Raw genomic sequence first — 72,089 nt, 5'->3', positions numbered from 1 at the left:
CCAATACAACGAGAGTGTGTATGGAGGAAATGGATGCTCCCCCTAGCACAAACCAGTCAAGGTTTGTCACCAACAAATTTGCCTCTGGAGAACAGCGCTTGGGAGAAAAAATATTTTTAGAAACGGTAACAACAGATCTATGGGTCATGACGTGGGGCCCAAGGAGGCTAGTGAGAGTTATAGAGGGAGGTTTTTGGTGAATGGTATGAATAAAGAGAAACACATGGATCTTTTCTAGGGTATTCTGGTAGTAGATAGACCGACAATACTCCTAGGGGCGGAGATAGATCACAAAATAAAAGAAAAGGAAAAGCATTTCTTTGAACTCGGCCTAATAGGGAGATTCAAGGATTTTTGGCCAAGCTTGTGTGATCTTCACAAATGGATTACAACTTTCTAGAAACCCATTCTTGAGGGAGATGTCCTAATTTTTCCAGGGGCACGAGGCCATTTTGTGATTATTTTTTATTATGAATTAGATCGGAAGAAGGTCCTCTGTGACTATCAATGGAGTTGGGAGGATAGATTTTTATTACTACTGAAACAGTGGTACTTGACATTCAATCCTACCACGGAATCCTTGGACAAAGTCCCAATGTGGGTAAGACTTTTGTATCTTCCTTTGCAATTATGGTTTGAATCTTGTTTTCAAGCTATTGGAAATTCATTGGGCACATTCTTTGTTGTTGACGAGGGTTCCTTGTAGATGCAAGACACAACATTTTTTTATATCTTGGTAGAAATAGATATAAAAAAGGGTTTTTTGGCTAAGTTAGCTTTGAGGTATGGAGTAGGAAATTGACTACAATCAGTGGATTATAAGGGCATTCCCTTTTGATGTCATCATTTTTTTCAAATGGGGCACATAGCTATCAGTTGTGGACAAAAGAAATCAAAACAGCAGGGTTCATGGTGGAAACATGTATCTGATTCCCATTACGTGGTGGAAAACAACAATCAAAATGATCTCCCACAAGAACCTATGGAGATTGGGAGATAGCCATATCTTCGTGTGTTAACACTTCTTCCATTTCGAAAGATTTTTCAAGTACTTTGGCTAACGCCAGTGTTGATGCTGGTTCCAAAATCGACACAACAGAACAAGTTAGTAATCAAGGAATGAGAACAAAACATAGCTCAGAGATAGTTTGTGAAGATGGAAGTAGGGAGGAGGTGAAGCAAGACTGTGCAAGAAGCCCATAGCTTTGGCCAGCTCCTATTGATGGATACGAGAAAGAGCTTCAGGTAGTTAGGGACCAAGAGGAGGGAGCGATGGAGGTGAAGAAAATAAATAAATGGGCCAGGAAGGATATTCCTCTCAATATGATTCTTCGTTCCCATGATATGAATGGAGTTAAAACAACCTGCAATGGCTAACTTGTTATAGTTCGAGCCAGGCTTAAATCCTGACATTAATATATAAATAAAAAAGCAATGTTTACCGATCAAAAAAATATATTAACTAGTTATAATTTAAAATTTAATACATTTGATTTTATGAATATTGATAAAATAAAATTCAAAATCCAATACATTTGAATTTTTTTCTAAATTCAAAATCCAACACAATCAGCAATCAATATTAATTAGTACAAGATAGATATTTTTCAACTTTACATATACATATATTCTAAACTTTATAATAATTTTTAAGTTACAAATATGTTTTAGAGAGCTATATAATTTACTTTATCTATAATAATCTAATTTCTTTTTCAACAAATCCACATAAATATAAATAAAAAAGAAGCATAAAAAAATATTTTAATACTCACAAAATCTATATAAATTAATATTTTATAACAAAATTACTTTTTGTGTGTTGGTTACTATTAAAAAGAATCTCCCCAATTTTATTAATTTTCAATCTAAGCGGGGAAGTTGGACTCAAGCAATTGTTTATGAGAATGCCACTATTATTGACAAAAATTTACTAAGCCTGAACATCTAATCTTTGACTGTAAGGCCCCCGAAAAAATCCTCTTAAATAGAAGGAAATCATTGTTGAACCAGAGGAGGTGAATAATTCTATGGATGGGGTTGTCATGGAAGATGTCAATGAGGCTTATCCTTTTATTGAAGGGATACTCAAGACGATGGAAACCCCCAACAAGTCCCCTCGGGGGGACCTAAAATGTTCCTCTACATAGAATGGTTCCCAGTTCAAGGTTGTAATTCCTCCGCCCTTGCCAATTTGGCTTTGGCGGGTGTGTTAGTTAGTGCAGGGGCTCAAGGATCCCTCAAGGAGGGGAATATTCTCTCCTCGTATACCCCTCCCACATGCTCCTGTAATGGTGGCAAAATGATGAGTGATGGATCAAGAGGAAAATTACCCTTTCCCTCAAAGAGAGATGAGATTTTCACTATTGAATATCCTTCAAGCACTTTTCACCATTACATTAGGAATATAAGGAATGAGATAATTCACTAGATTCAATCTCTACAAAAAGATGATAAATTCAATTCTGAATGAAATGAGAATGTTAGGATGATCCCTTCTTCCTTGTTTGATTTGGAAAGGAAATTGATTAAATTATGTAGTGCAAAAGTGACAAAGAATTGATTATAACTTGAGATCGAAATATGGGATGAAGTTGTGCACCTGGATCTGGCAGTAAAATGTTGAGACGAAATCACCCTACAAATTTGACAAAAAGTTGTCCGAACCATGGAGGGAATTTACATGATCCTCTGAAAAATCCGCGAAACGAAAAGGGTTTTTTCGCCTCTGAAAATGAAGCCCGAATCTGAAAGTACAGTTGCGCACCTACAACCTACAAACAGAAAAGAGAGGAAAAGGGGTTGGGATTGGGGGTTTATCTTTAGGTTAAACCCCAGTTTTGGAATTAACCAAGTAATGAAAGAAAGTACTTGCAAGTAGATGTAAATGAAAGACTGAATTGTAAGTCACCTCAAGGGAGGTTGTAGTAGAAATGTTGATAGAAATGCTTGTATGGAATTGTATGTTGGAATCAATCTCCTCTTCAATCGTTGGATCCTTGACTTGAATGCAGAACCTAGCCTTGAAGGGAGACTTGATAATGCTCAATGCTGGAAAAGAATGATTGAATGCTTTTGAATGCTTGATCACTTGTGAATTTCCCACTCATCCAACTTATTCCACCTCAACCTACTTATGAAAATGAGAGGACGAATTCCCCTTAAATACATGTTTGGAGGATTTTAATTTTGTCATAGGCCGACATCGGGGAGGTTTCCCACCCGAGGCACAACCCACAAGGCATGCTCTAGGAAGGGTCCTGCCCTAAAATAGGGCAGGGATGGTGGTGCCACGCCCCTGTCCTACCCCTTTCTCCAGGACAGAATGTGGTCGGGTAATAAAGAGGCCAAGGAAGAAGCTGTTTTCACAAGCCGAGCACTCTCCAGTCTCTGATCAGGCTAGAGGATTCGAGTTTGCATGCGTGAGGACCCTAATGCAGTCATAAATTGCTAGGGTCTCAATTTAATGACACTAAATTTATCCCCCACTTTAGCGGGAGTATAAGCGTATGCCAATGTTGTCGATAAAGTACAAGGAAACAAGATTGACATACTTTTACCACATCAAGGAGGTAACATGCACCAAGCCCCCAGTGGACTTAGGATCTTACAACTTTGATTGACAAAGTAAAAGGGAAGATCGAGAAGGGGAGAACCATGACTGCAAGTAGCAAAGTTCCCTTCACTACGAGTCATGAAAGAAAGGATATAAAAGAATACAAAACAAAACAAAGTTCACTAAGTAATTCTAAGTATTGTAAGAAGGAAAGTACGAGCAGAGTGTATGCCCCCACATTAAAGCGATCACACGGGCCTTATCGAGAGCAATGGCTTTAAGGTAGGATACACCTAAGAGAGGGAGAAGAGAGGGAGCAGGTTATCGCAAGGATTTATCCCCCAATCGAGGTATAAACCCAAGGATAATGAACACAAAACATGAGGTAGTGTCACTTTCCTTGGGATCAGTATGTTGTATATCATGTATGTATATGCATATAATAATGTTCATTCCCCAAAGAAGAACACTACCTTAGAAGAAAAGGAAGAGAGGATAAATTTTGAGTCAACATGAAAGAGACCAAAAAAATATCTCAATGCTTTTCATCGTCCCCAAGTAGACATTAAGGTAACAATAGAAGGATAGTGATACACATAGAAGAATGGTCACAAAATAGAAAAAAAGAGGGAGAAAGATCTACAGTGCTAATATTGCTAATCTAGCACAACATTCGCCTCTCGATCTTGTTGATCACTAATTCGAGAAGGCAAGCAACACGCTAGAGGAGCAATATCGAGCACAACAGATGGAGCTATCACAAGATCCAAACAAGGACTATGCTCATGTTGTAAGTCACTTTGTTTGATTCTAGGAGGTAGGATTACGGTTTGTGAAAACTCATCCGATAAATATTTGTCCATGTAAACATACTCATACTCACTATCAGAAGCATTAGGAGTTGTATTACCATTATGAATAACATTTTCACCCATTTCTTCATCAAAGTTTAAAGAAAGAGGAGTAAGAACATGAATAGGAGTAAAACCATCACATGTTTTATGCAACTTATGATTTGGAGATATTGGTTGAACATCTTTCGTAGGAGAAAAGGGAATCATGTCAATTGTTGGAGTCTGAGGAGACTGAGTATTTTGAGGGATAACTTCACAGGCTCAAACATGGCGTCTTCGTCGGTGTTCTCTTGCACAATGCTTTCGTCAAGTCTTAGTGGAAGGCTGAGAAGAAGGAGGAACACTTGAAAAAGTAGAAACATTTCTCTCCTTGATAATTGAAGGTTTGGGTTGAGGTATTTTTGGTTGAACAATAGGAGAAACATGCCTCTTCTCTCGATAAGAGGAAGGAGTTGGAACTGCGCCATAGAAAGGAGGAATATCAGGTGTAGGGAGGAGACCAAGTCCAGCATGAGGAGGAGGTATAGGTCTAACCTTAGGAGGAGTATTGTGTTTCTCCTTAAGAGAAGTTAAAGTCACATCCATAGGATTAGGTGGACAATTTTCCTTAGGAGGGAGATTAGTTCTATCTCAGAGAGGAAGAAGCTCATCTTGAAGAATAATAGGAATATCAAGTGTTGGAGATCTAGGTTGAATTAAGCATAATACCATATCATTCTTCAATTTTTTATAAGACTGAAAAAGACCATCGCTCCTTGATGGAAGAGATTGAAATTGTTTAGGCCAAAAGAGATCAATAGGAACACCGAAGCTTCTTTCAGATGGGCAAAATAAGCTATGATTCACGATTATGATTTCTCAATTGTGAGGAAGTTTAGGACACCTGTGGATTAGAGAAGCAATAGCCTTCATGGAATATATCCAACGATAGCCCAACTTCACACGGAATTGCTCAGAAGAAGGTATGAAAACAAAGTGAACATCCATGGATTTAGCATGAACCTGAACAAGAAGAGTGATAGAACCAATGGTAGGACAAGAGAAGCCATCAAATAAATTCACAACTACATTAGAAGCATCATATAGTGGTTCATTCAATCGTAAAGTGAATAGATACTCTTCAGTTATGACATTAACCATGCAAGAGGGATCAATCAAGGCACCATAGCAAGGGATATCCTTAACCTTTGCAGCTATGTATAAAGGGCCATCGGGTGCTCTAATGGTCTCACTAGGGTCAAATGTAATACAATGATCCTTAGATGTATCTTGTGTTTCTACCATATTAACCAAGTTTGGATCCATAGAGGTGAATTCTTCAAAATTGAGAGAATTAGGCACAATCTCAATAACATTAGAGGTATGAGATGGCAAGGGATCAGTGAAAATATTAAGATTTTGATTATGAGGAGCAACTGATTGATTCCCTTTATCATTCATACCTACCACAGATATAGTATTATTATCAAGCAAGTCTTGAACCTTATTTTTCAATGCAAAATATTTCTCAGTATCATGACCAGGTTGACGATGAAATTGGCAAAAGGAATTGTTATCAAAATAAGGAGATGCAAGTTTGGAAGGATCAATTTGTTTTATAGGAGGAAGTTTGATAACATTTCTATGCAACAATTGAGACATAATACTATGCAAAGATTCATTCAAAGGAGTAAATTGTCTTTCTCTTTGGAAAAAATTAGAAATAGAAGGCACTCCTATTGTAGCATTCACATTGTTGTTGTCGATTGGATCATTGAACTTGATGAAGCTTTTTATTGGTTTGAGCTTCGCAAATTGTTTTTGAACACTCTCCCCCTTATCACTCGGAGCCATAGGAGTAGATTGCTCCATTTGACTCACAACCAGTTGATAATTGTGGAGTGTTGCACACAACTACGGAAAGGAAGTAAACTTAAACAAAAGAATCTTTTCCCTAATATCTTTTTGTAAATTAGAAATAAAAAATCTTCGAATATCATTATCAAGCATATGAAAAGAAATTTGAGCATACAAATTCTTATATATACCAATGAAATCAGTCACTTTTTCTTTAACACCTTGTTTACAATGCATTAAATCAGTCAAAGTGATTTTAGGACCAATGTTGTTTTGAAATTGTTGGATGAAATCATTTGCCAATTGTTGAAAGGAAGTGATAGAATAAGAAGGCAGAGAGAAATACCATTGTAAGGCCTTATCTCTTAGTGTTCTTGTAAAGAATTTTACAAGCAATCTTTGATCATAAGCAAAATCGGTACACAAGGTTTGAAATGTTTTGACATGCGTAAGAGGATCACCTTTTCTATTATAGAGTTCCAATTGAGGGATCTCCACATGTTTAGGTGGCACGGCTTTAACAATATCAAGAGAAAGAGGGCTCACAACATCAAAGGTGGGCACACTAAACTTGGATTGACTCATGGAAGCAATTTGTTGTTGTAATGAAGACATAGTTTGGGCAAGATTGTTGATTGTCATTTCGGTAGAAGAATTGATATTAGACATAGGTGATTGAGAAGGTGGTGTGATGTTGTGGAAAGAAGCCATGGACTGAGAATAAGGTGGTGGGACATTATGATAAGTAGGCATTGGTGATGATTGGGTAGGAAAAGGGACACCTAAAGGAGGAATAAAGTTGTTGAAGGAATTTCCCCCTTGTGTCACACTGATTGGTTGAGGAATAGTAGGAATACTCATGGAAGGCATGGGTAACGATGGAGGATTAAATAAAGAAGAGGGATTGCCCCCATGACCTATGGTTGTAGGAATGACATTTTGAGTTGAAGTAACCATGATGTTAGATGTGAAAGTAGGAATATTAGTCAAAGGAATAGGGGAATTGACTTGTGTTGAAGGTTGTGAGTAACACAGGGTTTCGACAAAACTCTTGATAAGCATGACATTAAAATCAACAATATGTGCAATGCCACTCAATATATCAATTCCATTCTTATCACTTTGAATCATGCGCTTAAGACCTTCTATTAATGGAAGAGATTCACTAAGAGGGTATTCTTGGGACATCCATTGTTGAAAATTATCAAATTGATTGTCCAATGTAGAAAGTTGATCTAAAGAAACCCTAGTTAAAGCTTCTTCTTCATCATGAGATCCATCAATAGGCACATGATTAGGATGGGAAGAATTAGCATGATCCTCATTAAAGAAGTCACCCAAATTAGGCTCCATCTCCTCGGTAATCAAACCTTGGGATGCCTTAATTCTAATGCTTCATCTAACGAGGATAGGATAGGTAGGACTAATAGTGGTAAAACTCATACACTAGAGGAAAAATTTGAATTTTCAATTGTATAACAAAGCTTATAAAATTGAGTAATGAAAAATACGAGAAAATAATGATTACATAATTTGAACTTTGTTGGGGGAAAAGGATGACAAAATTTCCAAAAAGGAAAGGAAATTGGAAATTTTAAAATTAGGGCCAAGGGAATACCACTTAATTTTAAAATTAGAATTTTTAAAATCAGGGCAGACAATAACTAACCTCTTAATTTTAAAAAAGTTCTTGAAAGTTGAAATGTTCAAATTTAAAGGTATTTCCGATTCTAGAGGGTTCAAAAATTGATAAAATCAGCCAATCTTCCGGAATTAGGCTATTAAATACAGTCATAACAGTCTCCCAAAATTTTGGGAAAAAAGTCTAGGACCGTGGCGGGAATGCACATGGTCCAACCAACTTTTGTCAAAATTTTTAGGGATGGATATTACGATGATTTTACACATAACCCTACAAAATTGGCAAATTTACGATCTCTAGATTGGCGAAATGAAGGCACAAAGGTGAAAATAGGACCTTATTAGGGTTTTGAAGAAAAAGAGGAATTGAATTGCAATTTTGAAAAGGGTCAAACCTAATGGATAGGGACGCCTTGGAAAATATTTATAAATCTGAATGTAACCGAAATTGATTTGAAATTCATACAAAATACAATTAATTTTAAAAATTAGGGTTTGATGACCTAACCACTTAATTTTGAATTTTGAATTTTGAATTTTGGGAAAAGGGGGGGAAATTGAAATTTTCAATTGTAGGATTAAAGACAAATCTGAGAACAATCAAAAATCTGAAAATTAAATTGAAATCCAAATTTTGCACAAGTTCAAGATGATTTATGAAAATTGGGGTTTTAACAAGTAACCTCTTAATTTTGTAAATTTTAATTGCAAATTGAACAAGACGATGAGGAAATTGAATTTGACAATCAAAACAATTTTTCAGATCTAAGATAACCACAAGCAAATTTTACAAATCAAAAGTTCAATGTTAAAATGAAAAACTAAGGCTTTGAATGATCTACCCACTAAGTTTGCAGAAAGTTGAAACTTGTAAATGAAAAAAATGCAATGTTGTTCAAAGGAAATCATGCAAGATGTTGGGTTCACCAAAATGTAAAGGTGGGAAAATGATGAGTGATGGATCAAGAGGAAAATTACCCTTTCCCTCAAAGAGAGATGAGAGTTTCACTATTGATTATCCTTCAAGCACTTTTCACCATTAAATTAGGAAGATAAGGGATGAGATAATTCACTAGATTCAATCTCTACACAAAGATGATAGATTAAATTATGAATGAATTGAGAATGTTAGGATGATCCCTTCTTCCTTATTTGATTTGGAAAGGAAATTGATTAAATTATGTAGTGCAAAAGTGACAAAGAATTAATTATAACTTGAGATCAAAATATGAGATGAAGTTGTGCACCTGGATCTGGCAGTAAAATGTCGAGATGAAGCCGCCCTGCATAATTGACAAAAATTTGTCTGGACCGTGGCAGGAATGTACACGGTCCTTCAAAAAATCCACGACACGAAAAGGGTTTTTCTGCCTCTAAAAATGAAGCCCAAATTCGAAAGTATAGATGTGCACCTACAACCTACACATAGAAAAAACAGAAAAAGGGGTTGGGATTGAGGGTTTACCTTTAGGCCAAACCCCAGTTTTGAAATTAACCAAGTAATGAAAGAAAGTACTTGCAAGTAGATGTAAATGAAAGACTGAATTGTAAGTCACCTCAACTGAGGTTTTAGTGGCAATGTTGATAGAAATGTTTGTATGGAATTGTATGTTGGAATCAATCTCCTCTTCAATGGTTGGATCCTTGACTTGAATGCAACACCATGCCTTGAAGGGAGACTTGAGAATGCTCAATCCTGGAAAAGAATGCTTGAATGCTTTTGAATGCTTGATCGCTTGTGAATTTCGCACTCATCCAACTTATTCCACCTCAACCTACTTATGCAAATGAGAGGACAAATGCCCCTTAAATACATGTTTGGTGGATTTGAATTTCGTCACGGGCCAACATCGAGGAGGTTTCCCACCCAAGGCACAACCCACAAGGCATGTTCTAGGGAAGGGTCCTACCCTAAAATAGGGCAGGAACAAAGGTGCCATGCCCCTATCCTGGGAGGACACGGGCTCCACGCCCCTGTCCAAGGGGGGACAGTGGTGCCACGCCCCTGTCCTACCCCTTTCTCTAGGCCAGAATGTGGTCGAGGTGATGCAGAGGCCAAGCAAGATGTTCTTTTCACAAGCCAAGCACTCTTCAATCTCCGATCAGGCTAGAGGATTCAAGTTCACATGCGTGAGGACCCTAATGTAGTCGTAAACTATTAGGGTCACAATTTTATGACACTACAGCTCCATTATTGCCAATGCGCCAGTGACTCCAAGAACATGTAAGTCAAGTACAAACGTGGCCTCTGTTGCCCCCATGTTGTTTCTCCTCCCCCTTCAAATGTGGTGTGAACCTTCTCCTCTCTCAATGCATCCTTTAGTGGTGGTGCTTAGGTGAGTGATGATGGGTGGGTGACCCAAAAAAGGAAGACGAGGGACAAGAAGATCTATGTTGAACCAAAAGTCAAGTTGGGTCGTCATCACAAAGAATGTCTAAACATAACAAAGTGGTAAGGGAGATTTCCAATGGTAGATAGAAGACCAAAGATTCTTCAACCAAAAATAAAAAATAAAATTCCTCTCATGGAATATGTAGGGCTTAAATAGCTCCCAAAAATTGTTGGTCCTTAGGGATTGCATTCGTGAAAGGTGGATTGATATCTTGCTCCTCCAAGAAGTTAAGATGATAGATAGCTATTTTAGTAACATTGTTGGGAATATTTGGCCTTGTTTTGTTAGTAGCAATCAAGAAGGAAGACTGAGAGGGGGGAATGAATCAGTCTTCACCATATCACAACAAATTAAATTCCAAAATATAAACTGATAAACTGCAATAATAGATAGATAAACAAATTAACAGAGCAACACATAACACCAAGATTTTGATGTGGAAAACCCAATTAAGGGAAAAACCATGGTCGGAACATAACCACAGTAAGATAATAATTTGCAGTAGTATGTGAAAATATTACAATGGGGAATGCACATGCATTCACGCACACTACCTAGAGCTCACCGCTCAAAAGATATATCCCTGGAAGGCTACAACCCTCAAGGAAGTCTCACTGACTTACAATATGATTCAAACTACAATCTGGAAGGAATGAACTACAATGATAGCATCTACAAATGCTTGATGATAGTTATGGTTAAGCATAGTTGTCTACTTTGCAACACCAAACACACCTCAACACTTTGCTGAATGATATATCCTTGTTCGCACATTTACCTCTCTCTAACAATGCAGACACAATACTGACACCTAAATTACATAAGTATATCACCTGTATATATAAATCATCAACCTTGATAACAAGGTCGACTAAACCCTCAACTAATAATTACAAAAATTATATTACACGATATAAAGATCGACCACCAAACCAATATTATAATTTACATTATATAGCATGGACCTAATTCAAATTGCCAATTGATTACATCCACCGGAAATCTTGCCAAGATCAACTACAACACACGACACCACCAAAAATACTACATAACATGCAAATCATCATCAGTTCATAGAAATCACCAAAAAACTTGCACAACGATCAATGCAAATTGCCAAAATAAATAGGACACGACTAGGAAACACCAGCAAGCATATAGAATCATCCGGAAGAGTTGCACCAATACCTCTTTTCAAATCTTCATCGGTCAACGTCTCAAAGCTCAAGAACACAACCAATCAGCAATTGCCACGAGGAAATATAACTTGTGGAGAACCAAATCACGAACCATCTGAAAGGAAGATACATAAGATCATCCCAAACAATAATCCAAAATCTCAACACAAGATCTGATCACACCGAAATATGCCAGAGGAAATACCAGATTCTGCAAAACAGTGATCAGCACAACCAAACTACAAAACCAGACCAGAAACTATTCCCAAACTCACTTGAATAAGTTGATATCTGTATGTCGAAAATGTTGTGTCAACCTGTAGGAGGAGAAAACAATTCAAACACACACATGAAACATTGCATTAGAGGTTAGAAATCCAAACAAAGCAAGTTAAATGAATCTAAACTCTTTAAAATCGTTCCATGGTCCTCTATCTCCAAGGATCTTCAAGATTCAAGGTGGCTCTCAGCTTGGAAGAGCACTTGATTCTTTAAGATGACAACCTAAAGAACGAGATTTATGATTCTAAGATCTAAGTGGAATGCAACCAAGATCCTAGTGATGAACTAGATATGAAACTAGATGATGATATGATGCAAGATATTGATATGAAGCTTAAACTAGTATGAAAATGATACTAAGATGAAGCTAACATGATATGAGATTAACATGATATATCTAAGATTATAATGCTATCAAAATGATCTAACATGCTATTCTATCAAAGAGAGATAATATGCTTAATGTTATGAGACTATAAGTTTGATGCACAAGGACTTGATTTTTTTTTAAGAAGAAATGGGCTCTATTTATAGGGAAAATAGGGAAATGGATAGTCAAGATTGGATAATCTTATCAAGGGCCAGGATTAAAAGTTAATCAATCCATGTTCACAATTCTCACCAATGAAATGGTTGCAATTGTCAACATAATATTGCTTGAGAGGAGATGTAAGAAGCATTAAATACTTGAGAAGACCTCATGGTTGCCTTAGGAGGTAAGGGTTAAGGTTAGGGTTATCCATTGGACAAAGCTTTTACCCAAGGGGTAAACTCTTGTGCAAAGGTTAAAGGGATAACCATGGTCAAAGCAATGAATGCTTGATGAGACCTCTGGGTTAGATGAGGGTTGAGTTAGGCAAAAAGTCTCTAACCATGCCACTAAGGGTTAGTTAATCATTAATGGTTTGAAAACTTTGGGGACAAATTTGTAAGAGTCCTTCCAGATTTGAAGGAACTCAACAAGTTAGCTTGTTGAATACATAAAGGTTTTATTGCTTTTGGAAGACTTTCCTCCAAATTTGAGAAGTGACATCCTCAAATTTAGGGAAAATGATTGATTGAAGGGTTTAGGCTAATTGATTAGGAATAGATGGGTTATAGAAGAATTTAGAAAGGGGGTTAGGAGGCAAGTGGGAGATGTTGGATTTTGCAAGTGGGTGGAGAAAATAGAATTTAATTAAAATAAAATTATTTTATTTCAATTGTGGTTGCAACTTGCATTTGTAGGATTTTGCAAGTGGGGGGATTTAATTAAATGTAAATTTAATTAAATGGGCTACAAGGGGGATTTAATTAAATGGCTTAGATAGAAGAAGGGTATATTAATTAAATTTTAATTTAATTAATAGGTGATTAGAAGAATAGGGATATTAATTAAATCTTAGTTTAATTAATTGGAAGAATTAAGAATAATTAAATGAATGAAATTCACTTAATTCATTGTGCAACCAAATCCAACAATTTCCCCAATAATCCAACACGTTCATCTATTCTTATTAGTAATGTGAATGGTGCCTCGGGGGATGTGGTTACCATGTGGAGCCCTTTGAAACTGGAGAACACTTTTATTTCTTCTTCAGCTAGTTTTTTGACAGTGAATTTCACTCTCCAATCTAAATCTTGGAATTTGTTTAACGTTCTTGCGCCCAACACCAAGATGGGTAGTATGGTGATTTGGGATAAAATTTCCAACTTAATATATCAATTTTTGGATTCCTGTTGGATGGTGGCTAGTGATTTCAACTCTCCCCTATTTCCTTTTGAGAAATGTGGAGGCTTGACAGATTACTTAGATAGTATGGTTGACCTTGCAAGCTTTATTAGTAAGAATGGGTTGATGGATGTTGACTTGAGGGGGCAGTCGTTCACTTCGTCCAATCATAGAAAGGGGAGCCACCTTATCCAAGTTTGATTGGACAGATTTTTGGTTTCAACTAATTAGGATATTGTATTCAATGCCTCCCTTCATGCTCTCCCTCAAACGGTTTCCGACCACAACCCCATTATCTTGGAATGGTTTAATAGACTTGTCAACGATCAAATCACTTTCCGTTATGAAATCTTGTGGACAAAACATCCTAAGTTAAGAGATTGTATTAGTGAATGGTGGACTAACCCTATTCAAAGTACTCCTATGTATAGAATCTCTCATAAACTTGACCTCATAAGGAAAAATGTGAAAGGGTGGACTCGATTCAAGTTTGGTAATATTTTTGGTAAGAAAGAGATTAATGCAAGATTGGTTGTTATTCAGGAGAAAATGGCATGTGGGATTTTTCAGAATTCACCAATAGGACTGAGGAGGATTTGAGAGGAAAATGGAAGGAAAAGTTGAAATGAGAGGAAATTGTTGGAATCCAAGAACACTAAGAAGGGGGGTTAAATCAATGTTCTACCGGTAATTAAGAATTTAATTCCTTTAGATACTTTTCCAATTAACAACCGGTAAGCATATAAACAAGATATAAAGAAAAACAAATCAACCACAAAGATCAACACCATAACACCACAGATTTATACGTGGAAAACCTCAAAGAGGAAAAACCATGGTGGGATTTGTGACCCACAATATCTATCCACTGGCCAGTTGAATAAATATTACATAAGATGGGGGTCTGCACATGCAGGAAGGCACATTGTCTAGAGCGCATTGTTCATCACAAAGGAGCCTCACTGACTACAGATATAAAGTACTGAATTACAAAAAAAATTCTGAACTCTGAGTGTGCATCAGATATGTTGGATGAGTTCCAGTTTAAGCAAAGATTGTATCAGTTATCATTGTCTCCTTCCTTACCAGTAACCTTGTTCGCTTTCCAATCATTTCCATAAATAACCAAGACCGAAAACAAATCATTACATTTGTATTCTATCGTTCAAGATCTCTCTTGCATAATATCACATAACTTATCGCATCTACATCCCAAAATGACATAGCCGGATTGACTTATATACCCTTTACATACATAAACATGAATGCCTTATGTCGGCTTACAATCATATTACAAAAGATAAATATATGTCAGCCTAAACAAAAATATAAATATTAATCTCTGTGACGGTTGCCACTAAAACCTTTGTCGGATCAATCTTCTATGTCAACCTCCAAATATCGATTCCTAGTTAGCCGATTTCCCTTGCTTGTCGGTTTCCTTGAATGTCAGATGTTAAACCTTGAATGTTGGAGGATACCGGATAAGTATCCAACCCAAAATTATGTGTTTTGTCATCAATGACAACACCATAAGCCTGGATGAGTGTCAACTGCCAACAATCTCCCCCTTTGGCATTGATGGCAACACTCATGTGATAAATGGATCAATGAAGTGTTGTTCCGGTTCCTGTCCACAAACTTCCCAAAACTAATCTCAGAAAGTTGCTCCCCCTAAGCTATACATTACTTCTTATGTCCCTTAACATTTTTCACATCGAACCTCTCCCCCTTTGACAGCAATGCCAAAGTCGGGGCAAATAAATGAAAGAATCAAAATTGTGTTTACCGGATCTAGATGTACTTGAATATATCCAGGTAAGCACCTTTCAAAAATGCCAAATAAGTGTCCCAACTAGATTTTAAAGTTCCCAAAATTGATACAAACCCATTCAGAATGTAAGCGTGCAATTCTTCTTCTATTAATGTTGTCAGTGTGGGCATATTCATTTGTTCCATACATTCTCGCTTATGAAGTAACAAAGTATTAAGTCGGGGACTTACTAAGCCTCTCAAGTCTCTGGCCTGCTGGATTAACTTGTCCTTATCCTTCTCCAAGGCTGAAAATTTTTACTCTAAAAGCAAAATTTGACCATCAACAGTGTTGGTCAATGAATTGGTACCATCAAAACTGACTACATGTTGTTATATCATGTCCTTATCCTCCTTAATTTTATTGTACAAGTTTGTTGTGAGTTTTGTTGTGTTAGTGCAAGACCGGTATATACGACTACATTGGTGAAGTGCCTCATCAATCCTTGTTATTTATTTTGTCAACTTAGCTTTGTCTGATGTGATCATATTATCACAAGTGACCTTCCTAGTTGCATTGTATCTTTCCACAAACTATCAGTTTGACACTTGTTGAAGAGTTTTGTACTCTTTTGCAATGTGCTCAGTCAAACTTTTAAGCTTACCAGAGGGACTAGTTGCCTGATTAACCTCGTGTTCTAGTGAAAGTTGTTGCAAGACTGGAATGGCTTGCTCAATCACCTACTTGTCCTCAGATCCTTCCTTCATTAACTTATGAGCTGCAACAAACATTAACTCACTACTCAACTGCTATATGTTCTCTTCAAAATGCCTAAAATCTACTTGACCGGATGTGTCAAGTGCCAGCAATGAGGGACCAACAACCGGTGAGGGTGCCAGTACCCTAACTTCAATATAGTCTTGTCCTTTATGCTTCTCCTCTACCTTCTGATCCTCTTTATCATGTACCTTCTCCTTAGCACCGGTGGCTTCACCACTTGTTGCGGTTATATTTTCTACCACTACATCAATAACCGAAGGAGAATTGTCCTCAATATTATCTGCCGGTTTATTTTCCTCTATATCATGTACATTTGTGACTGCAGGAGGAATATCCTTGGTTATTTTCTTATCCAAAACTGGTGGATCTTCACCTAATATGCCTTTCCCCCTAGCATCAACTGAGATGTCTAGAATGTCAAACTTAGGAGGGACTTCCGGTGATGTAAAGAAATCTAGTTTATCAATAAAGAATTTTACCCATGCCTCATGAATCTCTTTAACTATTTCATTTATTCTACCCACCATAAGACTTGCATGCATGTGTCTACTCCGAAAAATTGTTTTATTTGCAAATTCAAGAAACTGTGCATCTCCTCTCTTGTTATTGCACCACAAACAATCAACAATTCCTGAATCTTTATGTGTTTATCTTCCTCAATGGTTGATAATCTCCTAGCATCTATTTTGTTATACAGCTCTGTCAGAATATGTTGTTCAATCTCAATTAAGGCCTTCTTATATATATCTAAGTATAACAAAAAATGCTTCCTCAATTTCCTTTTGCTCAACATCATCCATATTTTCATAGTTGTATTGTAAATTACTCAAAATTCCATCCTTAGTAATTTGTTCTACCAATTCATCTATAGATAAAGGAGGGATAACTTTAACATTTTTACCACATTCAAGAGCCATATCCAATTCAGATTTCTTCTTCTTATCAGGAGTGGGAGTTGTCTCTTTTACTGGTTTCCTCTTCTTTGTAGGCTTCCTCTCATTCAATGATTGCTTGAGTGTTGCCGGAGGGGATGAATCTGCTAGTCCAATAATTTGTTTGATCTTAGTAGACATCTTCTCAATAGCCTGTCCTACCTTATTTATCTGACCTTCCCTCTTCTTCTTACTGAATCCTATTTGCACCTCCAATTCCTTCTATTTAGTTGTCCCAAAATTCTTCTCTGACTCATTTACCAGGGAATCTATAAGCATCTTGGCATAGATATCCAATATCTCTGCATCAACTTCATAGCCCATCTCAGTTATCCATACCTTTCTAGGTTGCACTGCTTCCATTAAAGTTTCATCTTTTTGAACCATAAAGCAGATCTCAGTAGAGTACTTATCAACAATGTGCTTAGGCACTCTTTCCCTTTGTTTCATTGTCTTTTGAAAAGCCTTGAAATAACCCCATAAAATGTTGTCTTTGTCCTAACCTATTCTTCTTAAGGCATCCTTGATTTTCTTCCCTACCGGATTGTCAAAGGCCCATTGCCTTTTACCGGATCCCAGTGTCTCATTAAGAAAGAAAAGCATCAAACAAACAACAAGATTACCATACCAAAATACACCTTTCTTTTCTCTCTTAATCTTCCCTAGATTCAAAATTAACTCATCACACATCCACTAACAGAGATCATATTTCTCATTCTCCTTAACCATCTTATGTGCACAGTAGATACAAGAACTAGAGACAGAGCTCAACAGGTTGGATTGAGTTACCTTGTACCCAATGATCATACTGGAAAATTCTATGGCCTTGTCCCAGATAGTGCTTATCCTCATTGACCAATTGTCGAAAGTGGCACCGGTTACCTTATTGACTTCATTGTTCAAAATTTTCTTCTTTCTCGGTGTCTGTCTAGTTTGAGGAGAACTAGTGATTGCATAAATAGCCTCCTTAGTGATCTTGTAAGGTCGTTCTAGCCACATGAATTTGCCATGGACATGGCTCAGCACATACCAGATTTTTTCATCTTCAAACTTGGGCATCTCCAAAATACCAATGAAACCTTGATCCTTCATATTTCTGAATTAGGGTTTGATCATGCCATTCTTGTCCAATAATATTGTCATATACATGGTCTTGATATCTGATGTTCCTAGTTCCTCCAAGGTGCAGTGAATATATATGCCCTGGTATCCTCAACATAGAGTATGTCATCAGGAACACTTGAAAATGCACCTACAAAATCATCAACCTTTGCAATCTATGGATACTTCTTGAAAATTGGGCATGGACGATCCTTAATGTCAACCACAAAAGGGGTTGCCACATCTGTCAGAGCGGGAGCAGATCTAGAAGCCATTGTGATTTCAAAAGATAGCTTAAAAACTGATAAAATACCTCACAGACTTCACCAGTGAAAACCCTTGAAAATCCACTCTGAATGTACTGGAATTTGCTTGAAAATGCTCTTAATCACCTTAGGTCACCTTAAAATTGCTCTGCTTCACTCTGAGTGTTGTGATGAAAAATGAATCACCTTTTCCCTTTTAACCTATGAAACCCTAATTCCTTATTGACATAAATATATCCTGGCATATCATACCAGATCGAAGATCCATCAAATTTGTGCTGGTGAAATCTCCAAATAGACTTCTCCAATGTCTGAAACAAGCTTTCAGACCACTGTCGGGGGTAATGCAAGATTTGTCATCAATTTGCCTCCCCCTAAGGCTAATGCCTTAGTTACCGAATGAGTTTTCTATCGATGCAAGAACATTTCGCTATGTCGATTGAGTAACCGAGGTATTTGCTTCAGCCGGTTGATCCTCGGACTTTCTAATCCACTTCTTCTCATACTCTTTCCGAATTTCATCAACCTTTTGTTTTCCCTTCTCATCATTTCCTGTCAGTGGGTTCTTGCTTCTGCAAAATTTAGCAATATGTCTTATTTTGTTGCATGCATAACAAGTGAAATTGTTCTTTTGAATTGCCTTGTTGTAACCTTGATTATTTCTTGACCTACTTTGATTAGCCATATGCCCAAACTTTCCACATGCATGACATCTCACATTCATTGTACAATATGTTGTCCTATGACCATACTTTTTATAGTTTGAACACTGATCGGGAACTGAATTATTATTCTGATTTGCTCTATTTTTGCATTGACTTGCTCTATGACCAAACTTATTGAAAAAAAAGCATCTACCATTAAATTTATGTGCATTGAGTTGTCTTACCGGTGATTTCTGATTCCGGTTGTCTGGTGGATTCTCCTAATTTGCAGTACCAGAGCTTTCTCCATGCTCAAATCCAAGACCTCTATTGTCTCTAGTGTCTCTTTGATACTTCAATAATTCATCAAGATTTGTAGAACTGGCCTTAAACTTGTTTTTGTATTCATTTGCAACATCTAGATCTCCTCTTAAAATTGTTACCATTCTTTCCAACTCTTGCTCATTGTTCTATGATTGCACCAATTCACTTCTCAACACATCATTCTCATGCGCCAACCTAATGCATTCCTTCGATCTATCTTTCAAAGATATGGCAAGATTTTCTTCATTATTCTTCCGGTCTTCAATCTCCTTGGACATCCTCATGGTTAAGGCTTGCATCTCATTCTTCATGACATTATTCTCCTGACTTGGCTTCTAACATAGTTCCTTAAGAGCATTCTTTTCTTCATCATCCTGATTTTGTAAGAGTTCCTTCCTTTTAGCTTGAGCAAATGATAACCTCTCCTCCAAGGTAAGGATGAATTATTTTGTAGAATTCAACTCATCTTGCAGCTTCAAGTTCTTCAATATTTCAAAATCATAGTCTTCAAGTGCTACTTCAAGTTCTTTCTCCGAACTCATCTCCATGGATTCCGAGTACAGAAACTTCCTCAAGTTGTTAGACTTATTCTGAGACACCAAGCTCTAATACCAATTGTTGTAATCCAAGAACACTGAGGGGGGGGTGAATCAGTGTTCTACTGGTAATTAAGAATTTAACTCCTTTAGATACTTTTCCAATTAACAACTGGTAAGCATATAAACAAGATATAAAGAAGAACAAAGCAACCACAAAGATCAACACCATAACACCACATATTTATACGTGGAGAACCTCAAAGAGGAAAAACCACGGTGGGATTTGTGACCCTCAATATCTATCCACTGGCCAGTTGAATAAATATTACATAAGATGGGGGCCTGGACATGCAGGAAGGCACACTTCCTAGAGTGCACTGCTCATCACAAAGGAGCCTCATTGACTACAGATATAAAGTACTGAATTACAAAAAAAAAATTGAACTCTGTGTGTGCATCAAATATGCTAGATAAGTTCTGGTTTAAGCACATACTGTACCAGTTATCATTGTCTCCTTCCTTACCGGTATCCTTGTCTGCTTTCCAATCCTTTCCACAAATAACCAAGACTGACAACATATCATTACATTTGCATTCTGTCTATCAAGATCTCACTCGCATAATATCAAATAACCTATCGCATCTATATCCCAAAATGACCTAGCTGGACTGACTTATATACCCTTTACATACATAAACATGAATACCTTATGTCAGCTTACAATCATATTACAAAAGATAAATACATGTCGGCCTAGACAAAAATATAAACATAAATCTCTGTGACCATTGCTGCTAAAACCTTTGCCAGATCAATCTTCTATGTCGGCCTCCAAATACCAGTTCCTAGTTAGTCGGTTTGCCTTGCTTGTCGGTTTCCTTGAATGTCGGATGTTAAACCTTGAATACCGGATAAGTATCCAACCCAAAATGATGTGTGTTGTCATCAATGACAACACCATAAGCCCGAATGAGTGTCAATTGCCAACAAAAATCTACTGGAATTAAAAATCTAGAATCCAATGGTTGAGAGAGGGAGATAGGAATTCGGCCTTCTTTCATAGATCAGCAAGAAAACATAGAAGGAGGATTTTGATTCTAAGCCTTAAGGATGACTCGAGCTTAGAAATTAAGGTTGATACCCAACAAGGCATCATGGCATCGAACTACTTCTGCAACACCTTCGAAAATGATAACAGAGCTACGAATTTTATTTTGAAGGGCCAACTTCTCCATTGTCTTCCTACTGCTTTGGATGAGGCTGACAGTGTGCTTATCGTCACCCCAATCACTGATAAGGAGTTTAGGAGTGTTACTTTCTCTATGGGTGCCTACAAAGCCCCATGCCCTAATGGTTTCCCCCAGACTTTTTTCTAGGAGTTTTGGGACATTGTGAGCTTTGATGTGATCATGGCTACTAAGGACTTCTTCAAAACGAGTAAGCTACTGAAAAAACTCAATAAATCTTATATTTATCTAGTTCCAAAAATTCAAGAGCCCTTGAGGCTAACTGAATTCAGACCTATCAGTCTTTGCAATATTGTTTACAATTTTTTTCTAAAATTATACTAAATAGAATCAAGCCTTTCCTTGAGGGGTTCATCAATTGCAATAAGAAGAGATTCATTCCAAGAAGACAAATCCTTGATGTGGTGGTCACTAATCATGAAATTATCCATTCTATGGATAGGTGCCACCTGTCGGGGATGGTCCTCAAGCTTAACATTTCTAAGGCTTATGACAGAGTTAACTAGGACTTTCTTTTTAAAGTCCTAATGCAGATGGGATTTGGGAATAAGTTGATTGGTTTAATCAGGAAGTGTGTTACCATAAAGGGGAAATTTTTTATTTGGCAATTTGCAACATAGAAGGAGAAATCACCAAATCAATTTTCACTTTTTAGAGGGGATTCCTTTACATTCAAAAGAGGGGAGGAATCCACTAGATTTAGTCACAAATCAGATAAGGACTGAATACTAAGTGGATTGATTGATTATGATGTGTTTTTCCCTCTTTGTAATTTGAAATGTTGATTTAGGGTAAAGTGTTAAAATTGAAGACAAAACTAAGAAAATAATGAGCTATAAGTTGATTCGGATCTGCTCTACGAAAATGCCCCGAAAAAGCAAGGACCAAGATGTAGCAACACAGTCCTCTAACTTTTTTGCACACCAAAAAGGGTTGCCTTGTCTCTGTATCTTAAGCTTATTCTGAGAAGTACAACTGCGCACCTATTTCCTGCACACAAAAAGAAAGGGAAATAGGTTGGGAATAGGGGCTTGCCTTAGGTCAAACCCCAATTTTGGAATTAACCATGAAATTGAGATAAATGTAATTGAAATGATTGGAAGGAAAGGTTCTCCTTTTGAGGGAGATGCTGAATTATGACTGAAAATTGGATGATTATACCTCCTTGTGAAGTTTTGCTTGCCTCCACATGGAATTAGGGTATAATGAAATAGGATGTAGATCTCCACTTCAATGCTTGAATCTTGACTTTATTGTCGCTCCAAGGCTTGAAGGAAGACTGAAAATTCTTAGTTGCTCTTGAATGCTTGAATGCTTGATCTCATGTGTGTTTTCCAAATGCTTGATAGACATGTTCCATTGTTCAAATGAGAGGGGAAATCCTCTTTATATACTCGCCCGTTGAGAAAACTGATTAATTTTTCGACATGGGCCGACACAGAGAGGGAAATCCCACTCAAATTTGAAATGTTGAAATGGGTTTACAGAGGACCCAATTTAGGGAGGACCATGGCGCCATGCCCTAGTCCTAGTGAGGACCAGGTCTTGCCCTATTTTGGGTCAGGATCAAGGTTTTTGATGTTTGTGATGCACATGAGCATAATCAGGTCTTCAATCAGATCAAGGGGTGCAAATACTAAGGTGAAGACCCAAATGTGGTCAAAATTGCAAGGGGTGCAATTTTAGGATGCTACAGTTAATACTTTTAGATATGAAGTGATGGTTAATGGTATTCCCAAGGGATATTTTAGAGTTGCCAAAGGTATCCAACAAGGGGACCCATAATCTCGTTACCTATTCATCATTATGATGAAGGTTCTAGGAGGAATTTCCTAAATCTTATTAGCAATGGTAGACTCCAAGGGGTGAATCCTTCTTCTTCTCTAACGTTGGTTGTCTTGCAGTAGTTTGTTGATGATACCATAATGTTTGGGGATGCTTTTGTGATGGAGGCAAGGGAGTGGAAGAACTTTCTTAATCAATATGTGGAAGCCTCATGGTAGTACATTAACTATAATAAAAGTAATATTTATTCCTCCAACACTTTAGTAAAACTTTAGGTCAAAATTAGGGCTATTCATGGCTGCCAAAATGTTGTCCTCCTAAGGGTCTACTTAGGGTTACCCCTCACGATTAAGAAGGTTTTAAATACCTTCTGAAATACAATCCTAGAAAGAATTCAATTACTTGTTGCCTCCCTTCAAGGCATCCTAGTCTACTTCCTATCCTTGTTTAAGATTTTGGGTTCCATGGCAGAAAAACTTGAAAGGATCTAGAAAACTTTCTAATGGATGAGCTTGGAGAAAAATAAGAGAATGAGCTTGGTTTGTTGGGACAAGGTTTGTTGTCCCAAATATATGGGGCACCTGGGGATTAAGAAAATTTCTTTTCTTAACAGGGTGTTGATGGCGAAAATTGGATGGAAACTAACCCAAAGTAAAGTTGATTGATGCAAAATAATGTGTGCCAAATACTTTAATGGCTCCCTAGTGGCTCTAATATGGTTTTATAAATCTCTTTCAACTCAATGGCTCCCTAGTGGCTCTAACATTTGGAACAATGCTCTCAAATGCAGCAACATCATCCAATCACGTTTGTTATGGTTGATTTAGAAAGGGACACTATCTATTTTTGGGAGGATACTTGGTTGGGTAACAAACTCTTAGTCATACATAGTTCTCCCAGGTGTATTTGTGATAATGCTAAGGCATTTTTTGGACATCAGGTTTTGGACTATATATCCCTTGCTAATTCTTGGAGGGATATCTCACAATGTTGCCATAATCAACCCCTTTTGCTACAAAGGGCTCATGAGCTATAAATTTTTCTTAAAAACAACCCAAAATACCCCTCTTCCAAAGAGAGGATAAATTCATATGGCAACTAAACCCTGTAGTTGAGTTCATGGTTAAGTTTACTTATCTCTCTCTCCTAAAAGACAATAGCCCCCCCAGGGTATCGAAGAAAGGTCTAGAATCAACAACTAATCCCTAAGATAATTTTCTTCTGGTGGGCTACCCTTCATAACAATATCCCTACCCAAGACAACCTTTCTAAAATGGGATTACAATTTATGAATTTGTGCATCCTTTGCAAGAAGGAGGAGGAAAGCCCTTCCCCCCTTTTACTCCATTGCACCTTCACTAGAACTCTTTGGGGCTTAGTGTTGCAAAAGTTGGACTTTCCTTGGGTTATGGATTGGGATCTTCAAAAATTTATTTTGGGTTGACATGGTCCCTCTCGTAACCCTCTAATTAAACTGTTATGGAGGCTAATCCCACCCCATCTTAGCTAATCATTTGGAAAGAGAGAAATAATAGGATTTTCTATGATGTTGAAAAATCCTATTGAAGTGATTTTTAGGTCCTTCTCAAAACTCACCCTGGAAAACCTCATTGCCATCTCGTACTCTTGTCCGTCCTTCCCCCATCATTGTTTGATGATAAAATTGCTTTGTGTTGGGGCCTTCTTCCCTCCTATGCTAATTTTGGCAGTTCAAAAAGGTTGTTGAGAAGGAATACGAAACGGACTCAAGCTAAGTTGGGGTGGTGTAAGCTGAACTTCGATGGAGCTACAAGACAGTCTACAAGGGAGGTGACTACGGGGGGAGTTATAAGAATGCACATGGGGGATTTGGTGGTAGCTTATGTTGGGAATCTGAAAGGTAATACGAACAACCAAGTTGAACAGATGGTTTTACTTTGGGGACTCAAAGTTACCCTCTCAATTGGGTTGAAGACTTTAGTCATTAAAGGTGAATCCAAGCTTGTAATTGATGCAACCAAGGGGTTGTGCAAGACTAAATAGTCCATTGATGGGATAATTAGAGACATTCATGGATTTATTTTGGGGCTTGAGCACTTTGAAATTGGGCAAGTCTATAGGGAGGGTAATATGGTTGTTGATGCCTTTGCAGCACTTGGCCTCCAAGTTAAAGGATGGAGATGTTGGCAGAGAAAAGACACCCTCCCTAATAATGTTCAGATACTCCTACAAGGAGAGTTCTTGTTTGCGAAGGATAATGGGTAGATTTCATCTTTTGGGGTGCTAGCTCTTGTAGCTTCTATTATCCTGGGTTGGGGGGCTACAAATTTTAATGGGGACAGCTGGAAAATTTGAATTTTGAAAAAAGTGGGTTTTGGATGAAGTGGTGTCGACTAAGGTGGACTCCTAGATGGCAAGGGTACCATCAAACTTACCTTGGTAACTCTCATGCACTGATGTGGTTTGGGACCCACCTTTTGTGTGTCGTGTGTATTTTATGGTGCTACGATATGGTGCACTGACGTCATTGCAATGAACCATGTGGTAACTAGAGTAATGATGACAAGTTAATCCCTAGGGAAAGTCAGTCTATAGATTTCAATTCATCTATTACTTCGCAATGCATGTTGTGTTGTTGGCACACACGAGGGATTAAGGAGAGATATGGGCACATTTATGACTACGACGGCCATTTCAAAAACTACCTTCAAATTTACTACGAGAGTTTTGGAAAAACCTTCACAATTTTCTCTTGTGTTTCTCTAGTCTTTCTACAAAACTCACTTTCTACTAGCAAAATGGGAGGAGACCTTGTGCGCACAGAGCCAGATAAGTCATACGAGTTTTAAAATATTGAAATTGCATGGCACATTTTCAAGGAAGGGGGAGTTGATGGTTATCTCGAACAGATGCAAGGGTTTGATGAAGAATTGTCAATCTAGTTTTCTACATCTTGGGTGAACAAAAGGGTCACTGTGGATGGTATCTCATTCAAGGTTAGTGAGGAAGTGATCACGTAGGTGACTAGCCTCTCCATGGAAGGCAAGCAGTAGAAGAGAACGAGCCATGTTGCAAACAGTAAAAGTCTGAACAGGTTCTTTTGTGGGAAGGAAGCCCCTGAGAAGTTCCAAGGTGGTTATGCGAGAGAAGAGCTCCCCGACCATTGGAAAATAGTATGTTCAATGATAATGAAATATTTCAAGTTCTTGAAAGTCATCATAAAGTATTATTTCTACCATATGTCGCTTCTCAATCATTTTAAGAACCATAACACCATTTATTTCCCTTTCTATCTATTCTACTTCTTGGAACACTATCAAAAAAGCCCTTGATCCAAAAAAACAAGACAAAAAGTCGGTGCCCTTACATCAGGGTCTGATTTACAGCCTTTATTCGTTCCATCTTTCCCTTTGTCCACCTAGAAGCATTGTTGTTATTGGAGCCCTTTCCATGAGTGATTCTCCCTTTCTAATTGGTGCACCTAATGCCTGGACCAAACACTACATTCCCCATTTGGAGGTTGCTTTCATGGCTTCCCCTAGAACCCCTTCCACTTTTGTGGTTATAACAAAAATAGATATGCCCAAAAGGCCTCATCTAGCAAGAAGAAAGGGAAGATCTTGAGCCGCAAAAATATTACAATTGTTGATGAATTGAGCAAGGAGGAAGATGAGGAAAGGGAGAGTAGTTGAAATGAAGGCAAGCAACGATCACACAAACTTGCCTCATGTGAGTCTGGGAAGAGTAAGAGGTTAAAATTGGTGAATTATGGCTTTGAAGATGAGGAAGGGGAGAAGGTCAAAGATTATGAAGAAAAAGGGGATGGTGGTGATATTGATGATGGTGGGGAGCATCTGGATGGGAACCCTAGGAATTTGGATGGGAACCCTAAAAATTTGGACAATCTTGAGAAGTCAGTTAACAACAGTTGAGCCAAGCAAGGGAACCCGACTAAGGATGAAAAATTAGAAGAGGTGGCCATAGAAGAAGATGTTAAGATGAATGTCATGGGTGATAATTGTGGGGGATGTCAGAAGGCTAAGAAAGAGCTGAGGTATATGGGGGAGGAACTGTACACACTTAAGGACAGACTCATTGAGCTGGAATCGAAGATGGGTAGCATTTGCAAATTTGGACTTAGAGTTATGCACAGTTCAACTACTTCTATGTGTTTAATGCAGGAAAAGGTACTTGGTGATGTTGCAAGCGAAGAAGGCATTTATAGGGAATTTTTTAAGTTCCTAACTAAGGACTAGAACAACACCTTGCTACAAGTAGGCTTGGGTGTTAAAAAATCTAGTAATGCCTAGTTGTTTTGATGCAGCCATAATTGGTAAAACCCTTAAAGAGAATCAATCGGCTTATGCAGCAAGAGTAACACAACAAAAGCAATAAGAAAACATAGCAAGATTACAGAAACATATCATATTATTTCCTTATAACTTCCGGCAACCAACCGGTTATCATCATAAAATCATCATAGAACATCCGGTAGTTAACCGATTACATGCAGGCTATCAGCCAGATACAACCCAATCAGGACTCTAAGAATCAACTAGATCACTAAATGCGAATCTCAATCCTTATTCTCAATTCTATTTCCTCTACCCCTACAAATGATTACATAATACCATATTTATACCCACCGGAACATATCTGGGTCAGCCTCATAAGATTACATTTACCAATGCAGGAAAATGAAATGTGTAACTAGGTCAACCCTAAGAATGAACGAAATATTTTCAGAAAATAACAACCAAGAAGTGTGGTTCAACAGGAAGGTCGGCCACACACCAAAGAACATCGGACAAGACCCAAAATAGATCCTCACGCCAAGAATCATGTCAGTAATTAAGGAAAACCAACCGATAAGCACAAGAACTGTCCCGAAACCCAGAAACAGTCAACCGAAAGCGATAACTGACTGGAAAAGAATCCAAATGGACTAAAAATATGGAATTAAGTACATGAACTAGCCTGAAACCAAAAAATAAGATCTACAATGAAAAGCAAGCAACTACTGATACCAACGATAAGAACACAGAAAACTGCACAATGAACTAGACATGAACAAAACTGAAAGGAAATATTTTTGGTTGATGTAAGATTGCTCATCAACCGGGGATGCTCCTACATCAAACAACCCAAGTAAAAAAAGATGTTCCATGAGAGGCAACTCATGAACATCTAAAAGGATTCGGGATAAAGACCCCATGCTCATTTTTCATCCAAACATCTTCCTTATCTGTCAGCCTCTTCTCTAGCTCTTCCGGAATCTCAACTGGCTTCTCTAACCCTTGACTCTCTTTGTTTATCTTCCTTTGCTTCATATCTGAACATTGTCTCTGTTTACTATTTTCCTTCTTCTACAACTCTTATTTGCTTCTGCCACAAGACTTCATCTGGTTTGTCATTATATGCTCATTGTCATCCGGTTCTATCTGTCCATCGGACTTATTTATCAGATCCTTCTACAAACTCATGTCACCCTCCAGTATAACCTCTACAATCAGTTTCTCAGTACTGCAACTTTTCTCGAGGTTCAGATTCTTCACCTCCTTCTCTTTCTCCTTCAAAGAAGTCAATGTGAACTTCTGCCCATCTTTCTCAATAGTGATTAGGTTTCTTCTACATTCATAAATAGCTCCTCTATCAAACTGCCAAGGTCTTCCCAACAAGACATGACAAGCACTCATAGATACAACATCACACAAAACTTCATCCCTAAAAGGCCCAATATCAAAATTCACCAAACATTGTTCCTCTACTTCTATCTTTTGATCATCTTGAAACCAACTTACCTCATAAGGACAAGGATGCTCAAGCCTCTTCAATCCAAGCTTCATAACCATCTCCTCAGATACTAAATTATCAGTGCTTCCACCATCTACAATAACCTTGCAACACTTACCACCTGATTTGCACATAGTCCGGAAAAGACTCTTTCTCTTAGTAGATCCGGTATCCTTTCTTTTGAACATAAGGGATTCTCCTTGCTCCGATGCATAGTCAGATCCGATACCTTCACCTTCTGGTTGCTCATTTGCCACACAACTTCTTGCCATTTCTTGCTTACATTCATAAAATCTATGTCCGATTTCTCTACACTTGAAACATTTGCCAGGAAATTCTCTACTTGGTACTGCCAGTGCCTTTCCTTTGTGTTTTTTGTTTTGGTTCTTTATTCCACTTAGGTTTTGATTTCTCCTCAACATTCTGCTTCTCTTTACTCATCTGTCCCTTGAATTTCTCCTTCCCTCTATTCAGTTGTCTTCTTCTCATCTTCTCCTCAGCCTTCAAAGCATAGTAGTAAGCTTCCTCAACTGTGGAAATCCTCAACATACTCATCTCATCCTGAATGTTAAATGCAAGTCCATTTATGTACCTTGCCACCTTTTCTCTATCCATCTCTCTATGACCAGATCTAATCATCACCTTGTAGAATTCCTCAGTGTACTCTTTCATAGTCATGTTTCTCTGTTTCAGGTTTCACAACTTCTTGAACAACTCCAATTCATAGTCTCCCAGTATGAACTTGGCCTTCAATCTTGCAACCATCTGTCTCCATCGGGTGATCTTCATTTCACCATTCTCCACTCTGTCTTTCTGCAATTCTTTCCACCATAAGGCAGCATGCCTTTTCAAATTAGTATGTGCCAACTGGACTCTCTGCGGGTTCTTAACATCCTCAAACTTGAAGTAATCCTCCAACTCTCTGATCCAATTGATCAGATCCTCTAGGTTCAGTGTTCCTAAAAATTTGGAAACTTTAACTTTATGAATTTTACTCGTTTGTGCCAATACTCTCAGGAATCTTTCCTCTCTTTCATCTTCTAGTCCTTCAGCTTCTTCAAACTCTTCACCGACTTCTTCATATTCATCCTCAGATTCAGGGTTCCTCTGCAAACCAACCAAAGCGTTTCAGAATTTGTTCCTCACTTCATTCTTGAAGTCTTCCATCATCTACTCTACCCTTCGAGGGTTTTTCCTTCTAGACGGCATCTCCTCTTCCGCTCCGGTGAACTGCCTCAACTCGGCGATCTGACTACCGGTTTCAATTGCCTCCCCTTGGCGATCTATTGAACACACATACAACCTGTCTCCATTCGACGATCTGTCTACCCAAAGGAATACCTCAATGTTCGCAAACAACTCTTCCACCAGCCAGTTCATAACCAGCTCTGATACCACTTGATGCAGCCATAACCGGTAAAACCCTCAAAGAGAATCAATCGGCTTATGCAGCAAGAGTAACGCAACAAAAGCAACAAGAAAACATAGCAAGATTACATAAATAGATCATATTATTGCCTTAGAACTTTCAGCAACCAACCGGTTATCATCATACAATCATCATAGAACATCTTGTAGTTAACATGTTACATGCAGGCTATCAGCCAGATACAATCCAACCGGGACTCTAAGAATCAAGCGGATCACTAAATGCAAATCTCAATCCTTAATCTCAATTATGCTTCCTCTACCCCTACAAATGATTACATAATGCCATATTTATACCCACCGGAACATATCTGGGTCAGCCTCATAAGATTAAAGTTACCAATGCAAGAAAATGAAACGTGTAACTAGGTCGGCCCTAAGAATGAACGAAATATTTCCATAAAATAACAACCAAGAAGTGCGATTCAGCAGGAAGGTCGGCCACACGCCAAGAATCGCGTCGGTAATGAAGGAAAACCAACTGGTAAACACAAGAACTGTCCCGAAATTCAAAAATAGTCGATCGGAAGCGATATCTGACCGGAAAAGAATCCAAATGGACTGAAAATCTGTTTTGAGCACATGAACCAGCTTGGAAACCGAAAATAAGATCTGCCACGAAAATCAAGCAACTACTGGTACCAACTAATAAGAACACAGAAAACTGCACAATGAACTAGACAAGAACAAAACTGAAAGGAAATATTTTTGGTTGATGCAAGATTGCTCATCGACCGAGGATGCTCCTGCATCATGTTTAGGAGCATCGTTCCCCATAAGGCTATGTTGTGCACTTTAGCTGATTTGGAATTCATTTATGCATTCTCATTCCATGCTGAGTTTTATTCAGATGTTATTATTATTCACCTCTTGTGCATAATGCTTTAGGGAAAGACACGTGGAAGATGATTCTTATGAGGTGCATGGTGATAGAAGGCTATGAATTGGAGAACAGTAAACTCAAAGTAAGAGAAAGAGTTAATGACAGTGACATCATAATGCAATGAATGAATGATGTATCTGTATAATAATTTGTAATTTTTTTAAAAAAAATTAAATTTTATATTTACACAAATCAATAAGAATAAGGGAAAATGATATTTTATAATCATTTGAAATAGAAATTAGTTTTAAAAATCTTATATTGAAATTTTTTAATTCTATGCATTCTTTGGTTGAACTAATAAAAGAAAAAATTCAATGAATGTAATAGTATCCTCCCTTGATGAGAACTAAAGATCTTGCTTTTTTTTTTTGATAGATATGATTCCTAAGAAAAGACCAAACCTAGGAAGAAAAAAAATAACATCCTCATAGGTTTGGACAATGTGAAAACTTTGAAATATAATACATGAACTATGATGATATGGCTTCCTAGAACATTATTGTGGTTGAATTATAAGTTGCATAATAGAGCTAATGAAAAGGCTCTATATTTTTTTTTCAATTAATGTATGGGATATGGATGTTGCCAAATCACATTACTTACAAAATTGAATATCAATGCAGCAATCCTATGTCTAACAATATGTTAACCTATTGATGTGTAAATAATATTAGATACTATGATAATTCTTATAACGATGGGTAGTTTGAATATGCTCCTCCTTAACATATATTTTCAAATTTTAAATACTTATAGATAAAATGATTTTGCATACTTATTGTCTCATGGATGATAGTATTTTCCCAAAGTGTCCATCAGTTTTTTGTTACATTTCATGATACTAATAACAATTGCTATAGAAGCATACATATGCTATTATAATATACAATCACGTTGTTTAAGTACCTCATAGTATACATGTTTATTCAAGTAAGGCAAACTTGTCAAGTATCGTATAAATTTTGTTAAAGTATCACAATGAACTTGAACGCTCAATTTTAGTAATTGGCTTTTTACATGATGAAACATAATTCACCCACTTTTCCAAAATTCTACTTCATTGATTATGAAAGATAAAAACATTTATCTATTTCTTATTCTCATCAATTATTGCTGCTTTATTTTATACGACTATATTATAAATCCTAGCTAGTTCATGGGTTATAGCTCAACAAGTGGTATCAAAGCACAACCATTATATTTCTTAAACATAAGTTTAAGGTGAAGGAATCTCATGATAATTATCAAAAATGGTTGCTTATCATTCATTTAATTTATCTAAGTACTCCATATTTTGATAAAAATTTAAAAAACCTCTAAATTTCTTAGTATAATGCACCTACTTATAATGGGTATCTATCGCCTTAAAAAACTATATGTGGAGCAAGCTTGGAAAGGACAACCCACTCATTGCTTAATTTTTATGAGCCATTACTATATGTTTAGTAACATGACTAATTTTTAAGAAACATGTCAAATTACTCATACTTATGTTCATGAGAATATCTTACAAACTCCATGCTAATGATCATCAAATTATCTAACTGACTATATTATGGATTTATGAGGAATACAATATACTCATTTACAAATGACAAATGCATATTAAAATATTAGATTTTGTTTTACATCAAGAATTAACTCCAACTGATTGATTGTTGTGTAACTATGATGGTAATTCTATTTATGAATAATCTACATCTATTATTCTTTAATTAGATTAAATACAATAAAACTCAGAATCAATAAAACTCGAGTGTAGTTGAATACTAGCAAAAGTAGCACTTACAAAATGATAACTAGAATTAGTTTTCTCTTACCTGAAACTCTTATTCAAAGAAAAAGAAATAAGAAAGCATACTCATCACGACATCAAATGCGTTAAACCTTGATTACCACACTTATCTTATATAACACATAAAAATGACAAAATAGAAAATCTGAAACATTATAAAACATGAGATTGTGTTTTCTCATAACCATTACAACTATCGCTCCATTTTCTTCATTCATATACTAACGTGGTTCAGCTTCTCTTATTAGACACCAAGAATAAAGACATCTTGATGCATGCGTCCAACCTCTCATAACATTGCATACAGCTTGGAATAATCTAATTCAGAAATGTAACTCTAGCAGTGTTCGATTGGTGTTGAATTCTCTTATTTGACCAAGCTAGATGCTATCGTTGCTTTGAACTTCTTTGTATCACATTCATTGTAACGTGTTGTTGCCTAAGGCCCGAGCCATATAGTTTCCATGTAGGATTCAACTACTAAACCATGGTAGCATTTGACTGAAATGATCAACTCAAGTCTTCAAACTTTTCTTTGCATCTCCCTTTCAGATCGTTGATCATTTGTTCCATTTAGATTGTTTGGTTAATCTGTACATCTGCCATTCAATGCAGGTTAAATTACCTATACAATGAGGAGCCTGACAATGCATGGATTAGACTGAGTTTATGCAGATTTGGCAGACCAGTGAACTTAATATCAAAAAATACACCGAACAAAAAAAAGTTAAAAATAAGAAAGAGAACTTCATTGAAAAATAGCTTTCCTTCAATATAAATTGTCAACCATTTATATTTATAGATTTTACTTACTAATTGGTAATACACTCCAATAAGATGAAGAAGTTGCTCACTATACATTAACAGGAAGAGTAATTTGATCCTGGAAACAAAGGTATTAAATGCACAGCCCACAAAAAATCAAAAACATTGGATGTAAGTATATTGAATGGTAGAAAACAGGACCTAATGATCTCACAACTAAAAATGAAAAATCATTTATCTTTGCTAACTAGAAGATCTTGCAAACTACGTAGAGTCAACTTATGTATGCAGGCAATGCTCTAATGCGCAGTTCTAAAGAGACTTTTTTACCCAGAATGACATCGATTTCAAGCAGGTGTAGACAAAAACACAATTGTAGCTGCCTACAAAATTTGGTACAAATATAAGTAATATTCACTGAGTTCAATGCTAACAACATTCTCCAAAATTTTGAAGAACCTAAAACATTTTAAAAGGATTCTAATGAAATGCGCCTACAAATTGTTTGTGATTATTCATGCAATTGAACACAATGGAGGTTTTGGTTGATTTTGGAAAAAAAAGGCATCTCAGGGTATTAAAACCAGAAAAACAAATTAGAGTGATTTTTAGAAGTGATGCATTCAAAATAATAGCAAACATCAAAATCAAAGTCTTACGAAACAATATATATACAAACAACCTGAAAAAGAAACTTCAGTATTGAATGCCTCAAGTATCACTAAGGCATCTAACATATATTAATTAGTACACACCCTCTGATGGGAAAAATACAATAAATATAACAAGTTGCAGGCCAGGCTTCTGACCAATCAGAAAATTCCACAAAGGAGATTTAGTGTTAATTGCTCCATAAAACTTCAGAATGAGTAGATCATGTAAATCTTACGACATGAATAACACACTGAACAGGAAAAGAATTCAGTGCCAGCCACTAACAAATTCTTGAAAACTAAAAGTAACATCACCTTGCAAACTTTCGACTTTATAAGAGCAAGAACATGTTAGTGAATTCCAGAATAATTCAGCAGCAACAATCCGCAATTGAGACATGCTTCAGCAGCAGCAGTCTACAATTGAGACATGCCGTGTAAAAGACTGCTCATTATGTCATTGCACAAGCTATTTAGGCTAAATAAAACAGAGCCCAAATAAGCATTGATCCCTGATCAGCTAATTTCTAAGCAGTCACCATAATGATGAATTTGGAATGGCATGCATGAAGGCTAGGTCACATCGCTTGAGGGCAGAGTAGGATGTATCTTCTCAGATGTCTGTTATTTTTAATAAACTTGGAAGATTGAACAGCATCAGACCTTTAGTTATCCACAATCAGTCCTTCGCCTGCACATCATCTGGAGTAAGAGGAGGAAATGAAGGCACTGATTGCAGGATAAACTTCCTACCACTCTTAAGGCGTGGAGATGATATTGGTGCCCTCTTTGACATCTCTTTGTGACAATAATTATGTGGAGGAGACACCCTCTTTTGATTAGGCGAGCTTGCCTTCAAACCCCTCATGGGTGAACAATCATTTTTCAGGATGTCTGGAGTGTCATCTTCAGCAGAACCAGATACATCTTGTGAGCGCATGTCAATATCTGATCCATCTGCTAGTTTTTTCCCAACATTGCAAACTGAATTATAAAGTGTGGGTGTCACAGGGGTTGTCTGTGCACTTACAGGAGTCTGCCAGTGGATACTATCTGAGGTACAAACTGGAGATTGTGAAACTGCGTGACCAAAAACAGCGGATGAACCTCCAGGACAAGAACGTCTGCTAGCAAATGGACGACTGTTCAAACTTGAAATTTCGTTGTGCTGCCCACTAAAAGGAGAGACTTCAGTCCCATCTACATTGTTTACAGAGGCTGATGCAGGTCTCAAAGGTGGCTGAAGTGCTGGAGTGAGTGTGCAAATATCAGCAAGACCATCCCATTTAGATGAAAACTGCCCTGAGTTTTCCATCTTTCGAGTGAAGATTGGTGAAGCTAAGGTTTTTGATCCCGCCTGATGATTAAATATAGCAGTGTCATTTCCTTTTGTAGACCTTAGAATCTTTGCTGGAGACCTTGGTGGCTTTGCAGAAGACAGAGATAATGATGGAGACTCTAAATCTTCTGGAGTAAATCGCCGCTTTCCAAAAGGTTTCAATTTGTTCGTTGATCTTCCCTGACTGAACACATCAAGAAATATTTGCATGAAAATTTCTTAAAACTCATGACAAAAATAGATTAAACTAGCTTAGGGGCTACTAGATTGCAGTAAAACCAAGCTTAATCAGTTACAGTAAAAAAATTCTGAGCGTTTAAAAGAAGGTTCAAGTAGTCAAACAAAACATCCTAAAACTGCTAATACATCCATGATTTCTGAGGGCTCTCCTTTGTGTCCATTTTATCGTTTTACAGGTCAACCATTTTATCTAACTATTAAAATGTAATATCATATTATTATTGGCATTAAAGTCCAGCATTTTATAGAAGTATTTGGTTGAATACTGCATTTGCAACTCTGTTTTGGTTTGCTGAATCCTTCCTCTTTTGTCAATGTGACGGTTAATAAGTTCTATCAGGCTCCTAGATAATTTCCCTCTCAAATCCAATCCTTGTAAATTATATTTTACAAAATATTTAAACTGATTACGACAAAGATTCCTGGTTTCCTTCCTTTTTGAAAGTGGTTCAAGAATCACATTAAAAAGTCCTCTGGTGTGATCAAAATAACACCAACTCTGAATTGACAGATAATTAGCCCAATCCTGCCTACGTTTTGATCAGAGCACCAAGGTACATTCATACACTCAACATTGTGGAAGGATTATATAATCATCCATGTCAATTTTCATTGTTCTATTATTAATTTGCTTAAATCGATTAGGCAAAAAATTCTCTGACCTTTCTTCCTTCGGAGGACTCCATGTCCATCAGTGTAGAAAATAGTTATAACAAAGTTAATCTGTATACATATTTGGTTGACCACAGTAATGCTGCCTAAAACATCATCTAGAGATTGTTTTGTCAGTGTGTTTACCAATGTGTTATGAATAGCAGTCAAACATAGCATACCAACTAGCCCCCTCTACTCCTGCTGCCAAGCTTGATTTGAAATAATGACATCGGGTGGACATTTTTCATTCTTAGGCTTCGGAGAAGTAATATTGCTCTACATTTAAACCACCCAAGTGTTTTGCTTCAATATAATTTGGTTAAGGGTTATATTGCAAATAATTGGCACCAGTGGCAACCACTATACTAATTTATTTTCTAATTCGGCCTCACTCAACAACCAACTTTGGTACAGCTAACAGAAATTGGTATAGCATTCCAAATCCATCCCGTCACAGTAAATTGGAGATAATAAACAAGAAATCCCAAAAATGGAGTAATTTTTTCAAAATATTTGAAGAGCAAGTTACATTCGAAGATGCATACCCAACATATTGGAAGGATGGTGTTAGAGGCGAAAGCTCCTTCAAGTGTTGTTGCTCTGACTCCAGAATATCATTTCCATCAACCAACTCAAGCTTTTCTTCTGATGTAGCCTTCTCCCATACCTCATCCTGAGATTCTTTGTCTTCTGTGTCATCTGATCCTCCTGTAGAAGTTGCAAATGAAATTTATCGTTCATGTATAGATTGAGATAATATAATGCATTCGATATTTGAATTATCGTTCATGTATAGATTGAGATAATATAATGAATTCGATATTTGAAAAAAAATCACCAGATACCTTCTTTCTTGCCAAACGTATTTTTACAACCTTCACATCTGCAGCCATCTGAGCAGCCAACCCCTGCCTAAAACAAAAGATACGAACAGCATTTAGAATACACATAAACTACTCTCCAGCCTTTACCCTTAAATTAAGCAATTAATTGAAGATACCTACCTGATAGCATTCACAGTATTTCTTCAGACACATTGATTTCTTACAATTGCAGCCTCTTTTGTGCCTTGCCGATGCTGGAGTCTCGGTGCACTCTTTCTGCTGAAGTAAGGTAGCGAATAAGATAAGAACTCATATATAGTTGAGTTATACTGTAAAGAGAAAACATCAGAACAAAGGAAAACGTTAAGTATTGCTCACCCCATCAGTTGGTGGAGAATCAGCGCCATGAACAATTTTAGGAGCAAAAGCAAGCGGATTACGTGATTCTATCTGCTGCCGCGTGCCAACAACCATATCTGTATACTCAGGTTTGTTAAAGCACTCTTGACATGTGCAGGACTCAACACAGTATACCCCAGCTGCAAAACACTCACAATACCTGCAACAGTAGAAGTTAGAATTTCATTTAAACTTACAATATAAATCTAGCCATGCAAATACCGGAATTGAAAAGCAAAAATCCAAAAAATACACATTTAATTATTTTTTCTTATCTGCTGCATTTAAGTGGTACATAGAATGTTCTAAATTGCAATTTGCTTTTCTTAAGTGCTAACCCATAGACCTTCATACCAACGTTCAAAGTTCCAAGACAAAATGAAAAAAACATAGGAACCAAATAATAAACCCACTCTAGTGCACAAAGACTTACAATTTAAGGCATTTTGACTTTTTACAATTGCAACGTTTGCAGCCTTCTTTATCCCCAGTTGTAGCAGACTTTCTTCTGGGCATTCAAGAAAAAGTTAAAACTGAAGTAAAGAATGCAAAAGTGACTTCAAGATTATCTAGACAATAAAGCATTACAAATTAAGGCAAATCTCTGTAAAGTTGATGAAATCCTCCAATTACCTTTTCTTTTTGGGACTGCTCTGATTATACTCTTCCCCTATGGCAAATCCAGGTTGTCGAGAAATATCTTGTAGCACTGGCCTCTTCTTGTCAAGTGGACTTGGGTTTATATCTTCAGTTTTAAAAGGTTGCCTACATTGCAATGGCTTTATGCCAACTGTTAGGGATCGGAAACATGTAGTGGATTTTGTGACTCCAATCTGCGTGTTTCCAGAAGACTGCACCTCCTGTTGATCAATTCTAGTCTTTTCCACAACTGACACGAGCATTCCAGGAGACATGCTTGTATTTGTTGATAACGAAATATTTCCACCTGAGCTTACAGGAATTAGAGAACTTGCTCGACTGTCACCTGGACCCTCCTTCACTCCAGACGAAGTTAGCATTCCCTGCATGCCAGCAGCTCCCTTTGAAGTTGTTAGCAGGCCCACTCCACAATTTAATGACATTGAAGAGGCAAGGCTATTCAAATGCAGACCAATCCCAGTTGGCATACCCACTGACATAGAAGAATGCCCATTATTTCGAACAGAGCTGTCAGACTTGTCTGAGTTATGCTCAGAAGTTTTATAAGAGCAAGATGACAACTGTCCAACAGATAAAGATTTGGAATTTCTCCCATTATCTGTGCCTGCGTCTCTCTTATATACTACAAGTTGCTTGCCATCAGAAATCGCAGTTCCCTCACATGACATTGATGGTGAAGTGTTCTTTCCAGAATCATTATCTGTGGTTACCAACGCTCCTGGTTTAGGCAATAAGTTTGTTGCATTCCATGAGCCATTAGCCAAGTTTCTCCTACGAGCTTCTGATGCTTCAAAGTCTAAGCAGCGCCTACGCATGCCTCGTTGTGGTTGATTGACATTCTGTACGTGAATTAAAAAGATTAATCAGAGTTTTGAGCCTTGGAATTTTGTATGTAACATGCACAAGCATTTCATGGCTAAATAAATCCATTTAAGAAGCATCAACATTTCTTACTTGCCACTGGATACACAAGTGTAACAAGCATTTTTAAGTTGGAAGCAATCAGAACTCCACAAAGAGGAATTATTTAGAGTACCCTTCGGTTTTAGCAACAGTGCATTTGTTGATTCTTTTCAAGCAAATGCCCAGTAATCTAAGACAAAGAGCATACCTTAAAATATAACTGTCGTGGATATAAATATATTTCTAGATGTTCAGAACTGAAAATTCATGCAAGAAAATAGACCGTCAAATCTTGAAAGAAAGAAGTCTACATCTTGAACACCATTTTTTCATATAGATACATCCATACTCAAATAAATTTATACAGTACAGGTGTTTATTAAATGCCGGAGCCAGAATAGTGTTTTGAGTAAGGCCACTTTTATAAAAGGTAAGGATGCAAGTCATATACCTCACCATTATATACCTAACATTTAGGTGAGATTTACAAAAATCATGTGATCTGTAAACTAGTAAAGATATTCCTCAAATATCTCACCAACTACTGAACTCAGCTAGCATGAACAAGAAATGGAACAAATCAAGAATGAAGATGCATGTGTCCCAGAAAAACCCACTTCTGGTTAAAAATCCCACAACTCGGCACAATCTCACTTAACAGTACTTCAAAATGACAATTCAAAGAGATCTCGGCCCTTAGGTTTATCAAACACGACTAGTCTGGCTCTAAAACAACCTACATGAACTCTCAGATTAATTCCCCTGCGTTTGCTGGTATGACAGTCCTCAAACTCGAGTTCACAACAAAAACCTCCAACTATAGTGAATTTATATACCTGTTTGTTACCCAATTTGTTTCAAATTCTTTTTTGTTCTTTTTTTCTCATAACTTGTCTTTGAATAAAAAGCATTCCCATCTTGGATAAGAATTTTTTATGATATTCAAGTTTTTTTGTAGACAACATTCCTTGTAAACTATTTTTGTAACAGAAAAGTGAAAATTCACAAGAAATCAAAACATTGGCAAAACAAGATGGAAAATACAAGATGCAGTAAAGCTAAGAAACTTAAACGGCCCACTGAAATCTAGGCAAAGATAACACAATATAAGAATGCTCTCTTCAATACTAAGTAGGCTTCTCGGTGGACCGCACTCTATAAAAACTAATTAAACTCAAGCTAGCATTGCCAAACAGAGGTAGACAAATGCCATACTCCTGTTCAACCTTTCTGATATAAAACATGTTTCCTACCCTGAAGTTGACATCTTATGACCGGAGTCTACAAAAGGAGACTCATATTAGTGAGAGGTAAAATAAAAACATGGATAATTGCCCATACTTGGTGATAGCCAATGCATAATGATTCTGATAAGAGAGCAAAAGGAAATTTTAATAGACACCAAAGCAACAGATGAAAATCAAGACAATAAGATAAAGGGTAATGCAATGTTTATTTATAGCCATCAACAATATTCTCAAAATTATTAAACAAGAAGATCAGAAACTTCTACCTTGTATATACAGGATGTGTGTTCCATTGGTCGGTTTAGTTCAGTGTCGGTCTTCACATTGAGATTGCTGCCTGAGTTTACATCTTGGAAAGAGTTATGGGGAGGTTGTGGGGTACCGTCATAGTCCCCATGTCCACCAACCTGGTTAGAACAATTTGCTTGGTCCTTCAAATCCTTTTGAAACAAAACATTTGAAGGATCTGTAGATGATGCCTTCTGCCACCCTTCAATCGAGCCGTTTGATTCTTTTGATAGAAGGAATGCAAAAGCACTTGCTGTTTGGTCCACCATATTTTCATCATGGTTAACACCTTCTCCTGAATCTTCACAATCATTTGTAAACATTAGTGCATTCGAATGATTTGCATCCACATGTGACCAGACATTTGGAATTTCTCCATTGCTGTTTTGATCAATATGCTGTAGATCTCTAATATCTGACATTTTCAAACTCTGCTCCAAATTTGAAGATAAATCTTCCTCATTTCTTTGTGATACCTCAGCTTTGGGATCCCTTTGATTAGCGTCCAAAAATTCCTCAGATGATTTTGACTGTGAAATGACTTCCATCTCTTTCATCTCCTCACATCGACCTGTAATGGTATCTTCCAGCTTATCTGAACCCATGAACAAAGCTTCAACCAATCCAGGAGATTGCGGCTTTGAATAATGCTTAGACGAATCTACTGTATAGTGTCCTTCTTCTGGTGGATCAGCCAAGAACTGTTCCACAATCTTTGATGGACTACAGCCAGGAAACGTGGCCATGCTCTTGTCATCACGTTTTATTTTGTCTGACGAAACTGAATCGAGATTTGTAACCTGACGTGCAACAGGACTGAGGAAATTTGGCACATCACAATCAGACACAGGCACAGCAAAGTCTTTAACTTTCACACAAGATGTGTTAAATGTTTTGTTTTCTTCTCCTGTGTCTTTGGGGGAAGCCCTGTAGTTGAACAACAAACATAGCATAAATAACGTCTAATATGAGATTAAGGATTGAAACGTTTTTCATAGTAATATTTATAATTTTATAGATGGAATTTCAGAAATAACCTTCCTCAGAACTAACCATATTTGACCTATCATGCTTGGTAGTGCTAGCTGTAAAATTGACCTGCACACATTACCTTCTCAAGAAATTTAACTCCTTCTGGGAAGAAACGCGTGGAGAGGTGAAGACGGCTGGTGGAGGAGGGAAATGAAGTTCAGAAAATGTCTGTGCCACATGTGCTGATTTAATCGGCTTAATAGGTGAAAGGTTAGACAAGTAAGTGAAGAATGGTGAGCCCTGCAAAAGAAAAGCAAAATTATTTAATATCTCTAGCAACACTAGTGAAAAAAAAAAACCAAAAAACAATTAAACATTTAACTGCTAGACAGGAAAAATCTGTTACACACTGGTTCTCTTCAACAGCAATCATTACAAATACCAACAAACTGCCAAATAATCTTTGAAAAGAAGATTGAAAAAATTATGAAATTAAAGAAAAAAAGAGAGCTTGACAGAAACCGTGCTTCTTTAAAATTCCACAACATACCTTCCTAATGATGACATCTAATGACACCACATTCAAAAGCGCCGTGTGAAATACAAGGATTAAGGATCACTCAATTTGCATAGAGTAGAAAACCAAGGGGAAAAGGAGTCAGTAAGTTTGTTTGTCGAACAGATTATTCGTTCATTTTGCTTAAAGCCATGCCAGTTTTACTGACCCACCCCAAGAAGAAAATGTCAAATTGACATACTCTTCTTTACCATACAAAAAAACATTAATCATTATTTCAGTTTCTACAAAATTATACAGCTTTAATAATCCTGGGACTGCTAAATAATGCAGATACTTTGGATCATGACCTTTAACCAGTGAAGAAAAGCCATACTATATAACATCACTAAACCCCAAGAACTTGGATCATGACCTTTAACCAGTGAAGAAAAGCCATACTATATAACATCACTAAACCCCAAGAACATGAGCCCCATTTAATTTTTGGTCATTAATTCCATCTCTGGAGGACCAAAATAGAATATTCAATAATTCAATAATTCAATAAACTCAAATGATATTATATTGTATCCACAAAAGCTGTTGTCTCAAACACACCAAAATCACCAATTCAATCCTGAAGCAACAAGACTTCAAAGACCGGAGCCGAAGGACAGTTTTATCCCAGCAAAAAAGAGATGCAAATTACACAATGATTGCAAGATTTCAAATGTAAGGTAAATTTGTAGGCACTGCAAGTTATAGCTAGAAAAACACCTTGCAAGAATAAGAGGATGAACCATACAACACTTACGAATCCAAGCTCAAGTGGCAACAATGCACAAGGCCAAACAACAAGAACTCATTTATCCTATTCAAAAAAACCTCAACCCCACCATCTGCTTAATTGAATGCCCTCTGTGGCAATAGGGCATAGGATTAGAATACCAGATACGAGCTTCACAATCCTTAGCCTAATGTTCCCACTTAACACTCTTATATAGTACAGAACTACCCATAATCCATGCCCTCAACATATAACAACCACCCTCAGTCCAACTTCTAAAATCTAACTTACATCGAGTCCTAAGACACTATTAATGAAATAAAACCCTACATAATTAAAACTTCGCAGCCCATGATGAATATCCTTGATCATATAAGCAATCCTGATTCCAACTTCTGAAATAGAAGGAGAATGCAATTTGAAGGTAATGTATATGGAATAGTCTGTGGGAAAGAACTCCCTAAACCATGATCCATACCCTTGGTCATACAAAAAAGTCCTACGTTCAACTTCAAGGACAAAAATTATGATGTGCCATGCAGTCAAGAAGGAATGAAACATGGTAAACTACAGGTAAATGGTAAAGAACTGTCCCAACCATAATCCAAAACCTAAACCACATGACGTAGCAAAGAACCACCATAGTCATGATCCAAACACTCAATCATGTGACCTAATTAATAACCACCATGGCCACGCTCCATACATCAATCACATGATGTACTAACTACCAGGACGATGATTCATACTAGCAATCACGTATCATCCTAAAGAACCACCAGGGCCATAATCCATATTATCAGCATTGATCACATGGCAGCACAATCCATGTGATATAGTAACAAAGATCCACAACCTCGATCATGAGACCTACTATAGAATTATCAACAGCACAATCTCCTTAAGATGTGATAAACCAAAGAGGTACCCAGGTCATGATCAGCACCCTCAACGATATGGCAGTAGTGTAAAAAGTCGGATGGACCAGCGAGGGCTCAGAACGTAAGCACGCTTCAGGGCAGCCCGCCACCAAGCTATTGTCCCTCTTCGTGTTAAAGATTTGATGGAATGTGGATTTACCTTTAAACGACCCACCAAAATTCCAAACTGCTGAGGGCATATATCCTGTATTCTGAATAGCCACTCTCTGGATCTCAAAATATACATTACTTTATAGTCCCAGCATACCGGCTGCTTCATACCCCCCACACGCAGTAGGATGGACTCCAACCAAGCCGTCGGCAACACAAGACCAAACAATTCAACTCCCTGATCTCATTCAAAACCTGGCCTCCTAAACAAAAACCAAGAATGTTATCCAACCCACTCCATTAAAAGCCAAAACACAGTCCAAGAAAAAAACATGTTGCAAGGAAAAGTGCCCCGGTCAACAAACAAAGCTAAAACACAGACACACGAGCTCTGAGCAAGCGTGCGCATCAAAAGAATCTTACTTAACAGGGGTTTTTAACCATCCACGCTCTATCTTAACTACAATCTTTAAAAATGTGCAAGTCCAGAACAAGAACAGGGCCAGCTCAAGCTCCATGAGACAAAACACAATGTGGGTCCAAACTCCATGTCCAGGCATTTCCCCTCGCTATAAAGATTTGACAAGCGGGACTCTAAAGATTTGACAGAGCGGGACTCGAACTTGCAACAGTAAGCACTCGAATTACCAGAGGGAGCGTGCAGAGAAACACAAGAAACCATCATTCGTACCTGGACGGCAGAGGAGGGAGTGTTGATATTCCTATCCGGAGAATCCAAGTCCGTATTCATATTTTCCATCTAACAAAAACACGCAGATCTCTTCTTCCCTCGCATGAAAACAACCCAGCCTTATCTTGTTCATACCACTCAAAACCACAGCGTTAAAGCCGAAACCTGTCGACCAGAGATCTAAAGGATCCCCGGCATTGCCAAAACGAGAGACAAGCGGCGAGACGAAATTAAAACATAATGGTTTTTTCTTGGTGTTGTTTTGTGAGCTGTGGAAGGCGCGCAAGTGTGTACAGATAATTCAGGCGAGAGGGGCGGGAAGAAAAAGAAGCTTATATCTACGATGTCAATAACTTGTCTCTGTATTCGTATAATCTACCCATGCGTATAAAGGTATTATAACCCGTGAGAGTTTGCGTGTGGCAGCCATGATTACTCTCTTTACTTATCCACTCCCTTGTGCAAGATTAGCAGTAATTAAGTTGTGTTGAGCATTGAGCTAACGAATAACTCCCCATTGCCCACGTCGTCCTGTTGTTGTAAGGGTCAACAATAACTTTTTGGTTTATTATGGCCTCCAAAGTCAAAATGTACAAGTACACATGGGGGACTAGTTTAGTTTTTTTCATAAATATTCGCAAACCTGCTTAACCGCGCCAAAAATATTTTTGTTGGGAGAATAAGTCGATGATGTATTCGAGGTGAGAGCTCTCCTCCTTCCTTTCAAAGTTGGTCAAGAGGACATGAGGGATTCTTGTCCATCTAGGCATCTTTCCATGGAAAGAGTTAGATTTTTATGGAAAAAAATATTGGAAAAAAAAAAGTGTTTATTATAATTTAAAAGAGGGATGTTGTACTATTTTTTTACAAATGGGGTAGAAGGGAATCATGTTTAGGTATAGTGAAGTTTTAAATAGAAATAAAAAGAGATCAAATTGTTAAGAGTTGTAGAATTAGCAGGGGGCAGTGGTAATTTATGATTAGAGGATTTGTCGAGTCATCTAAGAGGTTCTAAGTAATAAGAATTTGCTTTCACTGTCATGACTTTTCCTTTTAGATTATTGATTCATTATGTGTTTATATTAGCTTAAATGATTAGCTAATATTATATGCAACGTTGGTAATTACAAATTGCAAAATGGTAAAACCATTTTAGGTTTGATTATTCAAGGTGTTTATTCATGTAATTCAGATTTTCAATTTGGTTTATAATTTTATCCTTTATGAGAGTGCTAATTTTTGGATTTGTATGTGTCATAAATGGACAAAAAAACTCCACATAAAACATTATACTTATGTGAACTCTACCACGAGATAGTTTCTAGGAAGGTAATAGTAGTTATTGTAGTTTGTTCTAGTCCTTTGAACCTATTTTGTGGTTAATTGCCTATGTCAATTTGGGACTCGTTATACTTATGTGAACTATATTACGAGATAGTTTCTAGGAAGGTAATAGCATAGTTTGTTCTAGTCCTTTGAACCTATTTTGTGATTAACTACCTATGTCGTGTTGGGACTAGCAAGAATCTAAAAGCAAATACCAAACCACAAACCATTAGCAAACAAAGCCAAATGAATGATTATGGAGCTAAGTAAAATGTATAAACTAAGATTGCATATATAGGCAAGCAAGTCGGGTAAGAATGTAGGAAACAACTACTTATTGCCCTTCCAAGAATGGAACACTTGTGAGAAAAGTGTCATATGCTCATGCAAGTGGCAAGCCAAGATGCAATAAGTGTCTCCGAAAGGGAGTACACATGTCTTAATTAGATTAAGTGAGACAAAAGACTAAAATGCCTAATTAAACTAAAGCTTATGTGTGAATAGGTTTATACTAGTAAAGGTGATATCCTAACTAGGCAAATAAAGACACTTTTTACCGTAACAATTATTAGTTTGATTTGGAATGCTTAACAATGTATGTAATATGTATATAAAGGATCGAAAGAAGCAAAGCAAAATTGTATCCTTCTTAACTTTAATGGTGTTGCAAAAAGCAATCTAGGTAATGTTGGGGCAAGCTTTATGGTAATAGACAAAATGGGAAAAAAAATTAGGTGGCTCTTTGGGTAATAAAACTAATAACTTTGTGGAATGGTCAACTCTTTCATTACAAATCCATCTAGGTATTTTTGTGTGGAAAGAATCAAGTTTCCTTTTTAGAAAATGAGTGTTTGCTATATTATAAAATAGGGATGTGTTGATTCGAATAAAGGGGTAGAAGGGAATCATGTTTAGGTAGTGAAGTTTTAAAAAGATTAGAGGATTTTTCCAATTATCCAAGAGGTCTTCAATAATAAAAATTGGATTCCACTATCATGAGCTTTCCTTTTAGACTTGATGAAGTTAAGCTATTTGATTATTTGTTTATATTAGCTTGATATGATTAGCTAACATTATGTGCAAGGTGGGTACTTGTGAATTGCAAAGTGGTTAAACCATTTTTTGGTTTTATTCTTCAAGGGTTTATTTGTGTCAATCATAATTTCAATTTGGTTTATAATTTTATCATTTATAAGGGCACTAACTCTTGGATTGATAGTTGTCATAGAAGGACAAAAAACTCCAAAAAAAAATTATACCACTTGTGAACTGGGTCACAAGATAGCTTCTAAGAAGGTTATAGTAGTGATTACAAGAAGCAAAACAAAATTGTATACTTATAAACTTTAATGGTGTTGCAAAAAGCAATCTAGGTAATGTTGGGGTAAGCTTTTCTTTTAGGTGGCTCTTTGGTTAATAAAACAAATAACTTTGTGGAGTGGTCAACTCTTTTGTTAGGGATACAAGCCTCCATAGGAGAGAGATATAAAGATGAGAATAGGAGATTCACAAATAGTTATCATTTCAATCATCAAAGGCGATAACTTAAATTGATACTGTAAGAAAAATGGATAAGGAAAGAAAAAATAACATCCTGCAAAATTTCTCATTATCATGTGGAATAAAATAGAGCAGCTAATTTTTTTGTCAATTTTGGTGCTCCTTAACTTTTTCTCTCTCTTTGAATGTAAATATGGTATGATTGGTAATCTCTTAATGATATCATAATAAACAATATTGAATAACTAGATACAATGTGTCTTATTGTGTGGAGAGTAATTGGAGGTGGTTGGTGGCAACATTATGTGTAATGTACTCTTTGAATGTTTCACAATTGTGTTTGTAGGTGTTTGTAGTGTCAAAAATTGCATACCCTTTCAATTCCACATTGCGTAGTGTCCCCTCTTTAGCATTTGAGATAAGACATTCAAATTGCAAATTGTTAGCACCGAAATCTTCTATTTTTGGCAATTTTATTATTTTTCAACTTTCATCAAATGAAAGTGCAATGCTTGGATGTTTGCGCAATTTGTTAGTGTCTTGAGCACAAAATTTTATGATGCCAATGGTCATTGGAGCATTACCTTTCTATGGATATTCCAAAATTAATGCTCTTGCATGCAATCACATTGAATAAAATCAATCCAACTTCCCATTTTAAAAAAAATGAAGTTAATTTTTTACTCTCTCATGTCTTCAACTCTATAAATTTTTATATAATCTTTCTCTTCTTGTATACATGGAGTGAATGGTGAAAATGTTGTTGATTTTAAGGTAGTGCTCGTTAACCACGGGCAAACATTAGATCTATTGCCTTCCCAACCATAGACGATAAGCTCTTATCGTCACCCCCAAGCACGCTACATAAATTTCTCACCATCAATTGATCTGCTTGTACATGAATTCGATATGCCTGATTATGATCGAACTTGTTGTCTAATCTCAATTCCATAGAGGGAAGACCACGTCCATATATATCCGTCGAAAGGAGATATCCAAGAGTCGGCTCTCATCAAGGAGGCACGACCTTCATGAAGCATCGCATGCCTTCAAATGAGGGGTGGTGGACTTTAACCAAAAGTCGGCCCCTTTGAAATAAATCTGATAAGTCAAACTCGATAATGTATGTTTAATCATTAAACCTGATAATGCATATGTGACTTAATAAAGATATTAAAGGATTAATATAAGTTGATAGATTCATCAAATGTGTAAGGCCAATAGGCCATTCACACATTTGATCTTGTTGAGTCGGCCTGTAGGATTTCTATCGATGCTATATCATCGACACTCCCTCTTAGCCAGGGAGGAATCCTTCTTAATCTCTACAAGTCACATCACCTCGTCGATGACTAACATAATGACTACACTCATGTGAATGAAAGAAGCTTATCACCTCATCGTGATAGCATATCACCTCATCGTGATGTTTGACCACAATGGCTACTCCCAAATGGTGAATACACACAAATGCTAAGTCATGGAGTCTCTCACATGACATCCACCATACCTACTTGCAGAGGGTGGAACAAGGGCTAGAACCTCAAACTTCTCTCACTGAGAAGAATGCACAACAAGGGTTGATACCTCAAACTTCTCTCACAAAGAAGAATGCATAACAAGGACTGATACCTCAAACTTCTCTCACAGAGAAGAATGCATCTCCACCATGCCTACTTGCAGAGGGTGGATCCACCAAGCCTACTTGCAGAGGGTGGAACAAGGGTTGGAACCTCAAACTTCTCTCACAGAGAAGAATGCACGACAAGGGTTGATACCTCAAACTTCTCTCACATAGAAGAATGCATAACAAGGGTTGATACCTCAAACTTCTCTCACAGAGAAGAATGCATAACAAGGGCTGAAACCTCAAACTTCTCTCACAGAGAAGAATGCATCTCCACCATGCCTACTCGAAGAGGGTGGATCCACCATGCCTACTCAAAGAGGGTGGATCCACCATACCTACTTGCAGAGGGTGGAACGAGGGCTGGAACCTCAAACTTCTCCCAAAGAAGAATGCATTAACAAGGGATTGCACCTCGAACTTCTTATAGGAAAAGAACTCATTAACAAGGGATTGCACCTCAAACTTCTCTCTCACAAAGAAGAACTCGTTAACAAGGGATTGCACCTCGAACTTTTCTCTCTCAGAGAAGAACTCATTAACAAGGGCTTTCACCTCAAATTTCTCCATCATAGAGAAAAATGCATTAACCAAATCTCCATGATGACGTGGCTCCCTCTGAAGCTGAAATGCCAGGCTCCCTCTGAAGTTGAAATGATAGGCTCCCTCTAAAGCTGAAAAACAAGCTCCCTCTGAAGCAAATATCAACCTTCTGATCTCTTCGTCCAAGGTTACTTCTGACGATATTTCAGACTCCCTCTAAATGTTGATTCTTTGTTTGCAAAGAAATGCAAGCAATCTTCCTACCTTGAATAGAGATTCGTTAGTGCCTAAACCTTGGGTAGAGGGACCACCAATGAAAAGCATAATTATTGCAGCAGTGCCAGGCACACAAGCCCCAACCAGCATCGCGGCCATGTTGAGAGCAGTGCCAGTACAACGTGCAGCTCTTGCATCCATTTGCGTCGCCCACAGATCCTTCTGCAACTCTTCTAAAACCAAATTCAAAGTGAATTCACACTAGGAAGTTGGCAACAAGAATCGGGCGATGCTCTGAGAAGAGAGGTCATCCTTGACATTGATTACATCGTCAGCTAACTTGCAGATGGCGTCAAGCATTCTATCAATATGCTGTCACAAATTAGGATTGGGAGCAATACTAGACTTACTGAGCCAATAATACCTGACCATGCAGCCCTCGTCTGGATTGGCAATCGAACTAGCCTCAAGCTCTTCCAAGGCCTTAAAAGCGCTTTGAAACTTGGGTTCCATCACCTCCACGAATTCATCCGTAAACCAGATTCGACTGACATTGATATACAATCCCATCTCCTTCTACTGATAAAGCCAATCCAAGTACCCATTCCACAAGGTTGCGGGCTCCATCTCTAGCCCTTTCTTCTTCAAAAAAATTATATCGAGCACAAAAACCTCTCCAACCACAACAACCCGAGTTCGAGTCACAAGTCAACATCTTTCAACGCTGACAATGTCGAGCTTTGAAATCTTGGACGAAATCCTGTGACTGGGCAACAAGCAACATTTTGCACAGGACAGGTTGTTGTCTACGTTCCCCCATGAAACTTCAGACGAAAAGGATTTTGGGTCATCATACTTGTTCTCGAGGCTTAGGGAGACTTGATCCCCTGATTGCCACCTGATTTGTTTAGACGCCTGACCGTCGCCACTATGAAGGGTGGAGGTCAGTGAGTGTAATCGTTGCACTATCCTCTGTAGTCGCATTTCGATCTGGAAGAGATCATAAATCTGTAATTATTTCTGATTGAATTTCCCTCGAGGGCACAGGATCTACCTTCAAGCAGTTAGGCTCTATAGAAGGAACCTAGCTTTGATACCATGTTGATTCTAAGGTAGTGCTCGTTAACCACAGGCAAACATCAGATATATTGCCTTCCCAACCATAGACGATAAGCTCTTATCATCACCCTCGAGCACGCTACATAAATTTCTCACCATCAATTGATTTGCTTGTACATGAATTCGATCTGCCTGATTATGATCGAACTTGTCGTCTAATCTCAATTCCATAGAGGGAAGACCACGTCCATATATATATCTGTCGAAAGGAGATAACCAAGAGCCGACTCTCATCAAGGAGGCATGACCTTCATGAAGCATCGCATACCTTCAAATGAGGGGTGGCAGACTTTAACCAAAAGTCAGCCCCTTTGAAACAAATTCGATAAGTCAAACTTGATAATGTATGTTTAATCATTAAACTTGATAATGCGTATGTGACTTAATAAAGATATTAAAGGTTTAATATAAGTTGATAGATTCATCAAATGTGTAAGGCCAATAGGCCATTCACACATTTGATCTTGTTGAGTTGTCCTGTAGGATTTCTATCAACGCTATATCATCGACAAATGTGAATCTAAATAAGATGAAACCAATGCAATCCAAGATCCAAAACCCACATTCACACAATCATGAAATGAAGCCTAAGATCTATGCACAAACCACAGGATAAACAATAATACTATGGCAAGGACCTTGGATTTATACATTGTTACATGATACTTGCTTTAATACTTGATGTAGATTTGATTTTTAGATTTTGAAGCATAAATTTGATATCACCGTGATAGTTGAAGGCTTGATGTTTGATAATGGATATTTGATAGATGGTTAGCTTTCTTAATTAATGCTTGATAATTGATATTTGATAATTTGACAATAGTGTAGGTGCTTAAAAGTGCTAGCTAGGGAGAAATGAATGAGTCAATGTCTTATGTATATGCCTCACATAAGACTTGATCAATTATGGGGATTCATTAGAAATATCAACGAATGAGAAAACTCAAGAGAAGGTAGGACCTATAATGCACATGGATTGATGGGGTGGAGGGATGAAGAAGGGTGTAATGCATAAAGGAAATGAATAAAATATTTATTTTATTTATTTGAGGTGTGAAATTTGCTTTATTTAATTTTGAGAGGAAAGTGTTGGCTAATTAAATAACATTTGGAAATTATTTAATTATAGAGGACCAAAAGATGAACTAATTAAATAATTAAAAATTATCTAGTTAATAATAGAAGGAAAAGGATAGGGGATGACCCCGCAATGCAATGGTAGTTTCATGCATAGCATAGTTGCTACGTCCTTGGTCGACTGTCAACGGGGGAGGAAGGAAATGAGAGATTAGTTGGATGGTGTGGATTGAATTGTGCTGCCATGCTCAATGAAACAATGAAAGATGAATATTGCACGGAGGGAGAAAGGACGAGCCCCACATGTGCAACTATTTGTAGGCAGGATTGATCAACATCACAACCACTTTCCTCGTGCAACAAAACACATTCCCACATACCATGCAATAGGAGAGGAGATCAGGAAGAAGAGTACCTTGCATGCAACATTAGAGAAATAGAGGTAACCCTCACGCACGGGATGGAGTGATAAGGAGATAAAAAAATTGTGTGGGGGATGGAGTGATGAGGAGATAGACACTTGTGCACAGAAGATGGAGAGATAAGGAGATACTTGCACATGGAAAATGAAGAGACAAGGAGATACTTGTGTGTGACAATGAAGAGATAAGGAGACACCTGCACATGGTAACAGAGAGATAAGGTGTCACTTGCATGAGGAAGATGAAGAGATAAAGAGGTGTGCAATGAAGAGATAAGGGAGTTGCCAAGCATGGACTATTAGGATGGCAGAGGAGAAATGCTATACATCTTCGAGGATGAGGTACCTCAAAAATGTGTCCTCGCTAGTTCATAGCTCTAGTCAAAAGCATTAATGGCTTTGACCCTTACCGTTAAAAAAAATAGAAGGCAAAGCATAATGAATTAATTTAATAATAAAAATTATTTAATTAATATGGACAAGTGAAAACTTGGTAACATGACAAGATGAAAATGCTTTAGTCATTTTTAGATGTCTACACACAAAAAGCTTTCTCTCACTTTGATGACATTTTCTTGAAGTGGGATTATGAAGAACAACATTTCCCTTAGAATATTTTTAAATATTCTAGGCACGACCTTATTATATATTTGTAGTGTCATCAAATTGCGACCCTAGCAATTTAAGACTGCATTAGGGTCCTCACGCATGCGAACTCGAATCCTCTAGCCTGATCGGAGACCAAAGAGTGCTCAGCTTACAAAAACAGGTTCTTCCTTGGCCTTTGCATCACCTCGACCACATTTTTTCTCGGAGAAAGGGGTGGGACAGGGGTGTGGTGCCCTTTTCCTCCCAAGATAGGGGCATGGCGCCCCTGTCCCTGCCCTATTTTAGGGCAAGACATTTCTTAGAGAATATCTTGTGGGTTGTGCCTCGGGCAGGAAACCTCCCTGATGTCGGCCCGTGATAAAATTCAAATCCACCAAACATGTATTTAAGGGGCATTCGTCCTCTCATTTGCATAAGTGGAATAAGTTGGATGAGTAGGAAATTCACAAGCAATCAAGCATTCAAAAACATTCAAGCATTCATTCTTTTCCAGCATTGAGCATTCTCAAGTCTCCATTCAAGGCTCGGTGTTGCATTCAAGTCAAGGATCCAACCATTGAAGAGGAGATTGATTTCAACATACCATTCCACACAAGCATTTCTATCAACATTGCTACTACAACTTCCCTTGAGGTAATTTACAATTCATTCTTTTATCTACTTGCAAGTACTTTCTTTCATTACTTGGCTAATTCCAAAACTGGGGTCTAACCTAAAGGCAAACCCCCAATCCCAACCCCTTTTCCTCTCTTTTTTGTGTGTAGGTTACAGGTGTGCAGTTGTACTTTCGGATTCAGGCTTCATTTGCAAAGGCGGAAAAACCCTTTTCGTTTCACGGATTTTTTGGAGGACCGTGTACATTCCTGCCACGGTCCAGACAACTTTCCGTTAAATTTGCAGGGTGACTTCGTCTTGACGTTTTACTGCCAAATCCAGGTGCACAACTTCATCCCATAATCTGATCTCAAATTATTATCAATTCTTTGTCACTTTTGCACTACATAATCTAATCAATTCCTTACCAAATCAAACAAAGGAAGAAGGGATCATCCTAACATTCTTAATTCATTCAGAATTCAATCTATCATCTTTGTGTGGAGATTGAATCTAGTGAATTATCCCTTATCTTCCTAATGTAATGGTGAAAAGTGCTTGAAGGATAATCAATAGTGAAACTCTCATCTCTCTTTGAGGCAAAGGGTTAGTTTTCCTCTTGATCTATCACTCATCATTTTCCCACCATTACATTTTGGTAAACCCGACATCTTGCATGTTTTTCTTTAAACAAAATTGCCTATTTTTCATTTACAAGTTTCAAATTTCTGCAAACTTAGTGGTTAAATCATTAAAAACCCTAGTTTTTAAAATTAAAATTGAACTTGTGATTTGTAAAAATTGCTTGTGGTTATCTTAGATCTGAAAATTGTTTTGTTTTTCAAATTCAATTTCCTCATTGTCTTGTTCAATTTGCAATTAAAATTTACAAAAATAAGAGGTTACTTGTTCAAACCCTAATTAATTGTTCAAACCCTAATTTTCATAAATCGTCTTGAACTTGTGCAAAAATTGGATTCCAATTTAATTTTCAGATTTCTGATTGTTCTTAGATTTGTCTTCAATCCTACAATTCAAAATTTTAATTTCCCCCCTTTTTCCCAAAATTCAAATTTCAAAATTAAGTGGTTAGGTCATCAAACCTTAATTTTAAAAATTAATTGGATTTTGTGTGAATTTCAAATCAATTTCATTTATATTCAGATTTCTAAACATTTTCCAAGGTGTCCCTATCCATTAGGTTTGACCATTTTCAAAATTGCAATTCAATTCCTCTTTTTTTCAAAACCCTAATAGGGTCCTATTTTCATCTTTGTGCCTTCATTTCGCCCATCTAGAGATTGTAAAATTCACCAATATTTTGGAGTTATCTTTAAAATCATCATAATATCCATCCCTAAAAAATTCGAAAAAAGTTGGTCGGACCATGTGCGTTCTCACCACGGTCCTTGACTTTTTTCCCGAAATTTTGAGAGACTGTTATGACTATATTTAATAGCCTAAATCTAAAAGATTGGTTGATTTTATCGATTTTTGATCCCTCTAAAATTGGAAATACCTTCAAAATTCAACTTGCAACTTTCAAGACAATTTTTAAAATTAAGAGGTTAATTATAGTTTGCCCTGATTTTAAAAATTCTAATTTTAAAATTAAGCGATCTTCCTTTGGTCCTGATTTTAAAATTCCAATTTCCTTTCCTTTTTGGAAATTGTGTCATCCTCTTCCCCAACAGAGTTCAAATTATGTAATCATTATTTTCTTGAATTTTGCATTACTCAACTTTGTAAGCTTTGTTTCACAATTCAAAATTCAAATTTTCCCTCTAGTGCATGAGTTTTACCACTATTAGTCCTACCTATCCCGTCCCTATTAGATGAAGCATTATAATTAAGGCTTCCCAAGGTTTAATTACCGAGGACATGGAGCCTAATTTGGGTGACTTCTTTAATGAGGATCATGTTAATTCTTCCCATCCTAATCATATGCCTATTCACCCCATTAATGAATCCCATGATGAAGAAGAAGCTTTGACTAGGGTTTCTTTAGATCAATTGTCTACATTGGATAATCAATTTGATGGCTTTCAACAATGGATGTCCAAGGAATACCCTAATAGTGAAGCTCTTCCATTAATTGAAGGTCTTAAGTGCATGCTTCAAAGTGATAAGAATGAAATTGATATATTGTGTGGCATTGCACATATTGTTGATTCTAATGTCATGCCTATCAAGAGTTGTGTTGAAACCCTAGGTTACTCACAACCTTCAACACAAGTCAATTCCTCTACTCCTTTGACTAATCCTATGACTAGTATTCCTACTTTCACATCTAACATCATGGCTACTTCAACTCAAAATGTCATCCCTACAACCATAGGTCATGAGGGTAATCCCTCTTCTTCATTTAATCCTCCATCTTTACCTATGTCTTCCATGAGTGTTCCTATTATTCCTCAACCAATCAATGTGACACAAGGGGGCAATTCCTTCAATAGCTTTAATCCTCCTTGAAGTGTCCCTTTTTCTACCCAATCATCACCCATGCCTACTTATCATAACGTCCCACCACCTTATTCTCATTCCATGCCTTCTTTCAACAAAATCACACCACCTTCTCAATCACCTATGTCTAACATGAATTCTTCTATCAAAATGACAATTAACAATCTTGCTCAAATTGTGTCTTCTTTACAACAACAAATTGCTTCTATGAGTTAATCCAAGTTTAGTGTGCCTACCTTTGATGTTGCGAGCCCACTTTCTCTTGATATTTGAGATCCCTCAATTGGAACTCTATAATGGAAAAGGTGATCCTCTTACACATATCAAAACATTTCAAACCTTGTGTATTGATTTTGCTTATGATCAATGATTGCTTGCAAAACTGTTTACAAGAACACTAAGAGATAAGGCCTTACAATGGTATTGCTCTTTGCCTTCTTATTATATCACTTCCTTTCAACAATTAGCAAATGCTTTCATCCAACAATTTCAAAACAACATTGGTCCTAAAATCAATTTGACTGATTTAATGCATTGTAAACAAGGTGTTAAAGAAAAAGTGACTGATTTCATTGGTAGATATAAGCATTTGTGTGCTCAAATTTTTTTTCATGTGCCTGATAACGTTATTCAAAGAATTTTCATTTCTAATTTACACAAAGAAATCAGGGAAAAGTTTCTTTTGTTTGAGTTTACTTCCTTTCTGCAGTTGTGCGCAACACTCCACAATTATCAATTGGATGTGAGTCAAATGGAGCAATCCACTCCTATGGCTTTGAGTGATAAGGGAGAGAGTGTTCAACAACCATTTGCGAAGTTCAAACCAACAAAAAGCTTCATCAAGTTCAATGATCCAATCAACAACAACAATGTGAATGCTACAACGAGTGTGCCTCCTATTTCTAATTTTTTTCAAAGAGAAAGACAATTTACTCCTTTAAATGAATCTTTACATACTATTATGTCTTTGTTGTTGCACATAAATGTTATCAAACTTCCTCCTATAAAACAAGTCGATCCTTCCAATCTTGCATCTCCTTATTTTGATAACAATTCCTTTTGCCAATTTCATCGTCAACTCGGTCATGATACTGAGAAATGTTTTGCATTGAAAAATAAGGTTCAAGACTTGATTGATAATAATACTATATTTGTGGCAGGTGTGAATGATAAAGGGAATAAATCAGTTGCTCCTCCTAATCAAAATCTTAATATTTTCACTGATCCCTTGTCATCTCATACCTCTAACGTTATTGAGATTGTGCCTAATTATCTCACTTTCGAAGCATTCATCTGTATGGCTCCAAATGTGGTTAATATGGTAGAAACACAAGATACGCCTAAGGATCCTTGTATTACATTTGACCCTAGTGAGACCATTAGAGCACTCGATGGCCCTTTATACATAGTTACAAAGGTTAAGGATATCCCTTGCCGTGGTGCCCTGATTGATCCCTCTTGCATGGTCAATGTCATAACTGAAGAGTGTCTTTTTACTTTGTGATTGCATAAACCCCTATATGATGCTTCTAATGTAATTGTGAAGTTATTTGATGGTTTCTCTTGTCCTACTATTGGTTCTATCACCCTTCCTGTTGAAGTTCATGCTAAATCCATGGATGTTGACTTTGTTATCATACCTTCTTCTGAGCGATTATGTGTGAAGTTGGGTTATCCTTGGCTATCTTCCATGAAGGATATTGCTTCTTTGATACACAAGTGTCTTAAATTTCCTCACAATGGAGAAATAATATCCGTCAACCATAGCTTATTTTCTCCATCTGAAAGAAGCCTTGGTGTTCCTATTGATCTCTTTGGCCTAAACATTTTCAATCTCTTCCATCAAGGAGCGATGCTCTTTTTCAATCTTATCAAAATGAAAGAATGATATGATCTTATCCTTAAGTCAACCTATATCACCAACACTTGACATTCCTATTATTCTTCAAGATGAGGTTCTTCCTCTCTCGGATAGAACTAATCTTCCTCCTAAGGAAATTTGTCCACCTACTCCTATGGATGTGACTTCACCTTCTCTTAAGGAGAACCCCAATATTCTTCCTAAGGTTAGACCTATCCCTCCTCCCCATAATGAACTTGGTCTCTTTCCTAAACCTAATATGCAAGTGGAGCAAGAACACGAATAGGAGTAAAACCATCACATGTTTTATGCAACTTATGATTTGGAGATGTTGGTTGAATATCTTTCTTAGGAGAAAAGGGAATCATATCAATTGTTGGAGTCTGAGGAGATTGAGTATTTTGAGGGATAGCTTCACGAGCTCAAACATGACGTCTTTATTGGTGTTCTCTCGCACAACAATTTCGTCGAGTCTTAGTGGAAGGTTGAGAAGGAGGAGTAATATTTGAAGAAGGAGGAATGGTCTGGGTGGTTGAATTTATGTAATGATTTATATTCTATCTATGGTCGACCTAGTTAAGGTTTTGATTATTAACACCTACCATTGATTCATGTTTTGTATGAGACCCATCAAAGTATGATTTCTATTGAGTTGTTTGTGTTGGCATTGTGTTGTCATTGATGTCAACCGATATGCAAGTAGATGTTACCGGTATGCAAGTAGGAGTATTGAAGATTGTTTCCATATTGATGTCAACCAGTAAGCAAGCAAAGAGACAAATTGAAGGACCCAAATAAGAAGATGAAAGGATGTGAAGTGTTTGCCACTTTGGCAAAATGGTTGAGGACTGTCACCGGTAAATGATGAAGGTTTTTGACAGTAGCTTACCTCGGGTATGTTTCATGGTTTGGCAAGTACAATTTGGGTTAACATGTCCTAACCGACATAATAGAAAAGTGCATGATATGAAGGTTAATTGGTTGGTGTATATTGATAGTATGTTTGGTCAGTGATCGAATTTGAATCAACACAATCAAGTGAGTTGGATGTTGACGGAGATGTCACGTGGACTCCAAGTGGTGAACATGTAGTGGTAGGTGCATAGTGCATCGGCGAGGTAGTTGCCAATTAGGTCAATATTAGATGAAGACTGCGAAAATCACGGATTGATTGCAGAGGATTGCAACTCGAACCAAATCGAAAGGAAACAACTGAATCATTTATTTTAGTCAACAAAATCAAAGTTGATGAACATGATCCAACTTGCTAAATATAGTGAACGTGTATTGAAAGGATATAAAATGGCAATGATGTTTGATTTGTTGGAGGTTGTCAATCCAAGAAATAAGATCTGATTTGATTTGATACAGATCGAGTTAGTGAAGAAAACCTTGGGCACGTAAAGTTTGAACTTTGTTTTTGGCTAGAAAGCATGTGTATAAATATGCAGATCAAAGACTTAAGCGATTTAGATGATTGATGAGAAAAGAGTGTCAGATCAGTCTGAGCGTTGATAGCAAAATATTGAAGTGATTTAGTGTTAGAAGAATAATCGACAAGAAGGGTTTAAATGGCAAGGTTTAAGGTAATCGGTAAACTATTATAGAGAATAACAATCTATCAAACCGATAGAGATTGAACCAGTAAGGTAGCATAAGAGAGTGAAGGAATGTAGAGAGAGTGTGAGAGGAGATCCGGCAAGGCAGAAGCTGAGTTGAAGAGGATTCAGATAGAGAGAACTGAGATCCGGTAGAGAAGAAGCAGGGTGACAGAAAATAGTTCAACCGAAATAGTGAATAGTTTGCAACGGTTACAAAAATCATTTTTAACAAGGTGCTTATCATTGTATTGATTTTATATCTCATTGTATTTCACTGAGTGGGTGCTCAGTGTAGGGGTTGGAGCTCCTTGAGTTGGTGCTTATAATAGATCAGGGGTTGGTGCTACTTTGGGTAGGTGCCCATAAATTGTTAGGGGTTGGTGCTCCTTTGGTTGGTACCCTAAACTTTGTAAAACTGTTATTTCATTGTGAGGCTGGATTGGAGTAGTAGATCTCCAGCAACATTTCTCATCAAGGTTTTTCCCACATTGGGTTTTCCTCATATATTCAGTGTTACGTGATGAGCTCTTGTTTGTGATTGCTTGTTAGTGTTTTCATTATTCTACCGGTTGCACACACTAGTTCAAATTGTTTACAATCATTGATTCACCCCCCTCTTAGTGACATCTTGTATTATACGGTTTGTGTGATGGATAATATTGTCATATAGAAATTTTGCAACGAGTTGGTGATCTTTTTGCAGAGGTGCATCGACAAACTGATTTCTATAACCTATCCTTTGATTACTTTTTTATCTATTTACTCAATGTCAAATTTGCTTAAGATTATCTCCCATTTGTTGTCCTTCCCATAAGAGCTAACTTTAATTACAATTATTTGAGTAGGTTTATTTTGGATTTGAATTTTATTTTATGGTTGAGCACGTATAGTATAAGTTTTTCAGCATCGAAGAGAACTACAAGACATGCTCATTCTATAGTTTTTTAATTTAACTCATAGCACACAAGAGTGTGACTAATATAATATATAAATGTCTTTTTTATGTTTATCTTGTTGTTTTTAGAGTGTCCCTAAAGTGATTGATGTTGCAAAAATGTACATAATAATTAGTTATCCTGTAATAGGTGGCATGAGCACTGGTGGTAATGTAAGGTATTATTTGAGTTGATCAAAATATTTAAATTGACATTGATTATCCCATTAAAATGTCATATTTTGCATAACAGATACGAGAAGAGTTGATATTTATTAGCTAATTGTGCAATGAATTAGTGGATAACTTGGAGTTTGCATTTTTTTGGCCTCCTTTTTAAACTCAACCAAATTTGGTCTTTTTCTAAGTTTTCCATTCCCTTTTCGTCACAATTCAAAACTTTTATATCAATTTGCACTTTTGAATAATTTCTAGACCTTTTTCAAAATTGGCCTCAATACATCCTGAACGTTTTAGCTTTCTAAATCACAATAACAATTTAAATTAGAGATATGTTAAAGCTGATGTAGAATGTTTTTTCAAGGTTGTTTATGGTTAAGCATATATCTTCATTGTTAGGGTGGTGAATTTGGTAGGTGATTTTTTTTTAGTTTTCAAGAATGAATTTGTACACTCTGAGTTTAAAACCCACATACATATTTTGGAAATATTCTTTGTCAAGATGATCATTTTGGTTGAAATTTGGTGCATACGACTCTACATACATAGAAAATCTAACTCAACTCTTCCTATTTATTAAAAGAAAATGAACTGCTTGTTGAAAGCATATTAGTGAGGAATATTGATCGAGTTCCAAGGGCATGCATATATATTTTTTAAAACCAACCTTTTTTTAATAAAAAAATAATAGACTATGGAACTATGGTTGGGGCTTTAAGAAATAATTACTAGGAATGGGCCTTTTTGGCTAAACCAAGAGTCTAAAGTAGAAATGGTATATGGGTTTCCTTTCACATCCAACTTATTCAAAATACTTCCAAAGAAACAACCTAATTCAATGATCAGGTTACAAGGTCCCTCAAGAGACTATCTTAAATAATGGGAAGTGTTATATTTTGAAATGGGTTAATGAGGATACCTTGAAACTCTAAAGGAGAAACATTAGGAGAAAGAGCTAGAGCTTCAACCAATTACTCCAAGAATTTTCCCTTGTAGTTATGAGGGTTGTGGTAAGGTATTCACTTTATATTTTAACTTGTGATCACATATGCATATTCTCTCAAAGGAGAACTATCATATTTATCCATTCAAGGAATGTGGAAAATGTTATGCACATGAGTATAAGTTGAATTTTTATGTTAGAAGAGAGCATGCAAGTAACACTTTTGAAGAAAATGGAAAAAATGAAAGAGAGTGATGATGAAATGGATCAAGAAAGTAACCAAGAGATAAATGTTAGGAATGTCAATATCATAGTAGGATCTAGCCATGGAAGCATCAGGTATTAAATCTAAAGAAGTTGAGAAATACAACTTCAGAGATCCCAAGAAAACTTGCAAGCAAAATACCTGTCACAAGAGAAAAATGGAGGCAAAAAAGCAATAATGGTTCTGAAGAAAAAAATTATCATTCAGAGAGGGAATAAAAAATGAAATACAATACAATCCTTATAAAGGGAGAATATGCAACCCTAAAGAAACCCTAAAGGAGTAAGGTGTATTTAATAAATAGAATTATTATTAAATACCTACAATGTTATTAAATGCCTAATTTTAGCTTAAGTGTAGAGGATAATAGACTAATAATTAAATAAATAATTATTAACTAATGCATGATAACTCTAACATCCCCCCTTAAGATGAACTTAGGGAGTAGCTAAAAAACTAAATGCATGAAACAAAAATGCAACTACATGATGAAGGCAAAGTTGGGTTCCAATAACAAAGCCTCATGAGGTGCCCAATCACAACCAAATCTCTATAAATCGAAGAAATAAAGAAAACCATGTGGGAAAAAACTCTACTCCAAAAAGAGATGGGAAAAGCATGCTAAAAAAAACATGAAGGAAGGAAGGCCTCAATGAGACCCCCCAAGGACAACTTCCTTCACCCCAAGCATAGAGCTCAATTGAAGGTGGTGCGAAGATGCGAAAGGTTTAGTGAAGATAACAACAACCTGCTCCTCTGTAGGAATGTACTCCAAGATGAGAAAGTCATCCTGAATCAACTGTTCGATGAAGTGCATGTGAAGCTCAATGTGTTTGGTCCTCTGGTGCTCCACTGGGTTGCGGGAAATGTGAATGGCACTCTGATTGTCACACCAAAGAATACTGGGACTATCATGAGGGAACCCAAACTCAGTCATCAATTATCGAAGCCATAAAACCTCTTGAATAGCTAACACCTCTGCTCAGTACCCAACCTTTGTAGATGATAATGCAATAGCAGACTACTTCCTGCAAGACCATGTGATAGGGCTAGAACCAAGGCAAAAAACAAAGCCAAAAGTAGACTTTCGATTGTGAGCATCACTAGCCCAATCTGAGTTAGTGAAGCCAACAATATGAGGGGATCCAGAAGTATAGAGAATACAAAAATGTGTAGTGCCCCAAATGTGTTAGACAACTCAGATAACCGGAGGACAACTGAGAGGGGGGGGGGGGGGTGATTCAATTGTCAACAAATTATAGAACTTTAAGCATTCAAATCCTTATTACCGAAACACATAAACTCAATACCAGAATGTATAAACCAAATACCAGAATAATTGATATAGCAATTAAGCATAAACATAACTCACAAAACAATTACCATCCATCTAGAACACATGACACCAAGATTTGTACGTGGAAAACCCGGTAAAGGGAAAAACCACGATGGGAAGCCTACCCATAGGTAGATAATACTTCTACAGTAAGTATGTGATTACAAAATGAGGGGCATGCACATGCAGGAAGCCCAATAGCCTAGAGCGCACTGCTCATCACAAAAGGAGCCTCACTGACTACAAAATAAATCCAGAGTACAATTCGGAAAGAAGAGTGAACTGCAAAGATAGCATCTCCTATGCCTGAGTACAGTTTCGATTAAGCTCAGTATCGAAGGTCTTAAAGCTCTCTTACCAACCCAATTTGGTCAGCTATGATTGACCAAAACTCCTGCATATGATTATAATATTATTCACACAAGTAATCACATAACCATAATCCCATGATCTACAAAGAGATCTTACATCATATTTATACCAACCCAGGACCTAAACAATTAGTTCGGCCACCTAAAAGATAATACAATGAGTTCATAACATAAACCCACAATCCAATGATCAATCAAGTTGGTCTAAGACTGAAACAACATAATCCAATCAATGAATTCATCCGATAACACATCGGGATCACCCATCAACACATTACATAAGTTGGTCCATAACCTAGCAAAACAAGATAGAATTAGGTCCGGTCCTAAATGCAACACCACCGATCAACAGGAACACGAACAAGATAACCAACAACACCCTGAAAGCCATCTAGAAGTCACGCCAACACCACTCATCACCTGCATCAAAAGATCTTCAACAAAGCTCTGTCGGTAAAACCCTTACCGATGACCAAAAGGCTTACTACAACAAATGATAGTATCTGAGTCATCAAATCCTGAACCAACTGATTGTGATACGCATCTGAATAGCATGAATGGCATATCCAAATCAATTCCATAAACCAAAGCATACCAAATCAATATCATAATCCAACCGCTCTACCATAACCAACCGGTAAACAACCAACGCAATTGGTGTTGCCATCAATGACAAAACATCAATGCAATACATAATCAATTCCTCCAAATTTCCAACAATCTCCCACAAAATGATATAGCAATGAAGTTCTGAACAAAACTCCCCTAATGAATATATCTCTCCCTTATGTTTTTCACAACAATAACTCTCCCCCTTTGACATCAATGCCAAAGATCTGACATAAATATCAAAGAAAAATCATAAATCCTCTGATTCTTACAGCTGACTACTCCCCCTGAGTAGTAGTACCACGACATCAATCAGGAATGAGTAATAGCTCTGATAATGCATACCAGACTGATGCCAATTAGCATCACTTAGGTCTCTACTGGAGGGGCAGAAACCCCCAATCTATCTCTAAAGTACTCAAATGATTCTTTAAGCAAAGGTTTAGTGAAGATGCCTGCAATCTGCTCTTTAGTGTTCACATAAATCAGTCCGACTTCATTTTCTTCAACCTTCTCCTTCAAAAAGTTATACTTGATAGTGTAGTCACATTAAATCTGTCCATTTTAATTAAATGAATATTTGCTATTTATTTGATTAAAAACCCACTAGCCACCAGTTAATTAAATTAGCATTTAATTAATTCATCTTCAAAACATTCTCCTATGCATTAAATAAATTATTCAATTTATTTTAATTAATTCATTAAACCAAAATCACAAAACAATTAAATGAATAAATCCTATTTATTCAATTTAAATTCCCCTTTCCTCTTTTAAATAAATAATTAAAAACATTTATTTAAATCATTCACCCCCCCCCCCCGCTTGCATTTTCCTACAAATGCAAGTTGCAACCACAAGTTGAAATAAATTAATTTTATTTTAATTAAAATACTATTTTCCCTCATCCACCAAATCCACTTGCACTCCTAAACCCCCTTCTAGATTCTTCTAACCCCTTCCTAATTAGCCTAATCCATCCCCTAAATATTGTCACATTCCTAAGCAACTTGGAGTCACTTCTCAAAGGCTTCAAAGTCTTTGAAAAGCATTAAATTCTTCGTGTGTTCAACAATTTAACCTCTAAAGTCTTCCAAACCACTTATGGCTCTTACATGACCATTTATGGTTAACCCCTAACTCAACCCTCATGTAACTCACGTGTCTCCTCAAGCATGCACACGAGTTTATCCATTAGATAAAAACATTATTCTTTGAATAATGAATTTATTCACTCAACCCAACATTAACCTTAACTCCCAAGTTAACCCTCAGGTCATGTCAAGCATTTAATGCTTCTTCCCTCTCCTCTCAACCCCTCTCATATTGACACTTGTCATCCTGGGATTGGGTTGAAAGTCCTCACATGGATTGAATATCATCTAATCCTGACCCTTGTTGGGATTGCTCAATCTCAACCATGCATTGCTCCATTTTTCCTATAAATAGAGCCCATTTCTTCATAATCTAGATCCTGGAAACTTGTATGCGTTTAATTTATAGTCAATTTTAGAGAGAATTTTAGCATAAAATCACTAATATATTGTCATTTTGGACTAAAACAAATCTTAGTTCATTTCATAGCATCTCATATTTAGCTTATTTTTACACTTGCATGGCATATGTTTAAAAGCATTTTCAATCTTGAATCTCCACAAGACATCCATAGTGCAAAAAGATGTTGAGAGCTACACTAATTTGGAACTTGGAGAGGAGAGGAACAAGGGAGAAGGAGCTAAGAGCATGGTAGAAGGCATTTGGAGATGCCTTGTTGTATTTGCTTCCATAGTTAAATATTTCATCACGTTTTTAGTGTCTCTTTTGGTATGCCTGCTTAGACTTATTTTTGGTTGATTAACACTAGCGTTTGTCTTTGTTTCTTGTGTTTTTGTGTGTTGTACAACCACAGGATTTCGTCTAACATTGCCCATTTTGTAGAGCATCAGACAGATATGTGCTTTGTCTTAGAATGAAATTGCAAAGTGGAAAATTGGATCCTAGTGACTCCCCACCTAGGAGAGAGAAAGGAAGCCACTAGGATGAATTTCACTTGGACAGGAACTTTATATTCAAAAGAGGGGTTGAATCCACTAGATCCAAATCCAAGGGAAACGAGGATGTGAATTCTGAGTGGATTGCAAGTGGTTTAAGTGTGATTTACCCTCTTTTGTAAATGAGAAAGTTGACTTGTTGAGTATGTGGAAAAGAGAGGAAATGAGTGAAATGAGGTGTTACCAGTTCAGGATTGCGCCGTAACTTTAAATCTGAGCTATTTAAACTGATGCGGATCTGCCCTGCAAATTTGGATAAAAGTCGTCAGGACGGTGGAAGGAATGTACATGGTCCGCCACAAAATCCGTGAAATGAAAAGGGTTCTTCCGTCTCTGCAAATGAAGCCCAAACCTACAATTACAGTTACGCACCTGCAACCTACACATAGAAAAGAGAAGAAAGGGGGGTTATGGATGGGGGTTTGCCTTAGTCAAACCCCAGTTGAGGAATCAACCTAGAAAGAAAGTAATTACAAATGATTGAGTGTAAACAATGGAGATGTATACCTTGCAGATCTGCAACTTGTTGATGAAGATTGCTTTGCTTCTTGAATGTAATCACAAATGTTGTATGAAATGGCATGTAACATGACAAAACCCTAACACACACACACACACACATGCTTGCAAATGAATGTTGGAATGTTTCTCCAATGGATGAATGAAGAAGACTTGAATGTTGAATGCTTGATAATGACCTTGAAATTTTGTATCTTCTCCTTATGCTCTCTATCTCTTATCCTATGTTATCCGTCTATGTGCTATCCATCCATCCTTGAACGAGGGTATTGAATTCCCTTTTATACATACCTCAAGGATTAACTTTCAACTGTTGAAGGCCGACAAAAAGGAATAACAAACCCCGAAGACAAGAAGTGCATAGAAGATCGAGCAACCCACACATAGGACCACCTGTAAGGTCCACCCTCAACTTGACTTGTTTTGACTAAGTTGACTTTTAATTCAGGCTTGATAGACATTATTGGGCATATGCTATTTTAGATGATTTATATGATGTTGATACTATCATTATTAATCATGTGATTTATTAGACACTATATACTTATTATGTGATTGACTATCGAAAGATTATATTGATCATGTGATTTGATGAGCATAAGTGTTGATGGATTTTACATGTGGTACTATAATCATGAATTAGACTGATCATTCACTTGATGATGTTTTATGTACTAACCATATTTAGTGATTATTTATGACGAGTTGATCTTATGGTGTGTTTGATTGTTGCATGACTGTCTTCGGGATAGAGACAATTCCACATCACTCATTGCGAGCTGGATGTGTCGTTGCGATTCTCTAACCCTTTCCTGTTATAATACATATATGCATATGTCGTATCATTGCTTTGTGGATGCAGGATTTGCAGGTACCAGACACCGACTCCACCCGGCTCCACAGGTCTGAGTGTGTCTTTAAATTCCAATGGTATGTGGTTCAGAGTTGGCATAATTTCCCCTCACATACTCTAGGTCTAGGTTGTTCACTGTGAGTCGTCAATGTCCTGGTGCAAGTCGCCATGTCAGTTAGTAAGTTGGGTTCCTTCTATGTTGTGAGTATGTTAGTATTGGCTGGTTAATCCTTTTATGTTGAGGCTGATTGGTTATTGATGCAAGATTAAATAGTTAATAATGTTTATTCTAATTATTTTGATTGATAGTGAATTGATTATTTGATTATAGTTTTCAGATATATATTTTGTGGAGAAAACTTTATATTATATGGGTGTTGGTATAGTTGTATTGGAGAAATACTTGGTCTCCTCCATGTTGTTGTTCATGACATTGAAAAGTCTGGATTCATGGCTGCTTGTAGTGAGATCCTATATCATTGTCTGGATCATGTGATTGGTGTTTTGTTTGATGTAGCTTTGGCCTTATCTATTGTTGGTAGAGTTACCTATGTATTTCAGACTTAAAAGAGGTTTTTGTGAATGAGTTCTGGGTCTCCCAGCCGAGGATGTGTTTTAGAATTCCTCTCTCTATATTTTATTAAACTTTATCCTATTTATTTCTTCTTACTTGTTGGTTATGGACAACTCTATGTATATGTTTTTCGAAGCCTTATGTTTTCAAGTTTAATTTTTAAGCTCCACCGAAAGATCTGTGGTTTTCCGTCTATTTTATGCAAAAGCGTTGATTCTACAAATGCGTTGTCCTTTATTGCACATGCGTTGTCCTTTCATTCATTTGTGTTATCCTTTTATGCATTGCATTGTCCTTTGTTGCATATGCGTTGTCCTTTCGTTCTTATGCGGTGTCCTTTGTGCAAAAGCGTTGTCCTTATCTGCACAAGCACTGATCTATTTATCACAGGCGCTAACCTGTAATGCATAAGCGCTAAACTGTCTGTGTCTTGTATTTTCTCAGTTTTGGTCACTTCTAAGGTATTTCTTCGAATTGATTTTGTACCAGAGGCTTTTCTTGAGGTCTGTTGATATTTTCCAGATCGACTTATATCAGTTTCGATGTATTTTGATGGTTTTATGTATATTTGCTCCCTTGCACCATTGTGGACATTATAGACTCTCTTTCATGTGAATAGGCCATGGATGATTGAGGTGAATATCTATGATGTTTTGGACCAGCAAGTGAGTAGGCCTTGTTGTGATGTTATCTTTTATTTGATGGCAGCATTTGATGGCTGGATATGCCTTTATTTATTGTTGGCCAAGAGGCTCATTTTGTTATATTAATGTTGTTGTAGCCTTGCATATGTTGTGAGAGTATGTGTGGAAGTTATTGGCTGGATTGAGTATTATTTTCATATATTTATGTTGGTAGAGCCTCTTGTCATGTGTTGTTGGGCCATGTTAGGAGGAGTGGGCTTCCTTGTGATGACCGGGTCACGAGAGATAGGCTTACACGAGGTTCCTTGTAAGGATGCATGAAGTCTAGACCACCAGGGCACATTGGAGTTTTCTATGATTTGTAAACAAGTGATAACATTAATAATGAATTAATTGGAATGGGTAATTAGATCTCATTAAAACAAGATAATTAATAGTTTGAGCCTCATGGCTGATTCCTAGGGAGGATGTTTTAGGATAAGCATGAGAAGGCCGTGAAGATGGTAAGTCAAATCTCCCTTGATTCTCTCATGGGTAGAGATGGCTCCACATGTCTATCAAGGGTTTTGTTGTGAAGAGTTGTGTTTATTTTGGCAATAATATGGGGGAGGATAGCATGTGATGACACTCCGCTCCTACATGTGTCCTTTGCTTGAGATGTATTGATGTCATGTTGATTTGTGCACCTCTGGGAATTTCTTTATGTGCTATCTTGTGATTGGTTCTTTCTTGAGTGTCCTTGTATTGTTTAGTCTCTTTGGTTTTAAGTGTCAGCCTAGATATAGAGTGTGTGTTGGGACCTTGTGTCATCTCCTAGCACGGGGGGTGGTTCTTTTGGTTCCACATGGTTGGGTGGTTGGTGCTTTTAAACCATTGGGATGTTCCTATCTTTGGATTCTTCTTGTGTGGATGGTGATGCTTCTTCAGATTGTTCATGGATAATAATTGCAACGAGAATGTAAATGATGGTGTGAATTATGTAATGAAATTATTATGTAATGGTTGTAAGAGAAGTCATGTTTATGAGAAATAACTATGTTGTTCTAGTTGTAGTGATAGTTTTGATTATGGTATATAATTATAACGATGAACCTCGAGTTGTATTGTAACACATTTATATTAGATGAAATGGATGCATGAGATGTGGATAAGCATTGTGGTTTAGAATTCAATGATGCATTTCGTATTCTTGATGAGCCATGTTAAAAGGTAATGGTGTAAATGTCATGATAATTGTAATAGTATTGAGATGATGTCTTAAACTAATGCTTGGCTAGAGGAAATGTTATGCCTTGGTAAGATGTATGAGTATGAGTAATATTGGAAGGTATCTTAGAACATGTTTATGAGTTGCGATTAATGAATTTGAAATTATAGTATCATACTTCATAGACAATGATCTAATGGTTGGAATGAAATCTTATAATTATTTGAGATGTGACTGAATGCTCCTTATGAAAATATTGCATGGAGATTCTTAATGAATGTATAACTAATCTTATTAATGAAAATTTCTAGTAAGTGTATAGGTGGATGGAAAAATGAATGGTTGTCTTTTAGAAAAGGATTAGAAGGTATCATATGTTATGGTTTAAGATTATATCTTCATTAGGTGGATGCTATTAGTTGTTATGGAATTAGGATATTGTATCTTAGTTTGTGTTGAGTTGAATTCGTGTAGTTACTCGATTCACAATAAAATGATCATTGATTAATTGATATAGTGTGAGAGAATTTATGAGAATTAAATGGGCTATGGATTAAATGTTTAGGAAGTCTTTGTGAGTATTGCCTTGTGTACTTTAGGAATCATGATGAAGTAATAAGTATGCTAGAAGCATAGGATCATAAATGATTATGTGGAGGTTAATCGTAAATAGAAATTATGTTAATGCAATGTAAGGGTTAATCTTGGTATATGAATGGCGATGTTCATAGTCGAAGGTTGGTTAAAGGTAATAAGAACATTTGGACTTGGTGTATAAAATGAATCTAAGATGAAAAAGGAAATAGTTGTGCATTGAAAGATAGAATCTCATATTAAATGAAAGATTAAGTAGATTGCATATCATGAGTGTTAGGTATTGCTATTATGTACCTATGTGAGTACAATGATAAGATTATGTGGTTTTGATCTAGAAGAAAGTAAATACATATTGCTTATGTAGGTAGATTAAGTAATGGCATTGAGATACCCTAGGGAGTTAGTAGTAATGATTTATTGTATTTCACTTGCGTAATTGTTTGAATAGCTTGAGTGATTTACTCTATGTTCATAATGTAGACACCTAAAATTGTCCAGTTTAATTAAATAAATATTTTATTTATTTAATTACTTTAGCCTAATTCTTCTATTAATTAAATAAATCTTTATTTATTTAATTAATTCATTTATCCTCTTCTAGCCTTATTTCTCATTTAAATAAATACATTTATTTATTTAAATTATCATTTTCCTAAATTAAATAAATATTCTTATTTATTTAATTATCTCACTTCCTCTATTAATTAAATAAATCTTTATTTATTTAATTAATTCATTAACCTTTTCTACCTATGACACATGTCATTTATCTCTTAATTCATACACTACCTACCCCTTTCATTATTTTATTATTTCTTTTACCTACCCTCTAATCATAGTCGACCTCCTTTTACACCTCTCAATCTTATCCCTCCATTTCATATTGTGTCTTCTATATAAGGAGATGGTTCCCTCATTATCATACCCTAATCACTGAGTCTAAGGAATCAACTTACGCAATTGACTACATTACGATCCTACTTGCAACCACATTCTGTTCTTTGTTGAGCTCTTGTGCACATAAAATCCGAGAGCAAATATATCAAGCAAGATCAATGGAGATAGGAAGAATGGAGATCAAAACCCTATTGGACATGTGATGGTATAATCTTTGTGATTTCGTTTGATTTGCATTGTCTTAGGTAATCTTCATATGTTATGGTGGATCTTTGTTGATTGTTAGGCTAGGGTTTTGTGGTTGAATCTATTTAGCCTTTCAATATTGTTATTATTGTTATTCCATTTTCACCATATACATTTTGGCACGCCCGGTGGGACTCTTGTCCCTTTTACATTAACATCTTGTTGCAGATTTTGTATTTTGAAGTTGCAGATCTGACGTTTTCGGCAACATTTCGACATTTTCGCGTCTGCGCACTTTCGGATCGCG

The 72,089-nt window shown here is 36.8% G+C and overlaps 1 protein-coding gene across 3 annotated transcripts; it reads right to left on the bottom strand.

Moving 5' to 3' along the window:
- Window positions 1–34,152: 34,152 nt before the first annotated feature.
- LOC131044154 (uncharacterized) lies at window positions 34,153–45,022 on the bottom strand. Of its 3 annotated transcripts, none has more exons than XM_057977424.2 (10): window positions 44,657–45,022; window positions 41,788–41,948; window positions 40,655–41,603; window positions 38,212–39,077; window positions 38,012–38,086; window positions 37,558–37,738; window positions 37,360–37,455; window positions 37,201–37,267; window positions 36,901–37,063; window positions 34,153–35,645 (listed from the first exon to the last, which is right to left on the bottom strand). In XM_057977424.2, exons 1-10 carry the CDS (start codon window positions 44,723–44,725, stop codon window positions 34,802–34,804), a joined length of 3,471 nt encoding a protein of 1,156 aa, XP_057833407.2. In that variant the 5' UTR covers window positions 44,726–45,022; the 3' UTR covers window positions 34,153–34,801. The 3 variants fall into 3 exon arrangements, with proteins under 3 accessions (XP_057833407.2, XP_057833405.2, XP_057833406.2); XM_057977422.2 differs by having other exon boundaries at window positions 37,360–37,458; window positions 44,657–45,021; XM_057977423.2 differs by having other exon boundaries at window positions 37,360–37,458; window positions 38,012–38,083; window positions 44,657–45,020.
- Window positions 45,023–72,089: the final 27,067 nt, after the last annotated feature.

The sequence above is a fragment of the Cryptomeria japonica genome, chromosome 6 (assembly GCF_030272615.1).
Source record: "Cryptomeria japonica chromosome 6, Sugi_1.0, whole genome shotgun sequence".
Taxonomy (NCBI): Eukaryota; Viridiplantae; Streptophyta; class Pinopsida; order Cupressales; family Cupressaceae; genus Cryptomeria; species Cryptomeria japonica.
The sequence above is the reverse complement of the archived record's forward strand: the minus strand, read 5'-3'. Positions and strand labels throughout refer to the sequence as shown.

What these genes read in the sequence shown, in the direction of transcription:
- LOC131044154 (XM_057977422.2), bottom strand. Translation starts at nt 44,725, where the DNA reads ATGGAAAATATGAATACGGACTTGGATTCTCCGGATAGGAATATCAAC. An exon ending in GAGTTAAATTTCTTGAGAAG is followed by an intron (nt 41,604 to 41,787) that starts GTAATGTGTGCA and finishes GTTCAACTACAG; the next exon opens with GGCTTCCCCCAAAGACACAG. An exon ending in ATTCTCCACCAACTGATGGG is followed by an intron (nt 37,459 to 37,557) that starts GTGAGCAATACT and finishes ACCTTACTTCAG; the next exon opens with CAGAAAGAGTGCACCGAGAC.